The sequence below is a fragment of the Danio rerio genome, chromosome 10 (genome assembly GCF_052040795.2).
Source record: "Danio rerio strain M-AB ecotype USA chromosome 10, GRCz13ab, whole genome shotgun sequence".
Taxonomy (NCBI): domain Eukaryota; kingdom Metazoa; phylum Chordata; class Actinopteri; order Cypriniformes; family Danionidae; genus Danio; species Danio rerio.
In genome coordinates, this window is record NC_141030.1 from 28,587,028 (window position 1) to 28,659,116 (window position 72,089).

At 39.4% G+C, this 72,089-nt stretch overlaps 4 protein-coding genes and 2 long non-coding RNA genes across 10 annotated transcripts; all 6 read right to left on the reverse strand.

Annotated features, from left to right (window-relative positions):
* Positions 1-7,670: 7,670 nt before the first annotated feature.
* LOC147842086 (uncharacterized) lies at positions 7,671-10,315 on the reverse strand. The gene is made up of 5 exons (XM_087270649.1): positions 10,010-10,315; positions 9,540-9,890; positions 9,322-9,449; positions 8,431-8,537; positions 7,671-8,343 (listed from the first exon to the last, which is right to left on the reverse strand). Exons 1-5 carry the CDS (start codon positions 10,302-10,304, stop codon positions 8,211-8,213), a joined length of 1,014 nt encoding a protein of 337 aa, XP_087126775.1. The 5' UTR covers positions 10,305-10,315; the 3' UTR covers positions 7,671-8,210.
* Positions 10,316-11,008: 693 nt separating this feature from the next.
* LOC147842087 (uncharacterized) lies at positions 11,009-15,000 on the reverse strand. Of its 2 annotated transcripts, XR_015501135.1 has the most exons (5): positions 14,949-15,000; positions 14,585-14,665; positions 14,154-14,222; positions 13,749-13,875; positions 11,009-12,791 (listed from the first exon to the last, which is right to left on the reverse strand). It is a non-coding gene; the product is annotated as an uncharacterized LOC147842087 (long non-coding RNA). The 2 variants fall into 2 exon arrangements; XR_015944866.1 differs by lacking the exon at positions 14,949-15,000 and having other exon boundaries at positions 11,917-12,791; positions 14,154-14,199; positions 14,585-14,628.
* A 1,360-nt stretch (positions 15,001-16,360) lies between these two features.
* Positions 16,361-34,247, reverse strand: si:ch211-214k5.3. The gene is made up of 10 exons (XM_087271542.1): positions 33,818-34,247; positions 33,345-33,698; positions 33,127-33,254; positions 32,188-32,294; positions 31,970-32,100; positions 20,896-21,051; positions 20,391-20,774; positions 20,024-20,037; positions 16,598-16,704; positions 16,361-16,487 (listed from the first exon to the last, which is right to left on the reverse strand). The coding sequence occupies exons 1-10, from the start codon at positions 34,110-34,112 to the stop codon at positions 16,361-16,363; spliced, it is 1,803 nt and encodes a 600-aa protein (XP_087127668.1). The 5' UTR covers positions 34,113-34,247.
* An 8,507-nt stretch (positions 34,248-42,754) lies between these two features.
* LOC147835074 (uncharacterized) lies at positions 42,755-45,972 on the reverse strand. Of its 3 annotated transcripts, XM_087270673.1 has the most exons (6): positions 45,824-45,972; positions 45,457-45,697; positions 45,042-45,335; positions 44,828-44,910; positions 43,182-43,288; positions 42,786-43,077 (listed from the first exon to the last, which is right to left on the reverse strand). In XM_087270673.1, exons 2-6 carry the CDS (start codon positions 45,596-45,598, stop codon positions 42,945-42,947), a joined length of 759 nt encoding a protein of 252 aa, XP_087126799.1. In that variant the 5' UTR covers positions 45,599-45,697; positions 45,824-45,972; the 3' UTR covers positions 42,786-42,944. The 3 variants fall into 3 exon arrangements, with proteins under 3 accessions (XP_087126800.1, XP_087126799.1, XP_087126798.1); XM_087270674.1 differs by lacking the exon at positions 45,824-45,972 and having other exon boundaries at positions 42,755-43,071; positions 45,457-45,708; XM_087270672.1 differs by lacking the exon at positions 45,824-45,972 and having other exon boundaries at positions 45,457-45,716.
* Positions 45,973-46,667: 695 nt separating this feature from the next.
* On the reverse strand, positions 46,668-49,394 carry LOC147842088 (uncharacterized). Of its 2 annotated transcripts, XR_015501130.1 has the most exons (6): positions 49,345-49,394; positions 48,912-49,024; positions 47,827-47,953; positions 47,565-47,650; positions 47,283-47,325; positions 46,668-47,185 (listed from the first exon to the last, which is right to left on the reverse strand). It is a non-coding gene; the product is annotated as an uncharacterized LOC147842088 (long non-coding RNA). The 2 variants fall into 2 exon arrangements; XR_015501131.1 differs by lacking the exon at positions 48,912-49,024.
* An 11,736-nt stretch (positions 49,395-61,130) lies between these two features.
* On the reverse strand, positions 61,131-67,310 carry cd209 (CD209 molecule; the record flags this gene model as incomplete). The annotated part of the gene is given in 7 exon segments (NM_001199373.2): positions 61,131-61,387; positions 61,478-61,578; positions 61,948-62,075; positions 62,209-62,616; positions 62,703-62,920; positions 66,862-67,075; positions 67,272-67,310. Coding segments are annotated over 6 exon segments (1,032 nt in total). The 3' UTR covers positions 61,131-61,245.
* Positions 67,311-72,089: the final 4,779 nt, after the last annotated feature.

Below are 72,089 nucleotides of genomic sequence, written 5' to 3' on the forward strand. Positions count from 1 at the left end.
CGGAGTTTTATCTCACATTCCCTTTATAAGTCAGTTAAATCCTGCCATAAAGCATTTGCTATATACATGGCAGACTTTGTAAGTGGAAAAACTGAATGGTTCACTAGAGAAAAACAGTTAAACAGAGCATCTGCAGCACAAGGATAAAGAAAGAGCCTCCTCCAATCGGCCTTTACTTTATCTTTCACTTTCTCTCTTTTGTGGATAAGGAAAGATGTTGTTCGCACTCAACTGAAGACATTTATTAGCTTACATACAGTAATTAATTTTAAGCACAAAGACTTGTTTTAAAACTGTTTCTTAATTCAGTTGTAATTTTACAGCAAACGAATAAATGAACAATAATAACGAAGTGTGGTAAAAAAAAAAGTGTGGAGTTATATCCAAATACAATGCCCCATATGGTCCAAAACCTGACAGGTGGACAAGCCAGGTGGCAAACACGTCTTGCGCCTTATTGCACCGCGTGTATGATAGGGCCCAATAATTTTCTTTTTAAAAATTTTCTGACATTAAAATAGGATCCAAATCCCAACGATAATGAGGCCTACCACAACATGGTGTAGGACTGCAGTTTTCCTCACCGACTAAATTGATTAACAGCCACGCAAAAAATGATAAAGGAATTGCAAAAAAACTGGGATTAAAAAATCTGTTCCAACTCTCTGTGATTAGCTACACTTCAAGAGTGAGATTTACAAGTTTAAAATGTTCAGCATGTTTGTAACAAAGAAAATACACAGAGGGTATACAAGGCCACTTCAAGTGGATGTGCAAAAAGCATGTGTGTACTGTGAACTTTGTCATGGCATTCATGTGTGCATCAGTGCATCATTTGCTGGAATAAACTCCACTGGAAATACATCAAATTAACTTACTTGCTGTATTTGACTCATAATCTCATAAATTAATCTTGGACCTGCTTCATCCATGTCTGTTTCTGTGCTGTCTATCTCACTTGATGCAGTAAAAGCTGAGGCGTACATGGAAATAGTGGGCGGGGAGAACCAGTTCATTTTCATTAAAGGTACACTGTAAAAACTAATTCTGTAAAATTTACGGTAAAAAAACGGCAGGTGTGGTTGCCAGTACTTTACCGTTAAAAACACAGTACAAACCATAAAAATATTTTTTTAATTTTTATGGTAAATTACCATAATTTATTTATTTATAGAGGTAATATGTCTGTATTTTGATTTATTAACATCTACACATCTTTTGTTTCACAGTTAGACATGTTAGCACACCCACATGCAGGTGGTGATGAGGAAGTTACATATTGAACCAATGCTCATCACAACTTTTCCCACAAGCAGAAAAGAGTATCAGCATCTAGAAGGTGCTCAGTGTCATTCACACAGCTACTAAACAACATGGTAACACGCATAAACTTGAAATAAACATTTTTTTATCAACATTAGATGTAACATAAATCTCTAATGTACATAACTGATGGCGAAACAACTAAAAAGATCCATAATAATGTCAACCAAATGCATAAAAAGTTATGTGCCATGCAGGGAATTCTGGGAAAGTCAATTTACGATTATTCACCGTATATATTAAGGAAACATACCGTTAAGGTTACGGATTTGTACTGTAGCATTTTTACAGTTTTTTACCGTTGAAATCACAGCCATTTTTTACAGTGTACAGGCTAGTGAGGGCAAGAGTTGTCCGTGGGCACCTGCTCAACATGCTAGACCCCCAGACATGTGATACAGTGCTCGTGCCTGTCATCCAGGGTGAAGAAACCACCGCATCCAGAAACTCACAGTTAGAACGACATTAAAAGACGCGCTACTCGACCGTGTTGCTCTCTTGGGGAATCTGCTCTTTCAATGGAAACTGCTCTTTTATGCACCAGCGAAAAGGTGGATGGGAAAGCAACCGAGTTCGACTGCCGCTGCCCCGTCTTAACCAAGCGTGCTGCAAGCCTGCGTTTGAGTGAAGGTCATAAAGCCCGCCTCCTCCGTGTTAATGAATGAGACTTGAGCCCAAATAATAAAATTTATTACACTTGCAATAATATGTCCCGAAAGATGGTTCTGGTCGATTAAGGCACTGATTATTGTGCTTATAGAGGTGCAGATTAGAGGTGTGAATCTATACTGGTCTCATGGTTCGGTTACGATTATCATGCCATCGATTCGGTTCAGTTCGATAACTCGGTGCATCACGGTGCATTGACGATGCTTTCCATATATAGTGTTATATTGTAGGGGGGAGGCTATAACATGCAGTCTTTATAAACACACAGACACACAGCAACACACTGTCTTTCATTCAAACACATTCACAAACATAAACAGCATCAAACAAACAAACACACACACGCACACACACAAACAAACACACTTAAGCCCTTGCAACAGGAAGAACTCGCGCTGAGCGGAGCAGAAAAACGAAAAAAAAAATGCACTTTTCCGACGGTCCCTTACAGAGAGCTCCTCAATGTCGAGCGAAAAAAAGAAAGACAGCTGTGAAACATAACCAGCTTTGTCTTTCTGTAGGAAACACACTTTAGATCTTTTTAGGGTAAGCGTTTTTTGAGTTATTGCCGTCTAAAACTGAAAGTGTGTCAGGAAACTCGAAAACAAAACTAACTGGAGCGCGCTCATTTCTGGCGCCCCACTGGATTTACAGCGCCCTAAGCATTTGCCTATGGTGCCTATGCCACGGGCCGGCCCTGAGTTGGCTGAGTGTTGTAAATAACGGCGCTCACCTCCCTCGCGACAGAGCGCATAGGAGATAAATGACGTCACTACATAATAACCGGTTATGATTATTACTGAATCGATACAGAATTGTCCGCGTCTGCATCGCGGTGCACCGAAGAAACAATTAATTTTGACACCCCTAGTGCAGATCTTCATTTTTGTAAACAGTTTGTTTTTAGCAGTAATTTAAAGCAGACCATCTGAGCTTCGGCAGAAGACTGAAGTGGTATTTGGTCGATTTCTGTGTTATTTTACCAATGACAAAATGAGTTCAGCAGTAAACTATAGTTTCTGACATACAGGATCTGTTGTAAAACTGTTTTTCGCTTAGGTCAGGGCTTTTTTCGGGCTTTATTAGTTTGCTGATACACGCCTAACCAGCCTGATAGTAAATACACTTGGGCCAATTCCGGCTAGATTTTCGCCTGCCGGAGACTTACCCCTCAGTTTGACTACCTCTACTGGACCTACTCCGAATGCCCGAGTCAATCGAGCCAGATGCTGTAGCCGAGCGAGCAAAATAACAATAATAAACCTGTATTGATTGCACAAGTATTAAATAATAATAAAATATAATTAATTTTGTAGTGCACAATAATTAAGAATTCTAATATAAAAATGATAATATAACTGTACAATAAAATAAACTAATTTAGGTACGGGGATACAGGTGATCGTTAGCAGTAATTCTCTTTATGAGTCTAAATAATAATTAGGAAGACAAAACCAATAGCCGATCTCCACATTGATCTCCTGTAGGTTACTTAAACTTGATTTAAAGGACGTCTCTACATTTTAAATTTCGGCACGTTATTGAGTAATCTACTGAATTTGCTGTTATAAAATATTATAAGGTTCTAGAAACCGAATCTTATATAATAGAGCTGTAAATGTTAGATATTATTTATTTACGTACTGTTGCCGTTTTATTTGAAAACTACTAAACTTTAAAATGAGTGTGTATTCCTCTTTGCCAGATATAATGAAGACATCGAATAAACTGTAAGAGGCTGAATTATCATACTGTATGCATTTTTTTATATGACAAAACATGTTTTTTTTGACTCAAGAAGGTCCATACTCCAAAGGCAGATACTGATAAGATCAGGGCCTGTTGTGTGGACTTTGGGGGTTTTATGATGTGGTTACATGTTGATTGGTCAGTTTGAATGTCTCAGCATTTGGGCTTTAGTCACATGGTCAAGAAAGATACAAAATAGGTGGTAAACTCGGGCTCTGTCTCTTTTTCTGTCCTCTCTTTTTCTGGTCTGTTTCTCTCCTGCTCTGCTCCTCTCCTCCTCTGGAGTCTATCTTCTCTGACTCTACTGCAATCAGGCTTTTGGGCCTGCTCTCTTTGTCTCTTTTTCCCTCCCTCTGTGTCTCTCCTTCTACCTCTGGTAACTTTAGTTTTACATTTAAGCTGGAGACCATATGTTTTATCATTTCATATTTTATCATTTTATACAGTATTTTGTTAATTCAGTTGTAACCATAGAGAATTATTGTCATTAAATCATTTCATTTTCAAGTATTTGTGAATTACTTTTGATTTAACATCAACACTTAATTGTTTCACATAGCAATACAATTCAATCACATAATATCAACGCTCTCCCTCATTTATAGCTATTAATACTGTCCTTATTTCCATTTTTGATATGAGATTGCAGAAGAATGGCTTGACTAGAAATGTACATTTTACCATCATGCTGATCACTTTTTAGTCACTCGGCAGAACTACAGTTTGAACCGCTGTGGTTAAAACCATTCTTACAAAACCAAATGAAAAAAGGCAAAAAAAAAAAAAGAAAATAAATAAACAATTCAAGCGAAAATCAATAAACAATATGCTAGCAAAATTGTATCAATACTTGACAATTTGCAGGGTTGGGATGTGTAAATATCCTGTTGATATTTAGAAATCTTGCTGTATTTATCTTTTAAACGCACGATTGTTCCCGCATCGTAAATCGTTATCTATGGTGTGAAGGCTATATTTTGGGTTCTGTTGATTGCTAAATAAACATTAAAACCTTTCTAAAAATGTACGTGTTGTTTATGTTATTGTTCATATTTTACAAGTTTTATTTCTACCCCTGAACATAACAAATGCCAACAACCCTGTTAGAAGAGAATATACTGTTTGTGCTCATATTAGTCTAACTCAGTCTAAAGTGTATAAAAGATTGCTTATTTCTGCAGGCCAACATCTATTGCTTTTATTAAAGTATAACAGCTTACATCACACCGTTTTTAAACCGTATATTATTCTGTGTTTTTAAACGAAAGTGCTTCTATTTACATCAGCGAGCCTTTGTAATAGTGCAGATACCAGTCAAGTGAGAAGTTCGGGGGGCGTGGTTGATTTTACATGAAGCGTTTGGTTGGAAGCTTGATTCTGCGGCTCCTCCTCTGGCTCCATCAGACAGTCCTTCTGCGCATGCCCAGGCTCTAATTTCAGCAGTCTTTTGCGACAGTTTGTGCCCGTCAAGCAGGCGTTTTGCCCTTAAGGAGTTCAATGGGAAAAGGGGCTGTCACGTCGTCCATATTTTTTACAGTAATTGGTCTTAACCCCTTACTGGTGAGATGACAATTTTCTCTTCGAAATCAGGTTGGCAAACGTTTGGAACTCTTCAGTCTCTTAGTGAGTGGCTCTAAAGCAAAAATCTAATTCTCGCTTTGCAAGCTCCAGCTGATATACCGTTAATGACTAATTGCTTGCACCTGCGGAGCTGAGCTCTGCCAATTCATTTGGCAATCATTGGGCCGTTTTTTTACTCTTCAGAGTGATTGGTCATCTAGCAATCTCCCATAGTGTCTTTCCCTAGACACATGTCGAAGTTCCCATGAAAGGGAACCTTTTGTTCTGATTTAAGCACAAGAGAGATTTGCCATGAAGCAAAAACCTACAGTACACTTACAGTATATTAGACAGCAACTTAACTTTTGAAAATCATATCTCCCATGTTACAAAAACTGAATTTTTTTATCTGAGAAATATTGCTAAGTTACGAAGTAAGCTATCCATCTCAGATGCAGAAAAGCTAGTCCATGCTTTTATGACTTCAAGGCTGGACTACTGTAATGCTCTGTTTGCTGGCGGCCCAGCATCCTCTATAAATAAACTTCAGCTAGTACAAAACACAGCTACCAGAGAAAATATGATCATATCACCCCAATTTTTTCCTCCTAACACTGGCTGCCTTTTAAGTTTTGTATTGAATTTAAAATATTGCTTCTTTCCTATAAAGCTTTAAAAAATATAGCTCCTGTTTACCTAACCAACCTTCTGTCTCGCTACAATCCAACTTGCTCTTTAAGATCTCAAAACTCAGGGCTTCTGGTAGTACCTAGAAAAGCAAAGTAAAGTAATGAAGATTGAGCCTTCTCATTTATGGCTCCCAAACTCTGGAATAGCCTTTCTGATAACTTGCAAGGCTCTGACACACTCTCGCAGTTCAAAACTAGATTAAAAACCTATATTTTTAGTAAAGCATACACTCAGTTAATCACTTAGCGGTATAATACATGAATGTGCTCCACACAGGTTTCTGCATCTCGTTTATACACACTATGAACAGCAGCTACTCTAATTATTCTCTTTATTCTCTATTTCCACCTAGGGATACTCATACCAAGGTTCTCAGACTATGCAGCACCACTGATTTGATCCAAGACCAGCGACGAGATGATCCCAAGTTTTCCATATCCTGGACCAGGCCGTATCCTGAGCAGCTTCTGTGGTGGTCCTGTAGGAGTGGAGAGCATGAGATTCCTGCGACCCTTCAGGGACAGACGAGTCTTTGCTGACGTACAGATTCCTGCCTCCGACCCCTCGACTGCAGCTCTGCACAAGACGTTTAGCCAGTGGAGAAATGGTCGTGCCCAACTGGTCTCTCTAGGTTTTTTAATTCTTCACTTTCACCAATTGGTGAACTTTTCTCCTCGCTGCTGTCGCCACTAGCTTGCACGGTTCGGGATCTGCAGAGCTGCTATCGATGGATTTGCTCTTGTTTGGACTCTCATTAGTGATTATTAACCACAATGAACTGAGCTAAACGGAACGGAACTTATACTCTGAAAACTGAACTACACTGTTTCAATTTACTATGATCTACTATGTGAAGCTGCTTTGACACAATCTTCATTGTAAAAGCGCTATACAAATAAAGGTGAATTGAACTTAAAGTACGCACTCAGTAAAATAAAAGAATTTGTTTTTCTGAAAATAACATTTTTACTTTAAACCAGCATTTTTTAAGTAATGTGACCACACACTGAAAAACTTTTTAAGCTGTACCTCATGCAATTAATAATTTATTTTTCATTTCAATTTAAGATTGTTTTATTTTTCCAAGTAATATATTTTAAGTTCAATACCTGTTAAATATAGATATTTTGTATTAAAAACTTAACTAAGAAATAATTGTTTTTACCAATGTAAAATTTTAAGGTTACACACACAGGCCAGCACATGCGTATTAAACAGAAGCTCGACCAGCCACCAGCTCATCAACAGTTTGTGGATTACACACAACACAACAAGTCTCTTTCTTTTATTTCCTGACTTTAAAAGAGCATCCAAACCTTATCAATTTTGAGGCCTGCCACAATGTAACATAGTAGTGCGACACTTGATTTGAATGACTGCTGCATATTAACACATCTCCATAGTAACGCATATACACATGTCCACCAAACAGGAGGAGCAAAGAAACTGGGATTAAAAGATCTGTTCCACCTCTCTGTGATCAGCTGCACCTCAAGAATGATTTTTATAACTTTAAAGCGTTCAAAACAGCATGTTTAATATAAAGAAAAGACATAGAGGCTATACAAAGTCACTTCAAGTAGATGTGTAAAAACTGTGTGTGGACTGTGAATTTTGTCATGGCATTTGTGTGTACATCAGTGCATCGTTTAATAAACTCCACCAGAAATACATCAAATAATATTACCTGCTATATTTGACTCAAAACAGCTACATACACATTGCTCTGAACACAAAATGGACATATTCTGGAAACTATAATAAATGCTTTGATGGGTGTTTTGAGCTGAAACTTTACAGACACATTCTTGAGACACCAAAGACTTATCTTACATCTTGTAAAAGGGGTAAAATAGGAGTATCTGATTAAGAAAAGCTAGTCTGTAGATAAGAAACGTTCATGTGATGAACTAGTTTCAATATTAATTTGAATTCTGCTACATCTAGTTATTACATAGAACTGAAACAAATATGTATAATTATAACCAGTTATGATTAATGAATCATTTTTCGCTATGAGCTAAATTTGTTAGAGGATGCAGCGTGTGTGTGTGTGTGTGTGTGTGTGTGTACTGGTTTCATGCTGGTGATGGTGACGTTAATTGGCTGTTTAATAGTCCTGTGGATTCTACTACACATTGTTTGTCTGAATATTGTTTTTAAGAGAAAAATGTCGTCTGTAATTTACAGCATGAACAAAAATACAATTTAATGACTTTTTAAAGTGTTCTTTTCTCACAGATCCACTGAAAATAAGCATTACATGGATAATCGGCCCATCCTGAAGAACGAGATACAGCACAGTTCTCTCCTCTTTTTCCATTGGGTTCAAAGGTCCCCCAAAACCTGAAACTACAGATCAGCATTAGATGTTCAGGGCTTCAGTAACTGGAGAATCAGTTATTAGATAATAATCAGTTCAGTTCAGTGATTTCTTACCCAGAGGTCATGCTGGGGTCATCAACCCATTTCCAACTGCCTTCCTCATCACTGTCAGTCAGACCAATCCACACCATATCACCAGCAGATATTTTCTTAACAAAATCCTAAAATGTGTAAAAAATGATATTGTAATCTGCCACCATTTTGCTGCCTTTACAGACATTATATTTTGTGTATAAAAATATATAAATCTCTTGACAACCGACTTGGCCATAAAAACTGAATTACATCTGCTCTCTTCATCACTGTCAGTCAGACCAATCCAGACTATAACACCACCTGATATTTTCTTAAAAAATACTAAGAAGAACCAATTATGTGAAATCTGATCATGCCCAAACTCAGTTGGCTTTGTATAGAACTCCCACTGTCCAGTTGGCAGTACTACAGTAAAAATCTGTGACACAAACGAGACGTTCAAAGTTGCATTGTTGTTCAAAGTTAAACTGCTCTAATAACGAGTCTCCTTCTACAACGTTACACTTGTGACTAACCATTCAGGGTGTACAGTAACAGTAACACTTGTAAATCCATACAGTACAAAGCAAACAAAATAACAACAATTATATTTAGCATAATTAATAAGTGATTTTTTTCAGACACACACAAATATGTAGATTATTAGGACCTTTAGGATGAATCTATTTTATACTGTATAAACCACTTATTATAGGGACTTACCCTTAACCCAACCATCATTTTAAATTATGATGACACAGAGCATGTCCTCAATAACCACTTTAAAAAGTGCAATAACAAGGTCATACTCATGTCACTGTACTATTGTAAACCACATATACCAGAATACGCACACACGCACACACACACACACACACACACACACACACACACACACACACACAGGGGGAGAGAGAGTTTTTCACTCACTTGTTCTTCTTTGTTGTTTATGATGATTAGATCTGCTCCTCTGTCTCTACAGTTTCTTGTGCTCTCAGACCAGTTCTTTTTCTCTGAAGAAATGAAGTAAAAGCTGGACTGATAGTTAAACCATCCATCTGTAAACACAACAAAGTAGAAGTAATTTATTTCTATCACACTAAACGACACTATATGTGAATAAAAGGTTGTAACCAAAGATGAAGTACCCAGTTTATTACGACACTCCTGCAGGTCGTTTTTCACCTGCTGTAACTGCACGTTTTGTATTATCAGATCATCATTCTTTGATAATTCATTCTTTTCTTTTGTCAAGTTTTGGTTCTGAGCATTCCCAGCTTTGATATTGATTAGTAGTTGGTCTCTCTCTTCTATGAGGTTGGTTATGTTGATTAGTAGCTGGTCTCTCTCTTCTGTGAGGCTAGTAATTCTGTTCTCTTGTGTGTAGTTTGTATGGCTGTAGACGCTCAGCACTATGACTGCAGTCAGTAGAAGAAAACACAGCAGCACCAAACACACTGGATAAGCTCTGAAGATTCTTGTATTTACTGAGTCACTTCCTGATGAAGACCAATATGATGTTACATAACTTAATGTGAAAACTGTGACATTTTTATTTGAATAAAAGCTCTGCATGAACTAAATACTAAATGATTAAATGTGCAAAATGTGTAATTACCTGTTTGTTGAAGTGATTGTTGTGTGTTTATCCTGAGGTCTTGATCTCTCACACAGTTTGCACTCTCATAAATAGCCACTATCATCTCCACTTGCTCACTGTTTCTTTCTCCAGACTCTGAGCTAAACACATTCTCATAAACATCTTTAGACATTTTTACTCTTTTACAGGCTAATAAACTGCTAATGCTGAATGTTCTTAGTGTGCCTTTCAGTTTCACACATTTATCTCCAACAACGAAAGAAACAAAGAGGAAATGAGAGTCTAACTGTGTCAAATTCAAGTCACGTGACATCTTATTATTAGTTGAGGCTAAGAATGTGAGCAGCTAAATCTACAAATGTTCAGTATCACCAGATTGCTTTTGATGTACAGTATTGTTTTTTAAGAGAATCGCTTATTAAATAATAATCTTGATTTCTGACAAGAGGACACACTTTTACTTCCTGAAGCAAAAGCAAGACCCCGAAGCTCAGCTCTGCTCACGCTGTTGGAAATAGTGCTGTATATCTTTAGTCTTTAAATAGTCAGACACTATAAGATCTTACTAATGTTCATAGCTCTGTTTAGTTCAGGTTCTCTGCCAACCTTTGCTGTTTTTAACATCCCAGCCGGCATTTCAACGGTGATTCAACGTTGAATCAACGTCAGGTCTATGGTTGGATCAACGTTGAATTACCTTTCGATTTTGCAAATTGGATCAACGTTTATATAGTGACGTTGTTTCACCGTCGGACCACCACCGGTGATTCACCGTTGAAATCACAACGTTGTTTCACTCTTACCTTCTTCATGGGTGAATTGTGGTCGTTTTGTAGACGTTGAATGAAGGTTGAAATACCTTTCGATTTTGCAAATTGGATCAACGTTGATACCGTGACGTTGTTTCACCGTCATACATTTCAACGTAAGTTAAATAGAAATTACATACAACGCAAAGTCCATAAATATAGCAAACAAATTTTTACTAATAAAAAATACACGACACAAATACACAACTTAGCCTGTGTATCAATTTATTTAATACACACCTCATTATTTCATTTATTCTAAATATACAGCAACATTTACAGCATACATAGTTCATTAAAACCATGCAGGTTACTATACATGCTGTACACTCAAATACAGAAAAAAGGCATACAATTAAATAGTCACTTTTTAATTAGGTTTCATGAATTAAAGTTAATGTTTACTAACATGAACAAAGAACAAATACTTGTACAGCATTTATTAATCATTTAATTAATTGAAATATGTCCCGATGCTATTAAAATCAAAATGTATGCTTGTTAACATTAATGCACTGAGCTGACATGAACTGTACTTTCTTTATATGAAAGATGCTTCATTGCTCTTTGTTCATGTTAGTAAATACATTAACACTTACTAATACAACCTTATTGTGAAGTGTTACCGTCTTCAAAAATACAGATACTAACTAAATTAAACTAAGTAACTAAACTACGCTTCAACCATCACAGTCTCCAAAATACAATTCTGTTTACAAAGTTTACAAAATACCCATTTTTAAAGTGGCTGCAGTAAAAAAATAAAATAAAAAACATCACTCACAACTAAGAATCACAAGTGAAATACATTACATCTGTTTGAGGTTTTATAGGTTGAGAGAAACACTTGAGGTAAAAGATGGCACTGGGGACAAAGAATCAAGTGTAAAACACTAAAACATCTATATCAGTCTAGCACTTAAATACATATTTATTTCTCAAACACCAGGTGAGTTTCCTACAAAATCAATAATGAGGTTTGCTATTCCAATTCATTGTGAATGAATGGCTTCACTTTCACAATAGTGAAAACTCATGCTATAATCTAAACCTGACATTGCTCCTTCACTTTGCAGGTCTGCATGCTAAATATTTAGTAGTTTTTTTTGTTTTTTTGTATAAAGTACATCTATTGTGTTTAGCATTACTGCAGCAAAACTGAGCACCTGTAACAGTGGAACATAGACAAATAGTTCAGTAAATCATCAAGAAAATGTGTAGAATATATGGTTTGATTCTCTCTCACAAACACAACAGTAAAAGCAATTTGTTATTCCATTATTATTATTAGTATCATAAAAATTGCATGTTCACATGGGTCTTATAATAATGGCACCACTATTTCACTATTACATGTCACATTAAGTGTTCATATAGGTTCTGTTATTAATTACTTGTGTCATCCCAGAGACTTGTTAATCTTCAGAACACAAACTAAAATATTTTCTCATCCTCTACAGACAGCAATAGTCCCAAGATGGTCATTGTCAAGATAAGGCACAAAACACATTGTCAAAACGTTCCATGTGACTTCAGTGATTTCAACTGTGAAAATACCAAGCTCCAACAACACTTTAGTGAGGCAAAACAAAACAGTAAATACAAATGTGTTTGCATATATCTCTCCCGCATCAGATCAGCGTGTGTGTTTACTACGAGCAGTATGCACACACAATGACCTGTTGTGGCAAAGGCAAACAAGTTATTTTTACAGTACTTACTGTGATTTAACCTTTATGACAAATGTACTGGACCTGTTACTATACCTGATATATCACAATCTTTTATGAACACAAATTTCACTGTAACGGATGCTGTTGTTTTGCTCCAGTTATACCTTTAGAGAACACCGTACTAGTCAGACATCCATACAAAAGCAGAGAGTTTGGTCTTGTGTAGCAGAACTGCAATAGATGTCTGTCTGTCTAGGCTGACACTGGTTTAGGCCATCAGTATGTCCTTGATGACCTCAAATGGAGCTTCCAGAAAACCTGCAATAAATGAAATACGAGGTTACAACTAAGTTGGTATCAGCTATTATACAAAGTGAAATTCAAATATTTATTTTTATTGAATCCAAATTATAATATCGCCACACTCAATAATTTTGACTCATCCATCTGAATATTCCTAACTAAGAGAAGTGAAGAATTAGTTGTGATGTCATCAGGAAGCCCTTCGCCACCACCGGTGCCAGCATTTCCAGAATTCAAATTTCAGATTCTCGAAAAAAATGGCTTTTTTTTTTTTTTTTTTAACCAAGGCTGCAGTAAAGAATCATGAAACATTCAACACATCTAATAATTACAAGTTGTTGTAAACCATTACATGTACTGTAAAAGCTGTTTAAAGCTTTTTAGACATATGGTTGAGAAAAACTCTAGAAGGAGTAGCACTTCTGTAAAAGTCTGCATGTAGGACAGAGAATAAAAGGGATAGTTAAAAATGTTTATTCTGTCATCATTTACTGACCACATTGAACACAAAAGAAGATATTTTGAAGAAAGCTGCAAATCTATTTAACCATTGACTTCTATAGTATTTTTTTCTACTATGGAGGTCAATGTTTACAGGTTTTTAGTTTTTTTCAGAATAGCCTCTTTTGTGTTCAACAAAATAAACTCATAATGGTTTTAAACCATTTGGGGAGTAAAATGTGAGTAAATTTTCATTCTTGGGTGAACTATCCCTTTCAGTTGGAAAACACCAGAATTCTTAAGTAGACCCTTTTCTCAAGACAGATGATGCATTTCATTTGTCATCTTAATCCTCAAGTTTTTAATATTTAGATTTATTTAAATAGCATGTTTATTTATTTGTTTTAATGACATTTAATAAAAACAACTTCTCAATGACATCACATGTACTGGACCTGCTACACATGTATCACTATTTTTATGAATACAAATTTCACTGTAACAGGTGCTGTTGTTTTGCTCCAGTAATACCTTTAGAGAACACAGTAGTAGTCAGACATCCATACAAAAGCCTTGGTGTGGAGTAGCAGAACTGCAGTCAGTCCAGGCTGACACAGGTTTAGGCCATCTGCATGTTCTTGATGCCCCTCAACTGGACCTTCCAGAAAACTCAGAAAGTTAAAACCCATTACACCTCTTATCTGCTACTATACAAAGTGTAATTTAAGCATTAATTTCTCACTAAATACATATTTGTTCCCCAATACTGTCACATAGTATAACATCACAACATGATTTCACAATAATACTATCAATATAACAATATAATATCACAACATAGCCTAACAATCAATAAACAAACAGATTAGAAAGAGAATATCACCAACCAAAGCACCAAGAAGATTTAACAGATAGTTAAAGGTAAAGTAAACTTACATGGACAAAGCCTTTTCCATTCAATGCTGTGCAAGTTAGTGCGTCTCTGGAGTAAGTTAACTTACATGTCTAAAAGCAAAAACAACAACAACAACAGTGAAACGACAGCAGTTAACTTTGTAATAATAACACTAATAATACAGCGTGTAAAATGGATATTGTTTTATAACGTTGCTCAGTAACTTTAAACTGCGTTTGGAGTTTATCGCTTTGAATTTGCCACAAAAACGCTCATTTAGACTAACGCTAAACATGTGACATTACCTCGAGGTTAGCTGCGCGTCACCGGAGCGCAAACAAGACTAAAAACCAAACTGGAAAGTTTTAAATGCTTCAAAATTCGAAACACTACACCTCAAAAGTCACGTTTAAGATACACTGACAAAATCGGGGGGTAAATAAAACGTTAAAGCATCTAAAAACACGCTTACCTCTGAATTCTGCTGCACTGCAGGTCAGGTGTTCGTAATTAAGTGAAGTGACGCGCTGCGCGTGGCCGCGTGCGCGGAGTCCTCCAATACCATGGTAACCAAACATGTTGAATGTTGGGTGAAGCCATGACGTTAATTCAACATACAGATCATGATAAAAAAAATGTCAACGTTGATTTGTACAAGGATTTCTGTAACTTTTTTCAACCATTTATCATTCAACATTGTTTCAACATTAAAGCAACAACTGACATATTTTCAACCACATTTCAACGTTGAAGCCTTGTCATATGCAGGCTGTTTTTCAACCATTCAACATTAAACGTTCTATCAACATTATTTCAACGTTCAAAACACAACTGACCTTATTTCAACCATATTTCAACGTTGAAGGTCGGTCATGTGCCGGCTGGGATGAGAGATCTACAACAAACTTCTGTGAGTGACAGAAGTGTAAAGGCCAAGATCATGTGACAAAAAATTTAGAAAAAGTAAAAAATTATGTTTATGACATTGACCTTAAAGCAAAAACCAAAATATCAGGTAAAGTTAAAAGCATTAGTTTTTTTCAAATTAATGTTTTTACTTTAAACCAGCCATTTTTATGTAATGTGACGTGATCTAAACACAATAAGTCTCTCTTTTTATTTCCTGACTTTAAAATAAGATCTAAATCCCATGATTTTGAGGTCCACCACATTATGAAGTAGGAGTTTGGTTTTCCATGTCCACCAAATTGATTGACAGCCACGTATTAACATGTCTCTGTAGTAAAGCGTATATATGTCCACAAAACAGGAGTTGCAAGGAAAATTGGGATTAATAAATGGGATCTGTTCCAACTCTCTGTGATCAGCTGCACCTCAAGGATGAGTTTTACCAGTTTAAAATGTTCAGCATGTTTTTAATAAAGAAAATGCATAGAGGTTATACATGGCCACTTCAAGTAGATGTGCAAAAACAGCGTGTGTGTGTGTACTGCGAACTTTGTCATGCATTTATGTGCACATCAGTGCATCGTTAGCTGAGTTGCTATATTTGACTCATAAACTGAATCTCCTTCATCCGAATCTGTCTTAGTGCTGTTTATCTGACTTGACACAAAAGAAGCTGACTTGCAGATGGGAGCGGTGGGCGGAGTGAACCAGCTTATTTGCATTAAAGGCACGGGCTACAAAAACAGCAACATGTTGCTCTAAGCACAAAATATAGCATATTCTGGAACTTCAATAAATGATCTGATGGATGTTTTGAGTTGAAACTTGCAGACACATTCTGGAGACACCAAAGCCTTATCTTACATCTTGTAAAAAGGGCTAAAAAAGGATATCTGATTAAGAAATGCTAGTCTATATTCATGAATGTTCATGGGATAAACTAGTTTCAATAGTAATTTTAAAATGGCTACATCTAGTTATTACATATAACTGAAACAAATGTGTAATTATAACCAGTAATGATTAATGAATCATTTTTCCCTATGAGTTAAAATTGTCAGGGGATGCAGCAAGTGTGTCTGATGGTTTTATGCTGGTGATGGTGACACTAATTGGCTGTTTAATGGTCCCGTGTAAAGTGGTTGGTGGTGCTGAATGATGGTGAAGCCTGGGGATTCCATCACAATTAACAGAACAGATTTAATTATTATAAGGTAAATAACAATGTTTTGAATATAATTTTAATAAGACACATTGTATGTCTGAATATTGTATTTAAAAGAGAGAAAAATGTTGCATGTAGTTTACAGCATGAACAAAAACACAACTTAATGACTTTTTAAAGTGCTATTTTCTCACAGATCCACTGAAAATTAGCATTACATGGATAATCGGCCCATCCTGAAGAATGAGATACAGCACAGTTCTCTCCTCTTTGTCCATTGGGCTCTGAAAACCCCCAAAACCTGAAACGACAGATCAGCGTCAGATGTTCAGTTCTGCTTTCTGTATAATATGATTCTGACTGAAGAATCATTAATTAGATAATAATCAGTTAAATTCAGCAATTTCTCACCCAATGCTCATGCTGCTGCCATCAACCCATTTCCAACTGCCCTCTTCATCACTGTCAGTTAGACCAATCCAGAACGAAGTGCCACCAGATATTGCATTAAAATATTCCTTAAAAAACAATTAATAACATAGAAATTAAGTAATGACAAAAATCAGGTGAATTTGACATCACACAAGAACCGAGACTGCATCAGATCGCGAAGCAGATCAATATTGATCATTTCCGCACTGATAGGTCGAAAGAAAGAACAAAACAACAGGCCTTCGGGCTGTCACATCTGGGGAAGTGAAAAGTGCCCTTTCATAATGTTTTCATGGCAGTAAAAAGTGCAGTTGGAAATGGGGCCCCGCCCTCCAGCGGGTAAAGAGCAAGTTCCCTCTTCTCCAGATGGCCTGTCCCAGGGACGCTTCGCGGTCCGTTGCCAGACTTAGCGGCGTTCTGGGCAGGGGGGCTGCCTGCTTCCGAGGTGCCCGACGCGCTCGCTTTGCCAGAGGCGTGTGCGGGGGAGGAGCAGCTCTCGTAGGCGGGCGCCTTCGGCGAGGAGCAGGTATGAATGGCACGGTGGGCGGAGCGGGCTACGGACCGCCGATAAGACATCACCCACCAACTGCTCTCTCACCACCTTGAATTCCTGGGTGAATTCACAGACGGTGTCGCCGAACATGGCTTGGGATATGGGGAATGTCAAGAAAGCGGAGTTTGTCGACTTTGCGCATATCAGCCAGGGGTGGCGCTCCTGGATCACTAATGTGGACATCGTCCTCCCCAACGCACACGCAGCGGACTCAGTAGTCCGAAGAGCTAAGTCGGCGGCGGTGCGAAGCTCGTAAGCCTGGGTTGGACCCACCCTCGTGCAGCTCGGCCAGCGCCTGCGCTAGGTAGCGCTGGTAGGTGGCTATCGCATGCAAGGCGGAAGCAGCCTGGCCTGCAGCTATGTAAGCTCTAGCTCCGAGGGAGGTAGATAACTTACAGGCTTTTGGATGGGAGACGAGGCGGACCCCGCCAAGAAGAGGCGCCGCGCGGATTTACCGCCATCGCACACTCAACCTGAGGAATCGCCACATACCCCCTGGCTGTTCCACCGTCAAGAGTGGTTAGGGTGTAGGGACACGCAGCACGAGCAGATAAAAGTGCTTTACAAGACCGCGTGAGCGTACTGTGCACCTCCGGGAAGAAGGGAATGCCCCTCTAGTCGGTCCGGCCGCGGAGCTGGGGGATAAACCATCTCCAACCCACGGCCGAAGCAGCCCGGGAAAGCACGGCTAACATGTCCGTTTCAGGATCCGTAGTGACAGCGCTCACCAGCCCGAAGGGGGCGAGCGGGTCTGGATCCTCATCGGACAATGAAAGCCCACCCTCCGATGCCGCGGTGGACGTCTGGTCTCCGGTGTCATCGGGCGTAAGGGCTACCATCTGTTAGACGGATCGCTTCCCCCGCCCGAAGCTTGGATGGAGCGCTTAGAGGAGCGGGAGGTCCGCGGGCCCATGGGCGACGGATTATCTCTCGCTGAAACCCTCAGATCTGCCTGAGTGCCCGCTGCAGAGCAGGGGACAACTGGGGTGGTTCGCCCTTTTGGAAAGGCTAGCCGCGATCTTTACTGCGCAACAGTCATGGCATCGCAATGACGACATGAACTGCCCGCGAGCAGCGCATTAACATGCTGGACCCCCCAGACATGCAACGCAGTGCTCGTGCCCATCATCCGAGGACAGGAAACCACCGCATCCAGAAACGCACAGTCGGAGCGCCGTCCTGAAAAGGACGTGCTGCACGACTGTGTTGCTCATTCTGTGAAGTTTGCAACTTTATACGCACCGCTCTGGAGGACCGGACCCAAAGAACGCCAGGCAAGGGAGAAACCCAGCTCGACCGTCTGCCGCTGCGTGTACACACTCTGGACCGGGAGAATGCTCTCGTTCGCTCAGAATCACTGGTCACAGCAGGAGGAACCCTCATCGACTCGATCAGAAAGTCTCTGAAGCGAAAAGGATGGCGTCTGCTCGCTCCAGGTGTGCTTATATGCTGGGATAATTGGCAATGAAGTACACCTGTGCAAGCTTACGCTGCCAATTCATTGCATTCATTGGCCTGTTCAATACTCTTTCAGACAAGTGGCTTCTGAACCGAATCCTCCCATTTCGTGGATTTCAATCAATCCACTCTATGGCACTGAAGTTCCCCAACCGAAGGGGAACACTTGTAATTCCATGCGAAGCAAAGAAAATAACAACAGTCAAATTTAGTAAGATTAATAGGTGATTTTCTACACACACACACACACACACACACACACACACACACACACACACACACACACACACACAAACACACATGTAGATTATGAGGACCCTTCATAGGCTGAATCTACTTTATACTGTATAAATCTGTTTGAAAGGTTTGCACTGATTTTATCAGATGAGTGAACTTCTCTGGGTGCCGATCAGAGCACAAATATTATTAAAGGATGAGGAGTCAGGTGGTCAAATTAATGTACTGGATTGTAATAGCAGATTGTATACCACAAATGTACAGGCAGAAATTAGTTTGTAGGAAAATGACTAACACCTCCAATCAACATCTGCAGCAAAAGACTAATATCGACAGGATTAGATGTCCTTGATCAGCTCCAACAGGCAGTAAGTGAGCAGCAGACAGCAGTGAATCAACTCTAAGGACCGCAATGACCGATAATATTTCTGCGAAATGTGAAAGGGGATGCTGCGTTCTTCCTGATGGTCACATGACCTTCACGCATTTTAAATGGTAAATTATTTAAACATTACAGCATTTATACAATTTATTGTTTTCCCCCTTTTCAAAATATATACTTTGCATAAAAACATTATCATAATACTCTGCACAATATAAATAAAACTGATTTTAATACGAATTTTAGCAAACAAACACCCTTAATGTGTTTATTCCTTTATTAAGATGTTCATGGTAATGTTTACTTTCACCGTTTCATTTAGGGAAACTCCTGAGGTAAATAAGTTCAATCTCTGAACTTTAATAATAAATCTAGATAAAACGCTGCGCTTCCCACCTCCAGTCACAATGACATCTGGGACTTTCAACGTCCAACCTAAAACCAACCAAATATCAACGTCTAATGATGTTATAGCTTGACGTTGTGTCAACGTTACCACTATAACATCTATCAGAGGTTGAATTTTAGTTGCCATAACTGATGAAAAAATGTCAGTATTTGACGTCAATAGGATTTTGGTTTAAGATGTTGGCTTGACATTGGATTTTGGTCACTTTCTAACAACCTAAAATCAACCAAATATCAACGTCATTTGATGTCATTATTGGACATCAAAACAATGTTGTCCCTAGACGCTGGCTAGAAATTGAATTTTGGTCACCTGACATCACAACCTAAATCTAACCTTATATTAACGTCTTGTGACATTGTGTGCCTGCTGGGCAATAACTGATTGCACTACAGAATGTTTCGTTTACACAAATCCACAAATTACATGTAAATGCATCAACTTTTAACAGCATAATACTCACTGCTTACTACTCATGAGTACTTTTAAAAGGGCTACTTTTTATGCATACTTTGAGTAATATTTACAACAGGTTCTTTTACTCTAATCACACTACATTTTTAGGCAAGTAATGGTACTTTTACTTAAGTATGCTTTTTCAGTACTCTTTCCACCACTGATCATTATTCATGTACTGTTATTATAGTGTTACCATCTTAACATATTTATGCTAACAGTTTGTAACCAAACCAATATATTTGATGTGTTTAATATGTGATTAGTTCATAATTACCCTGTTCAGAAAGAAACTTCTGCAGGTCATTTTTCTCCTGCTGTAACTGATCTCTTTGTTTCATTAAAGAATCCTTCTCAGATGATAATCTCTTCTCTAACTGATCTTTCTCTGAACTGAAAACTTTGACCCTAGTTAGTAGCTGATCTCTCTCTTCTGTTATATTGACAATGTTAGTTAGTAGCTGGTCTCTCTCTTCTATGAGGAGAGTTATGTTAATTATTAGCTGGTCTTTCTCTTCTGTGAGGATAGTAGTACTTGTCTCCTGTGTGTAGTTTGTGTAGATGTAGACTCTCAGCACTATGACTGCAGTCAGCAGAAGGAAACACAGCAGCACCAAACACACTGGAGTTCGTCTGGGACTTGTCTTTAATGAACCACTCCCTGATAAAAATCAACATGATATGTCTTAACATGCAACTGCAAATTTTGCCATTTTTATTAGGATTAATGCTCTAGGTAAACTAAATACTAAATTATTGAATTCATGAATGAATGTGATTACCTGTTTGTTGAAGTGGTTGTTGTGTGTTTGTCCTGAAGTCCTGATCACTGACAACGTCTGCACTTTCATAGGTATCCACCATCTCCACATGCTTGCTGTCCCTTCCCCCAGACTCGATGCCCAACACATCTTCATAAACATCATTAGACATTTCTACTCTTTTACAGGCTTATAACCTTAAACTGCTAATACTGAATATTCTTTGTGTGCCTCTAGGTTATGCACCTTTAGCACCAACAACTAAAACAGAGGAAATGAGAGTCTAAATGTGTCAAATTTAAGTCATGTGACAGCTCATCTTTAGATGCTTTAATAAATGGGCCAAAGGACACATTTTTACTTCCTGAACAAATGCAAGACCCGAAGCTGAGCTCTGATCACCTTGTCGGAAATAGTCTTGTATATTTTAGTCCTCAATAGTCAGACACTAAAAGATCTCAACGAAACTTCTGTGTGTGGCAGAAGTGTCAGAATACACTGTAAAAAATGCAAAGCTACACACAATTCAAATTGATTAAGTTAACACTTTTAACAAATTTATGTGGATTAAACGTTAAAAAGAATGAAGTTGTCCCGATGAAATATCAAGAATTGTGTTCTTTCAGTTTAAATAAGTAGTTTGAACAAGTAAAAATATATATTTTTGAGTGTATGGTAATGATACAAAGTCAAATGGATCCAAGTGCAAGTGTAAATGTATTAACAATTTAGAGTTCGACAGCAATGCTAACAGTGTGCGATAGCAGCATGGAGAATATAGAATCAGTCATGGAATCAGGAATTAAAACAAGAATTATTTATTCATGTAATGTGACCACATGGAGTGATATAAAAACAAAGGGCTCTCTTTTAACGATCTAGATGCAAAGTCTAAAGTCCAGGGTACAAAAGCATTAAGGGCATGTCTGAATTCACTTTTGCTACAAGGATGAAAAAATCCGCTCTGCGACATGGTGCAAGGTCTAACAAGGTTGTGCTTATTCTCTTAATGAGTTATGGGTGTGTTTTAAAAATAAACTAATCAGAGTTTTATCTCACATTCCCTTTATAAGTCAGTTGTGTCCTGCCATAAAGCATTTGCTATATACATGGCAGACTTTGTAAGTGGAAAAACTGAATGCTTCACTAGAGAAAAACAGTTAAACAGAGCATCTGCAGCACAAGGATAAAGAAGGAGCCTCCTCCAATCGGCCTTTACTTTATCTTTCACTTTCTCTCTTTTGTGGATAAGGAAAGATGTTGTTCGCACCAGGGGCGTTGCGAGGGGGGGGGCTTTGGGGGCTTAAGGCCCTGATGTTTTGTCAAAAGCCCCTGATCTCTTGGAATATGTTGCACTTAAATAAAAATATGTTGATTAACATTTATTTTGTTATGTAAGTACTAAAAATTACCACATACATCACGAACATTCCACTTAACGCAGCGTTTGTGTCAGGTAATTAAACCGTCAGCTGTTTAGCAGTACCTGTTTCTACCGGCAGGTGGGAGTGGCTCTGTTGTCACATGGTGTTAAAAAAAATCCCGCTACTGCACATCATTCATTTATTATTTTGAGGAGCTGAAGCTAATGAGGTAATAATACAACTCTTTCGCGAAACTGAATAGTTTTAACTACTGATGAAGCTTGTTTACACAGTATAAAATGTGTGTAGTTTTGGTGACATAAAATAACTATAATCAGTAAAATGTGCATCATATCAATGTAAATACAAGTAAAAAAAAAACGTAAATTGTACTAGCTTTCTAGATATGATATATTTATATGATATAGCAAGACACATCTGTTTCTGTAATAGTTAAATCACAGTGAGTTTATGCATCTAGCTTATTATTATATAACTCTACTGTAACATGCTATGTCAGTTTGAATCAAATTATAAATCGACTTTCTTATGAAAATACCTAAAATGGTTGGAAGAACACACAGTTGAAGTCTGAATTATTAGCCCCCGTTTATTTTTTCCCCCAAATTCTGTTTAACGGAGAGAATATTGTTTTCAGCACCTTTATAATCATAATAGTTTAAATAACTCAACTCTAATAACTGATTTATTTTATCTTTGCCATGATGACAGTAAATAATATTTGACTAGACGTTGTTTAAGACACCTCTATACAGCTTAAAGTGACATTTAAAGGCTTTAAAGGCAGGTTAGGGTAATAAGGCAAGTTATTGTATAACGATGGTTTGTTCTGTAGACTATAGGAAAAATATATAAAATCGTAAAGGGGCTAATAATTTTGACCCTAAAATGTTTTTTTTTTTTAAATGTAAAACTGCTTTTATTCTAGCTGAAATAAAACAAATAAGACTTTCTTCAAAAGGAAAATATTATCAGACATAGGCTACTGTGAAAATTTCCTTGCTCTGTTAAACATCATTTGGGAAATATTTAAAAAAGAAAATAAAAATCAAAGGAAAGCTAATAATTCTGACTTCAACTGTATAAAACATTTATTGTTGCAGTCGTGTAAATGATCAGTTAAAGCCTTTTTATTTTTATTCAGATCGTATTTTTATTCTACTACTGCAACAGCTGGATGCCTTCATCCATATTAGGGATTTCCTAGAATGTTTTACTACTTTTGTGAAGAATATATATGGAATTTCTGCTCAAGTATGAATAAAACAGGCATTACATGCATTTAAAGTGCTACAATGCCCATATCACCCTATTTTAAAGAAAACTGAAAAAAAAAATCCCTGTGAAGAAATTTAAAGTAAACATATTTCTAGCATATAGATCTTTATTTTATTTTTTTTTGTAGCCTTAGCTAGCCTACTATTTTTGATAGAATTGTTATTATGTAAAAAAATAGTAGCCTATTGAATATCAATATTTTGCAAGGTATTCCATTATTTTGACAACACCACACCTCAGTTAATCACTCTGTCCAAATGAACATGTTTGTAGCTTTGTATCACATTAGATAACAACTCACACTATAAAAATAAACCATATTTTCAGATTTGAAGACATGCAGAAAATTACATTTTCAAAAAACAAACAGAAACTTCAAATCAGGAGGAGATAGGAGGCTCAAGAGGTATGATATGGCTCATAACAGACTAGTTTTTTTTCCTATTCTTAAAAACCCTTTATCTATTATTAACCATTTTTAATCCTGTTAATAAGATTAGAATAGGTATATTAGTTCGGTGAATTAAAACTTTTTTTTTGGGGGGGGGGTTCTTTGGGGCTAAGCCCCTTATCCCTTTCGACCCTAGCAACGCCCCTGGTTCGCACTCAACTGAAGACATTTATTAGCTTACATACAGTAATTAATTTTAAGCGCAAAGACTTGTTTTAAAACTGTTTCTTAATTTAGTTGTAATTTTACAGCAAACGAATAAATGAACAATAATAACGAAGTGTGGTAAAAAAAAAAAGTGTGGAGTTATATCCAAATACAATGCCCCATATGGTCCAAAACCTGACTGGTGGACAAGCCAGGTGGCAAACACGTCTTGCGCCTTATTGCACCGCGTGTATGATAGGGCCCAATAAGTCTCATTTTAAAATTTTCTGACATTAAAAAAGGGTTCCAAATCCCATCAATACTGAGGCCTACCACAACATAGTGTAGGACTGCAGTTTTCCTCACCGACTAAATTGATTAACAGCCACGCAAAAAATTATATATAAATGGAATTGCAAAAAAACTGGGATTAAAAAATCTGTTTCAACTCTCTGTGATTAGCTACACTTCAAGAGTGAGATTTACAAGTTTAAAATGTTCAGCATGTTTGTAACAAAGAAAATACACAGAGGGTATACAAGGCCACTTCAAGTGGATGTGCAAAAAGCATGTGTGTACTGTGAACTTTGTCATGGCATTCATGTGTGCATCAGTGCATCATTTGCTGGAATAAACTCCACCGGAAACACATCAAATTAACTTACTTGCTGTATTTGAATTATAATCTCTTAAATTAATCTTGGATCTGCTTCATCCATGTCTGTTTCTGTGCTGTCTATCTCACTTGATGCAGTAAAAGCTGAGGCGTACATGGAAATAGTGGGCGGGGAGAACCAGTTCATTTGCATTAAAGGTACACTGTAAAAATTAATTCTGTAAAATTTACAGCAAAAAAAACGGCAGCTGTGGTTGCCAGTACTTTACCGTTAAAAACACGGTACAAACCATAAAAATAATTTTTAATTTTTACGGTAAATTACAGTAATTTATTTATTTATAGAGGTAATATGTCTGTATTTTGATTTATTAACATCTACACATCTTTTGCTTCACAGTTAGACATGTTAGCACACCCACATGCAGGAGGTGATGAGGAAGTTACATATTGAACCAATGCTCATCACAACTTTTCCCACAAGCAGAAAAGAGTATCAGCATCTAGAAGGTGCTCAGTGTCATTCACACAGCTACTAAACAACATGGTAACACGCATAAACTTGAAATAAACATTGTTTATCAACATTAGATGTAACATAAATCTGTAATGTACATAACTGATGGGGAAACAACTAAAAAGATCCATAATAATGTCAACCAAATGCATAAAAAGTTATGTCCCATTGAGGGAATTCTGGGAAAGTCAATTTACGATTATTCACCGTATATATTAAGGAAACATACCGTTAAGGTTACGGATTTGTACTGTAGCATTTTTACAGTTTCTTACCGTTGAAATCACAGCCATTTTTTACAGTGTACAGGCTAGTGAGGGCAAGAGTTGTCCGTGGGCACCTGCTCAACATGCTAGACCCCCAGACATGTGATACAGTGCTCGTGCCTGTCATCCAGGGTGAAGAAACCTCCGCATCCAGAAACTCGCAGTCAGAACGACATTAAAAGACGCTCTACTCGACCGTGTTGCTCTCTTGGGGAATCTGCTCTTTCAATGGAAACTGCTCTTTTATGCACCAGCGAAAAGGTGGATGGGAAAGCAACCGAGTTCGACTGCCGCTACCCCGTCTTATCCAAGCGTGCCGCAAGCCTGCGTTTGAGTGAAGGTTTCGGCTGTTTGATCGCCCCATGGGGGCTGGCTGCAGTACAAGTCATAAAGCCCGCCTCCTCCGTGCTAATGAATGAGACTTGAGCCCAAATAATAAAATTTATTACACTTGCAATAATATGTCCCGAAAGATGGTTCTGGTCGATTAAAGCACTGATTATTGTGCTTATAGAGGTGCAGATCTTCATTTTTGTTAACAGTTTGTTTTTAGCAATAATTTAATGCTGGGCTTGTCATCATGATTGACAGCAGTGATTGACAGTTTCTCAAAGCAGACCATCTGAGCTTCGGCAGGAGACTGAAGTGGTATTTGGTCGATTTCTGTGTTATTTTACCATGACAAAATGAGTTCAGCAGTAAACTATAGTTTCTGAATACAAGATCTGTTGGAACACTGTTTATTCGCTAAGGTCAGGGCTTTTTTCGGGCTTTATTAGTTTGCTGATACACGACTAACCAGCCTGATAGCTAAATACACTCGGGCCGATCCTGGCTAGATTTTCGCCTGCCGGAGACTTACCCCTCAGTCTGACTACCTCTACTGGACCTACTCCGGATGCCCGAGTCAATCGAGCCAGATGCTGTAGCCGAGCGAGCAAAATAACAATAGCCGATCTCCACATTGATCTCCTGTAGGTTCCTTAAACTTGATTTAAAGGACGTCTCTGCATTCTAAATTTTGGCACGTTATTGAGTAATCTACTGAATTTGATGTTATAAAATATTATAAGGTTCTAGAAACCGAATCTTATATATTAGAGCTGTAAATGCTAGATATTATTTATTTACATACTGTTGCCGTTTTATTTGAAAACTACTAAACTTTAAAATGAATGTGTATTCCTCTTTGCCAGATATAATGAAGACATCGAATAAACTGTAAGAGGCTGAATTATCATATGCATTTTTTTATATGACAAAACATGTTTTTTTGACTCAAGAAGGTCCATACTCCAAAGGCAGATACTGATAAAAACAGGGCCTGTTGTGTGGACTTTGGGGGTTTTATGATGTGGTTACATGTTGATTGGTCAGTTTGAATGTCTCAGCATTTGGGCTTTAGTCACATGGTCAAGAAAGATACAAAATAGGTGGTAAACTCGGGCTCTGTCTCTTTTTCTGTCCTCTCTTTTCCTGGTCTGTTTCTCTCCTGCTCTGCTCTGCTCCTCTCCTCCTCTGGAGTCTATCTTCTCTGACTCTACTGCAATCAGGCTTTTGGGCCCGCTCTCTTTGTCTCTTTCTTTCTCCCTCCCTCTGTCTCTCCTTCTACCTCTGGTAACTTTAGTTTTACATTTAAGCTGGAGACAATATGTTTTATCATTTCATATTTTATCATTTTATACAGTATTTTTTTAATTCAGTTGTAACCATAAAGAATTATTGTCATTAAATCATTTCATTTTCAAGTATTTGTGAATTACTTTTGATTTAACATCAACACTTAATTGTTTCACATAGCAATACAATTCAATCACATAATATCAACGCTCTCCCTCATTTTTAGCTATTAATACTGCCCTTATTTCCGTTTTTGGTATGAGATTGCAGAAGAATGGCTTGACTAGAAACGTACAGTTTTTTACCATCATGCTGATCACTTTTTAGTCACTCGGCAGAACTACAGTTCGAACCGCTGTGGTTAAAACCATTCTTACAAAACCAAATGAAAGGCAAAAAAAGAGAAAATAAATAAACAATTCAAGCGAAAATCAATAAACAATATGCTAGCAAAATTGTATCAATACTTGACAATTTGCAGGGTTGGGATGTGTAAATATCCTGTTGATATTTAGAAATGTTGCTGTATTTATCTTTTAAACGCATGATTGTTCCCGCATCGTAAATCGTTATCTATGGTGTGTAGGCTATATTTCGGGTTCTGTTGATTGCTAAATAAACATTAAAACCTTTCTAAAAATGTACGTGTTGTTTATATGTTATTGTTCATATTTTACAAGTTTTATTTCTACCCCTGAACATAACAAATACCAACAACCCTGTTAGAAGAGAATATATTATTTGTGCTCATATTAGTCTAACTCGGTCTAAAGTGTATAAAAGATTGTTTATTTCTGCAGGCCAACATCTATTGCTTTTATTAAAATATAACAGCTTACATCACATCGTTTTTAAACCGTATATTATTCTGTGTTTTTAAACGAAAGTGCTTCTATTTACATCAGCGAGCCTTTGTAATAGTGCAGATACCAGTCAAATGAGAAGTTCGGGGGGCGTGGTTGATTTTACATGAAGCGTTTGGTTGAAAGCTCGATTCCGCGGCTCCTCCTCTGGCTCCATCAGACAGTCCTTCTGCGCATGCCCAGGCTCCAATTTCAGCAGTCTTTTGCAACAGTTTGTGCCCGTCAAGCAGGCGTTTTGCCCTTAAGGAGTTCAATGGGAAAAGGGGCTGTCACGTCATCCATATTTTTTACAGTCATTGGTCTTAACCCTCACTGCTGAGATGACAATTTTCTCTTCGAAATCAGGTTGGCAGATGTTTGGAACTCTTCAGTCTCTTAGTGAGTGGCTTTAAAGCAAAAATCTAATTCTCGCTTCGCAAGCTCCAGCTGATATACCGTTAATGACTAATTGCTTGCACCTGCGGAGCTGAGCTCTGCCAATTCATTTGGCATTCATTGGCCCGTTTTTTTTACTCTTCAGAGTGATTGGTCATCTAGCGATCTCCCATAGTGTCTTTCCCTAGACACATGTCGAAGTTCCTATGAAAGGGAAACTTTTGTTCTGATTTAAGCACAGAAGAGATTTGCCATAAAGCAAAAACCTACAGTACACTTACAGTATATTAGACAGCAACTTAACTTTTGAAAATCATATCACCCATGTTACAAAAACTGAATTTTTTTATCTGAGAAATATTGCTAAGTTACGAAGTAAGCTATCCATCTCAGATGCAGAAAAGCTAGTCCATGCTTTTATGACTTCAAGGGTGGACTACTGTAATGCTGTTTGCTGGCTGCCCAGCATCCTCTATAAATAAACTTCAGCTAGTACAAAACACAGCTGCCAGAGAAAATCTGATCATATCACCCCAATTTTTTCCTCCTTACACTGGCTGCCTTTTAAGTTTTGTATTGAATTTAAAATATTGCTTATTTCCTATAAAGCTTTAGATAATATAGCTCCTGTTTACCTAACCAACCTTCTGTCTCGCTACAATCCAACTTGCTCTTTAGGATCTCAAAACTCAGGGCTTCTGGTAGTACCTAGAAAAACAAAGTAAAGTAATGAAGATTGAGCCTTCTTATTTATGGCTCCCAAACTCTGGAATAGCCTTCCTGATAACGAGCAAGGCTCTGACACACTCTCACAGTTAAAAACTAGATTAAAGACCTATATTTTTAGTAAAGCATACACTCAGTTAATCACTTAAGCCTAGTTCACACTACAGGATTTTAAACATCAGCAGATCGCTGTGCTGTTCACACTACATGACTTGACTTTGTGTCTTTTAATCTCTGAGGTGTTCACACTACGCAACACTCCGTGAACGATCCACAAGAGGGGGGTCACACACTACATGATCTGACAACAACTCGTTCCCCATCAGCTCATTCAAGCTACCAAACCACAGCCAATGAAAATTTGAGGGAGGAGTCGTCAGAAAAAGCTGAACACTATTGGCTGCTTGTGTGCTGATGAAATCACTGACAGCATTTCAATCTTTGGAGAAAGCATTTAAAAACATTGTCAAATCAGCTGATTTATGAGCGGATTAATCACTCATCTGCAAGGTTCCAATGGATAGATACACAGAGAGTTTTTAATTTTTGTAATTTTATAACTCTTTGAAATAAAACTAACATATTTATAACACCCTGCTGTTTTCTAACTATCAGTGTATTTCTTTCTGACATTGTTATTTTTTATTACAAAATAGTAAAGAACTGAGCATTTCTGCCTTAAATTACCATATTGGTCAAAATGATTGCATGCATGTCTGATACTTTTCGCTGTGACTTTAAATGTGTGTGCATTTTCTTGCCTGGCAACTTCCTGCTAACATAAACAAAACTTTCTGATGGCAAAAACATCAATTTACTTCAGATATCTTTCAAAACTGCATATTCTGTGCTGTTAAATAGCTCCTGTTTGAAAGTGAAAATGAAAGTGTTTTAGTATCTTAACTACATATTTATAGGCTATTATATTATAATAATAATATTATATTTTTAGGGTAATGGTGTCATTAAATATGATGCCAAACATTCAAAGCTTAATTTTAATATCTCAATAATAGCTTTGAATGTAAATATGTTGTGACAATATGGCGTTTTATATGAGAACTGTCAGAATGAGCCGTATGGTAATTCTAATAGTTACAGAATTCTAGTTCCACTGTTAATATAGCCTGCTCTCGTGTCTGTGTTAACACAGAATGAAACGAGTGCACCGATGCCCATTCTGACCAATCACAGATGTTTCTGCTGAGCTCCTGAACACACAGGCATTCAGCTCATGCTGATATGCTCTCTCATTGGCTGCAGCTCGTCACTACATCTGACCACACGTGGGGTTGAGTCGGCCGACTGCTCTGGAATATTTAGCATGCTGAATGTTGGATTTCCGTCTGCGAGGTGTCGGCGACGCGTCAGCGAGCCTCGTTGATGCGTTGTTCAGTAGTTCACACATAAAGAGCGGCGAGCGCCGAGCACCCGCAAATTTCTTCCCGATCACAGCCCGATCTGTCGGCGAGCTCGTTAACTTCCAAATCGGGCTCAAATCAGGCTTAAAATCCTCTAGTGTGAACTAGGCATTAGCAGTATAATACATGAATGTGCTCCACACAGGTTTCTGCATCTTGTTTATACACACTATGAACAGCAGCTACTCTAATTATTCTCTTTATTCTCTATTTCCATCTAGGGATACTCATACCAAGGTTCTCAGACTATGCAGCACCACTGATTTGATCCAAGACCAGCGACGAAATGATCCCAAGTTTTCCATATCCTGGACCAGGCCGTATCCTGAGCAGCTGCTGTGGTAGTCTTGTAGGAGTGGAGAGCATGAGATTTCTGCGACCCTCCAGGGACAGATGAGTCTTTGCTGACGTACAGATTCCTGCCTACAGCCCCTCGACTGCAGCTCTGCACAAGATGTTTGGCCAGTGGAGAAATGGTCGTGCCCAACTGAGCCTGGTTTCTCTCTAGGTTTTTTAATTCTTCACTTTCACCAATTGGTGAAGTTTTCTCCTCGCTGCTGTCGCCACTAGCTTGCACGGTTCGGGATCTGCAGAGCTGCTATCGATGGATTTGCTCTTCAGTGTTTGGACTCTCATTAGTGATTATTACTGCGCCTACTGAAGGGCGGGACCGAGGGTGTGCCGCGTCGCGGGGGCACTTTTGATCATTTTGGAAGGGCACTTTCTATCCAAGACTAAAAAGGGCATGTGCACTGCACAGGTTGAGCCTTATGTGTGCACGTGCCTAAAGTCACTTCAAGTAGACGTGTAAAAACCGTGTGTGGACTGTGAACTTTGTCATGGCATTTGTGTGTGCATCAGTGCATCGTTTAATAAACTCCACCAGAAATACATCAAATAATATTACTTGCTATATTTGACTCAAAACAGCTACATACACATTGCTCTGAACACAAAATGGACACATTCTGGAAACTATAACAAATGCTCTGATGGGTGTTTTGAGCTGAAACTTTACAGACACATTCTTGAGACACCAAAGACTTATCTTACATCTTGTAACAGGGGTAAAATAGGAGTATCTGATTAAGAAAAGCTAGTCTGTAGATAAGAAACGTTCATGTGATGAACTAGTTTCAATATTAATTTGAATTCTGTTACATCTAGTTATTACATAGAACTGAAACAAATATGTATAATTATAACGAGTTATGATTAATGAATCATTTTTCGCTATGAGCTAAATTTGGCGTGTGTGTGTGTGTGTGTGTGTGTGTGTGTGTACTGGTTTCATGCTGGTGATGGTGACGTTAATTGGCTGTTTAATAGTCCTGTGGATTCTACACATTGTTTGTCTGAATATTGTTTTTAAGAAAAAAATGTTGTCTGTAATTTACAGCATGAACAAAAATACAACTTAATGACTTTTTAAAGTGCTCTTTTCTCACAGATCCACTGAAAATAATTATTACACGGATAATCGGCCCATCCTGAAGAACGAGATACAGCACAGTTCTCTCCTCTTTTTCCATTGGGTTCAAAGGTCCCCCAAAATCTGAAACTACAGATCAGCATTAGATGTTCAGTGCTTTAGTGACTGGAAAATCATTTATTAGATAATAATCAGTTCAGTTCAGTGATTTCTTACCCAGAGGTCATGCTGGGGTCATCAACCCATTTCCAACTGCCTTCCTCATCACTGTCACTCAGACCAATCCAGACCATATCACCACCAGATATTTTCTTAACAAAATCCTAAATGTGTACAAAATGATATTGTAATCTGCCACAATTTAGCTGTCTTAACACAGACTTTATACCTTGTGTATAAAAGTATATGAATCGCCTGACAACCAACTTGCCATAAAAAAAAACCTATTTCATCTGTTCACTTCATCACTGTCAGTCAGCCCAATCCAGACTGTAACACCACCTGATATTTTCTTTAAAAATACTAAGAAGAAGAACCAATTATATGAAATCTGATTATGCCCAAACTCAGTTGGCTTTGTATAGAACTCCCACTGTCCAGTTGGCAGTACTACAGTAAAAATCTGTGACACAAACGAGACGGTCAAAGTTGCATTGTTGTTCAAAGTTAAACTGCTCTAATAACGAGTCTCCTTCTACAACGTTACACTTGTGACTAACCATTCAGGGTGTACAGTAACAGTAACACTTGTAAATCCATACAGTGCAAAGCAAACAAAATAACAACAATTATATTTAGCATAATTAATAAGTGATTTTTTTCAGACACACACAAATATGTAGATTATTAGGACCTTTAGGATGAATCTATTTTATACTGTATAAACCACTTATTTTAGGGACTTACCCTTAACCCAACCATCATTTTAAATTATGATGACACAGAGCATGTCCTCAATAACCACTTTAAAAAGTGCAATAACAAGGTCATACTCATGTCACTGTACTATTGTAAACCACATATACCAGAATACGCACACACGCACACACACACACAAACAAACAAACAAACAAACAAACAAACACACACACACACACACACACACACACACACACACACACACACACACACGGGCAGAGAGAGTTTTTCACTCACTTGTTCTTCTTTGTTGTTTATGATGATCAGATCTGCTCCTCTGTCTCTACAGTTTCTTGTGCTCTCAGACCAGTTCTTTTTCTCTGAAGAAATGAAGTAAAAGCTGGACTGATAGTTAAACCATCCATCTGTAAACACAACAAAGTAGAAGTAATTTATTTCCATCACACTAAACGACACTATATGTGAATAAAAGGTTGTAACCAAAGATGAAGTACCTAGTTTATTACGACACACCTGCAGGTTGTTTTCCACCTGCTGTAACTGCACGTTTTGTATTATCAAATCATCATTCTTAGATAATAATTCATTCTTTTCTTTTGTCAAGTTTTGGTTCTGAGCATTCCCAGCATTGATATTGATTAGTAGTTGGTCTCTCTCTTCTATGAGGTTGGTTATGTTGATTAGTAGCTGGTCTCTCTCTTTTGTGAGGCTAGTAATTCTGTTCTCTTGTGTGTAGTTTGTATGGCTGTAGACGCTCAGCACTATGACTGCAGTCAGTAGAAGAAAACACAGCAGAACCAAACACACTGAAGAAGCTCTGAAGATTCTTGTATTTACTGAGTCACTTCCTGATGAAGACCAATATGATGTTACATAATTTAATGTGCAAACTGTGACATTTTTATTTGAATAAAAGCTCGGCATGAACTTAATACTAAATGATTAAATGTGCAAAATGTGTAATTACCTGTTTGTTGAATTGGTTGTTGTGTGTTAATCCTGAAGTCTTGATCTCTCACACAGTTTGCACTCTCATAAATAGCCACCATCATCTCCACTTGCTCACTGTTCCTTTCCCCAGACTCTGAGCTAAACACATTCTCATAAACATCATTAGACATTTTTACTCTTTTACAGGCTAATAAACTGCTAATGCTGAATGTTCTTAGTGTGCCTTTCAGTTTCACACATTTATCTCCAACAACTAAAGAAACAAAGAGGAAATGAGAGTCTAAATGTGTCAAATTCAAGTCACGTGACATCTTATTATTAGTTGAGGCTAAGAATGTGAGCAGCTAAATCTACAAATGTTCGGTATCAACAGATTGCATTTGATGTACAGTATTGTTTTTTAAGAGAATTGCTTATTAAATAATAATCTTGATTTCTGACCAGAGGACACACTTTTACTTCCTGAACAAATGCAAGACCCCGAAGCTCAGCTCTGCTCACGCTGTCGGAAATAGCGCTGTATATCTTTAGTCTTTAAATAGTCAGACTCACTGTTAGACCTTACTAGGTTTTTTTTACAGTAGAATACTGGCAACACTGTTGCCAGCTACTCACTGTAAAAGTTTGGTTACAGTAAGTAACTGGCAACAGTGTTGCCAGTTATTTACCATAACTGAACCATTACAGTGAGTGGCTGGCAACAGTGTTGCCAGTTAATTACTGTAATAGAGCAGCAGTGGTAACTAACTGGAAACTGTGTACAGTTAATTACTGTATTGTAGTGTTACAAATCACAGCATTATACTGCATACACATTAATAGTATGTCATGTATAGTTATTGTAGTGTTACTAAAATTAATCAGTATTCTTAGCTGTTATTTAAAAATAGAAGGCATAACATTTTTCAGAATTAATTCAAATTAATTTTATTGTTTTGGCACCAAACATATAAATAACAGAAAGTGTATAACAAAATTAAGTAAGGCTGCGGTCACACTAACGTTTGAGCATGCAAAATTCTGTCATGCTGCACTGCGAAGTGGAATTAAACAAAGCGAGTAGTGGAATTAAACTAAATAATTAGAGATTGAAAAAGCAAGCCAGAGAGGTCATGATTTGATCTTTGATTGGTCTCAAGCAATCATATGATGTGATTTCGCATGTCAGCGTTCTTCAAGCTTCAACTTTCCAATGCTGTGAATTACAAAATTTGTCGCATAAGTTATCATTCCAGGTCTGCAGTACTCAAATGCGTATGAATGGAAGTCCATAGGGAGAAAAGTGTGACTGGGAATTTAAGCTGTAACTCTAATTAAACACACCTGATCAAACTAATTAAGGCTTGTTAGAAATCTACAGGTAATGTTGAAGCAGGATGGGTACTAAACTCTGCTGTGCTGCAATTCTCCAGGAACTTGGAGTTTGACCCCCATGGTATATAGCAGGGGTGCTCAATCCTGTTCCTGGATATCTACCATCCTGCAGATTTCAGTTGCTACCCATATCAAACACACCTGCCTGTAATTATCAAGTGGTGTTCAGGTCCTAATTAATTGGTTTAGGTGTGTTTGATATGGATAGCAACTGAAATCTGCAGGAAGGTAGATCAGCAAATGAACAGCAAAAAACAACATAATTATTTCAAATTTTAATGTTTTAAATAATTAAAAACTGTGTCAAATCTCAATAAAAAGTTTTAAATAATTATAAAAAATAAAAATAAAGTTGGCAACACCGAAAAACCAAAGGATCCAATCTTTTATTGATATAATTATCTCAAGACTACAAACTTTTTTATTGTTCCTATATAAATTCATAGGTGGGAACACTGCTCTGAAAAATACTTAGCAACAAACTCACAACCTGGGACCGGACAGTGGAGCTTTTGTGTGTGGATGCTATGTGTATCATGTTTTTGTGATTCCCTGTGATGATGTGCACATGTTACCTTACTGAGATGGAATTTAATTTTAGCTTAGTTGCCAGAAAGATACATACAACTGTTAGCATCTGTACATTATGGCAGTTTGCAGGGCCGGATTAACCAATGGGCCTTATGGGCACAGGCCCAGGGGCCCGTGCGCACTAGGGGCCCCTGCGAGGGGGGAGAAAAAAAGACAATTTCGGAGTGTCTTTTTAGGCTAATTGCAAATAGCGCATCTAGTTGGACTAAGCTATTCAGGGTTTACGCCCATCAATGACTGATTGATAGAGACAAGATGAGTAAAGAGCTGTGAAATAATACAGTAACAGTGGCGCACCTTGTAAGGCGCACAGCATCATCTTATGACGCGATTAATCATAACATCGGTTCGAATCCACCATCAGCTGAACTCGTGCTACTTTTTTTTTCTCCCCATTACATATCAGATTGAAAATATATTTATTTTTAACAGGAAAGAAACATTTTATTTAAATAATGCAAATGTGATATAAAATCACAAGTGTCTCATGGGTATTTAATAATGTTTAGCCTTATTATAGGCGCCTGCCGCGCCTCCCTCTCTTCAAAAACTATATTGCTCAGACAACTGTATTTCCTCTGAGCAAAAAAAATCGCGATCACATATTAATATTATTATTATATTTAAATTGCCTTTCTTTCTTTAACTAAACAGAATGCTGTAATTGGTCAAGTGCGGAAACGTCAGTTTTGTAATAACCCGCACTAAACTGAGCGGACTTTAGTGTAACGTTATATCTGTTATAAATCAAAAATGAGTGGATTTAACAAACGTGACAAAAAGAGGAGAAGAGGCATCTTTATTGAGGCATTTTCCATACACACCATCTTTAAACAGACCTATGATCAGGAGAATGAGGGTACAAAAGAAGACGTTATGGAAACTTTAAATGATGAGCAGCTGGCATTAACCAGGTGGAGGAGGCTAACGGCAGCGCAGCGCGGACTGGATTCATCGTGTGAGAGACGTACAGAAAAGGAGAGAGAGAGGCCCAGAAGAGGAGAGAGACGGGAGAGAGGTATAGTGTCTGTGATTTCGGATACTTTTACGTTTATAATCCAAATTCATAGAACTCAGATTCATAGAACTGGATTGGAGAAGCATTGTGCATTATATGCCATGGCAATAATATGCTTTATAAGTTTGTAAAAGCAATACATTAAAATACCCTTAAAAAAAAAAAAAAAAAAAAAATATATATATATATATATATATATATATATATATATATATATATATATATATATATATATATATATATATATATATATATAAATATATAGTTTTATTAGTATTTTTATTTAATGCTTTGAAAAATAATTTAAATCCTTTTAGACTATAAATGCATATGTACTATATATCATTTATTTAAATATGTGGGCAACAAATTATAGATTCATTTTATTTAAAAATTATTATATTATTCTTATTTTTTTAATTCAACTATAGGGGTGCGGCCAGGTAGGGAGCCTTACAAGATAATGTGCCCAGGGGCCCCTGAGTTCTTAATCCGGGCCTGGCAGTATGCAATATCCAATAAATACATATACTTAAACAAAAGTAATGTAAGAAGTTACATAAGGAGAGGCTAACTAGCTAACAATGTAGCTTTCAAGTACACAGTTCAAGATAACAACAATATAACTTAAAACACAGCCGTATTTTAGAAACCCTCAAAAACATTTGAACACATTTTACTTACTCATTGTAGATTCTTATTTAAAGCCTAAAACATATCAGACTCTACATCTGAATTGATGGACAGAGAATAGAGCACACTCAGCAGTAAACAAATCAAACACCTGGCTCCCTTAAAGGGCCGGCATTTTCTGAAAACTCTTTTTAACACCTTTGTGTTTAGAATAAGACAGACAGCCTGTGGGAGTGTGTGGTGATGCCTAAATCATTATTTTCTGCCTTTAAAATGCACATCTCTATAAATAGCAACATAAACCATCAGAGAAGAGGGGACAGTAATGGTTGAACAGTAATTTGCTATTAATTGTCAGTTACTATCTGTAATGAGTACATGAAGTAAATTACTGGAATTTATTCTTTGCACTACACAATTTCATACAAAGTCTACTCCTTTTACAGTAAAATAATATGTGTTAATAAATAATAAATGTTTCCTTTTATTACAGCAAAACACTGGCTATTTTACAGTTATTTACTGCACATCTACAGAGTAACAGTGCAGTTATACTAATTAAACACACCTGATCAAACTAAATCTAAAGGTAGTGTGTTGAAGCTGGAACTAAATTCTGCTGGGCTGCGGCCCTCCAGGAGTTTGACATCCCTGGTACATAGCATATTTTCAAAGGAATTGCCTACATTTATCACAATCATGCACATATCATTGAATAAAAACAATAAAAATTTAAAAACGTCATCCAAAGCGAAAAAATAAAACATAAATAAATAATCTGATCCTCATGTTGTTCCAAATATTAATACATTTATTTAGGAAAGTCTTTATACTATACTGTTATTGCCATTTTTACCTACTTCATTTGAAGTTTTCCAAACAAAAAATGTATGTACGTACTGTTTAAGATATTTTTAAATAACACATTTTTACTAGTTATTTAGCAAAATACTAATATTCAGCTTAAAGTGCAATTTAAAAGCTTAACTATAGGCTAAACTAGGGAAATTAGATTAATCATAGAAAAGTAAACAAAGTTATAAAAATGATTGTGATAATTTGGTTGCTCTGTGTGAATATTTTTGCCTTTAAATGCATCTCGTTGATATCTTTACCTTTTAATTAGCTCTGTGACATTGACATTGGTTGACTCCTTATACTTAATGTTAAAAACATAAAAGGAACCAAAGAAAACACAGAGATGACTGCAGAGAAATTTAGCTTATCATTAATGCATTGTCTCACTATCTCCTCAATATTGACCATACACATACCAAAACTAAACAGTATATATATATATATATATATATATATATATATATATATATATATATATATATATATATATATATATATATATATATATAAATAGCAACATAAAGCATCAGAGCACATGGGGTAATAATGGTTGAGCAGTAATTTACCATTTATTATCACAATTTACCATTTATTATCACTATCTGTAATGGGTCCATAAAGTAAATTACTGTAATTTATTCTTTGCACTACAAAATTTCATACAAATCCTGCTCCTTTTACAGTAAAATACTGTTTCCTTTTATTACAGCAAAACACTGCAACGCTATTTTACAGTTATTTACTGCATAATCTACAGTAAGGGTTAACAGTGCAGCACACAACTTCTGCTGCAGGTAAGCTGAATGATAATCTTTAAAATATATATGCAATACAAAACTTTAAACATTTATGGGTTTTTTTTTAAATAAAAAGAAAAGAAATCAGGAGAGTAAAATATAATTTGTCTGGCGCTGATACTTTACTGTTTGTAGCGAGAAGAAGAAAAAAAAGCAGATGAATACCTGGCTGGGGAGACGGCGACAACATGGATTATCTGTTCTTCAGAAAAGATCACGACATTGTGAGGCGTTTATCATACAACGCAGTTCGTGTTTGTAATCATTAACATTAACTAATAATAATTCTCTCTCTAGACTTTGTTTTAGGGCTTGTGCTTGATTGTGAAAAATGATTAAGCGCTTGCATTTTTTATTGCATCCTTTTCGCAAGTTATTTATCTAGCTATTTATTTTTTTTAAAGTGGTGAGAGCATTATTTACTGGCAAACATGTTCCTCGATCTCGTACATCAACAAATAAAGTAGCCTCCCAAAATTAATTGACCTTTTATGTAAAAATTAAGGAATAACTTAACTTAAATAAATATTAATAAATAAAACATCCGTATAAACGTAGGCCTACGTTATTTTTGAACTTTCGTTATTAAAACAACACAAAACTATTTATAAATATTGTAGTTAAATATTAAATAACTTTAACTGCTTGAAACCGTATAATAATATCAATTTAACGTTACATTTTTTAAGAACTTAACAAATAGTCTAAATGGCACTTTACTAATCAGTGTAATAATAATATAAATATTAATAATTATAAGTAAAAAGTAAATATTAACCTAGTAACAATATAAGTCAGATGTTTAAAAAAACAACGTAGGTTCTCTCCACCAACTAACATGTTGACTTTGTCCGGTTTAAGTGAAGAATGGGGTTATAATGTTTCCAGCAATACACTGTCAGATGGTGTGCTTGTAGCGAAAATGCACAGACAGGATACTTTTTCACAACCATGCGAGAGAGGGCTTCTTTCTGTTCCGCCGAACGCATTTCTCGCAAAGCAGGTTTCTCTATGCTGCGGAGCGGCGCGTTCTTAACTAGTTACCAAATATGTTGCTCCATTTCTCGTCAATGTCTTCCATTTATCACTTTCTCTTTTTTATCTGGCCATTTTTGCAAATGCCTCTGCCATGCCTGGCTGAGCTGGGCTTTTGCATTTAGAAGACAGGAGTTGATTAAGCCTAAATGGCTTTTTTTTCCCTCGCCGTCAATCGCCACTGGCTTGCATGATTCGGGACCCGTGGATCTGCGTATCGATGGATTTGCTCTTTAGTGTTTGGGCTCTCAGCAGTGAATATTAAAACATACATTAACACTTAAAAACCCCCTACAAAAAGCTTAATCAAAATTTATTTGTTCACCTTTCTCGGTCGGCACGAATCCAAAATGTTCCCAGATGTAAGATTTCGTTTTCTAACAAGATTCATGGTTGAACTTGAACTTGCTGAATCGAGTCTACTATTATATTCCAACAGATATGTAATACTTACAGTAATTTGTGTTTTAAAGTGCGTGACGTCACGTACTACAGCCGGTGGCAATGGACAACGGCGGTGGCAACTGACCACGGCGGTGACGGGCCCTAAATATCGCAATATATATCGCAGGGAAAAAAAATATCGCAATGTCAATTTTTTCCAATATCGTGCAGCCCTAATGTGCAGTGTTGTGCAAGTTACTTCCAAACTGTAATACATTACAGATTACTTATTACTGTTATTTAAATGTAATCCCTTACCTTACAATATTACTGTCTCAGAATTGTAATATGTTACATTACTCTTATATTACTTTTTAGTTACTTTCACCAAAATAACTACAGAATTAGAACTTAACATTATAAAATTCTATAATGTTCTATAATGAGCATTTTACATCCAGTAGAAAGTGATTTGATGTAGCAGAATGACTGTGACCTCTCCAGGCTACTAACAATATAGTATATAATTGGCAATGTGATGGCTCAAGACAATGCAAGAAAGGATGACAGCCAGAATTACAAATGATCTGTTAAAAGTATGGTAGAGGTAAAGTGATTATCTGGCAATATCTGTGAATGGCTTGGCTATATTCATATTAGACACAACAGGCCGATATGTAAACTCCAATGCCATGACAAAATGCAAATTTTGTTTCTTTTCTTATTGTTGCCATTATTGTATTTACTTTACATTCATGTGGTTTACAACACAAAACCGTCCTGCACAAAGTGAGCATGATGAACAGCTTTCTCAGTATGTTTGTGCACCGATTTCCTGTTTGTGGACAAAACTGCTTGCGAGCTCTCACATACGCTGCTCGCGCACAAATTCTCACGATATCTCAAATACGCACTGCTCACGCACAAGTTTTCTTGCGTGCTCTCAGTACACTGCTCTCTCAGTGAGATTATATGCAGACTCACAATTCGTGTCTTGTGTTCCCTCTTCCTTTCAAGCTTTTTAATATGAATTATATTAGTACACTATTTATTAACAATAACCAAAATACTAAAATAGACTTATAATTTTTAATCTAATAAACCATAACATTGTTGGCTGTATGTTATATGATGAGATATTTCAAATAAAAAAAGCATTTAGACAAAAATAAAAACTAACGCAAGCAGAAATGTAACTAATAGAAAAACTTGATAAGGTATTATAGCCTACTGTACTATTCACTCTTTAAATAAATCTCATTATCAATCACATTTTTTTATGGCAACTAAAATAAAGTGAACTAGTGTCTGTTGTCTTCCACATGGTTGCAGGGGCACCCCAAGGGGTGGCCAGGGGTGGCCACGGCCACCCCTCGGTAAACTCTGGCCACCCCTGTGGCCACCCCTTTGGCCACCCCAATATAATTTTGCTGTTGACATTATGTACTTATAAATCCAGAACATTTAAATAAATAAAATGCAGCCACTAAATTATTGTTGGTGTTACTGACGTAGCTGATTCATTGTCTCTCCCCCTTAGTGCTGGTTCAATGCTGAATGCTGGTGAAAGCAAACTGACGCATGCGCGCAGAAAACCATTCCCGCGCGCCTCACGCACTCCCGTGTGAATTCCGGTTGGTTGTTTGCATGCACGCCGACAAAATACAGTACGCGCCGCTCATGCGCCGTGAAACGGAGTAACAGCCTTTTGTGCAGAGGTGAAAGTCGACTAAAGTTTATATAATATGATGATGATGATGATGATGATGATGTTACTTTCACTAAGCATGCCTTTAAAGCAGAAAGGAGGGATAATGAGTCAGGGAGGTAAGACTTCATAACATGATTTCTCAGCCATGATCTCGTCTAAGACCACAGATAATTCTATAATACATTTTTTTGTATTCTTTAGAATTGTCATAATTAATTTTCATGCAAAAGGTTTCTCAAGTGATCTTGGCATATCACTCCAGTTGTTGCTTTCCAGTAATATTTAGGACTGATTTCTGTTATTTATTCAGAATAATAATTGTATAATAATATTAATTGTATTTATTTAAAATAATTATAAATAAATTGTTATATTTATTGAATAACAAATCTAACAATTCAAGGGAGGTGGGGTGTATAGGGTGGTTCGCCCAGGGTGTTTTCCCCTATGAGTTAAAATTGTCAGGGGATGCAGCAAGTGTGTCTGATGGTTTTATGCTGGTGATGGTGACACTAATTGGCTGTTTAATGGTCCCGTGTAAAGTGGTTGGTGGTGCTGAATGATGGTGAAGCCTGGGGATTCCATCACAATTAACAAAACAGATTTAATTATTATAGGGTAAATAACAATGTTTTGAATATAATTTTAATAAGACAAACTGTATGTCTGAATATTGTATTTAGGAGAGAGAAAATGTTGCATGTAGTTTACAGCATGAACAAAAATACAACTTAATGACCTTTTAAAGTGCTCTTTTCTCACAGATCCACTGAAAATAGTCATTACATGGATAATCGACCCATCCTGAAGAATAAGATACAGCACAGTTCTCTCCTCTTTGTCCATTGGGCTCTGAAAACCTCCAGAACCTGAAACTACAGATCAGCATCAGATGTTCAGTTCTGCTTTCTGTATAATATGATTCTGACTGAAGAATCATTTATTAGATAATAATCAGTGAAATTCAGCAATTTCTCACCCAGTGCTCATGTTGCTGCCATCAACCCATTTCCAACTGCCCTCTTCATCACTGTCAGTCAGACCAATCCAAAACGCAGTGGCACCAGATATTGCATTAAAATATTCCTTAAAAAACAATTAATAATATAGAAATTAAGTAATGACAAAAATCAGTCGACTTTGACATCACACAAACACACTTAAATATCCATCTGAATCATACAAAACGCACGCACACACACACACACAGAAAGAGAGAGAGATAGAGACAACATACAACATTACAAAAACAATGTATTTGAACAGTCAATGTGCAATTAAAATAGGAAATAAGCTAACAGAATTCTTCTGTCAGGGGCGGGGTGTGAGACAGGGCTGTCCACCAACCCTCTTCAATATTTACATGTATTTCTGCATGCTCCTCTCCTAGAGCATGCAGATACACCGGGTCTCACACTATACGACTCCAGTGTGAAGTTCCTGCTGTTTGCAGATGATCTGGTGCTGCTGTCGCCAACAGAAGAGGGTCTACAGCAGCAGCCTGATATCCTGCACAGCTTCCGTCAGACCTGGGCCCTGACCGTTAACCCAAAGAAAACTAAAACTAAAAACCCAGAAACACAGCTTTACCCTTGATATGACAAAAATTTAACCTGCCATAAGCTACACATACCTTGTGTTGAAAATAAGTGCTGATGGAAAACTAAATTTGGCTGTGAATGAACTAAAAGAGAAAGCAAGAAGGGCCTTTTACATCATTAAAAAAATCAACACAAATAGAAATTTCAATTAGAATCTGGCTTAAAATTTTCCAGTCAGTGATTGAACCTATAGTTCTATACGGGAATGAAGTGTGGGGTCCTCTCCTCAGTTATGAGCTTGATAAGTGGGATAAAAATTTAGTTGAAGGCCTACATGCCGAGTTCTATAGGAGCATCCTCGGGGTACAGAGGAACACACCCAGCAATGCATGCAGGGCAGAATTAGGCCAGTATCCTCTACTCATGCGCATTGAGAAACGATCTGTTAAATTTTGGAAACACATTAAAATGAGTGACCCCGACTCTTATCATTTTAAAGCCCTCAAAACCCAAGAAATAAAAATTGAAAAAAAGTCTCCTGATTCAAACGGTCCTGAAGCTGCAAACACAGCTAGCACCCAATACATTAATGCCTGTCACAAAAAGAGAAAGCAGACCAATAAAACATCAGTGGTGTGCCTGCAAACACACACACACACACACACACACACACACACACACACACACACACACACACACACACACACACACACACACACACACACACACACACACACAAAATGTTGTTGATTGTTAAAATGTACAGTTTATTCTGATCTATTTTTGTATTAATTTGTTGGATTAATATGATGTGTTGAATAATAATATAATATATTGAATATTATTGTGATATATTGAATAATATGATGTATTGTTGATATTTTATTTAATTCTTAAATATAAATATCATCTTTTTTTTTTAAACTACTACTATTTACTGTGTGTACTGTTTTTGTTATAATAGTTACTTTATAACTCCTTTGGCAATACATTTGTAACATTTGTCATGCCAATAAAGCAATTATTGAATTGAGAGAGAGGGAGAGAGAAAAAGAGAGGGGGGGGGGGGGGATATTTCGCTCACTTGTTCTTCTTTGTTGTTTATGATGATGAGATCTGGTCCTCTGTCTCTACAGTATCTTCTGCTCTTAGACCAGTTCTTCTTCTCTGAAGAAATGAAGTAAAAACTGGACTGATTAAGTTAAACCATCCTTCTGTAAACATAATTAAAGTAAAAGTCATCATCACACTAAACGACACTATATATGAATAATAGGTTGTAACCAAATATGATGTACCCAGTTTATTACGACACTCCTGCAGGTCAAGATTCGTCAAGATTTGGTTCTGAGCATTCTCTGCTTTGATAACTTTGAAACTGGTTAGCATCTGGTCTCTCTCTTCTGTGAGGTTGGTTATGTTGATTAGTAGCTGGTCTCTCTCTTCTCTGAGGCTGGTAAATCTGGTCTGTTGTGTGTAGTTTGCATAGATGTAGACACTTAGCACTATGACTGCAGTCAGCAGAAGAAAACACAGCAGCACCAAACACACTGGATAAGCTCTGGTGCTCTTTGTGTTTACTGAATCACTTCCTAATGAAGAACAATGATGTTCCATGATTAAATGTGCAAACTGTGACATTTTCATTTGAAAAAAAAAAAGCTGTGCACAAACTAAATACTAAATAATTGAATGTACAAAATGTGTAGTTACCTGTTTGTTGAAGGGATTGTTGTGTGTTTGTCCTGAAGTCTTGATCTTTTATACAGTCTGCACTCTCATAAATAGCCACTGTCATTTCCAATAGATCTGTTCCTTCCCCAAGACTCGATGCTGACCACATTGTCATAAACATCTTAAGACATTTCTACTCTTATACAGGCTTATAATCTTAAACTGTTAACGCTGAATGTTCTTTGTGTGCCTTTCAGTTATGCACCTTTATCACCAACAACTAAAATAAAGAAAGAGGAAATGAGAAACGAGAAATGTGTCAAATTCAAGTCACGTGACATTACATCACATGGCGTTTTCCTGAAGCTAAGACAGTGAGCAGCATAATCTACAAATGTTCACTTACCACAGATCACATTTGATGTACAGTATTGTTTTCTTTAAGGTAATGGTGGAGAGAAATGCTTATTAGATAATGACAATGATTTCTGAGGACACACATTTACTTCCTAAACAAATGCTGTCATGTTTAACTTTGTACTGTACTTGTTTTTTCTGAGAATGTTATTATGTTATTAATGTGGTGATTTGATTCACTGATTTGTACATTTATGCTTTCCCCTTTTGTTAATGTTTCTTTTTTTCTTTTTCTTTTTTTGATGTTGTGTAATTTATGTTTTGTTTTTGTCTTCTGGTGTTATTATTATACGATTGTGATTAATCATGGGACCCACTTGAAAATGAGATGGTACATACAGGGGTTTATCCTAATGAATAAATATCAATGAGAACAACAATAAGGTTAGCCTATAAAGTAACGCTAACTACTTTAACTAGGTTTCAGTGTATCTTTGTCAAACCATTTTGTTGTCCTCATACAATAATTATATTGTTGGTACAGATGAATTTATAATTTTCTCAATTTATAGTTTTGAAACTGAAAATGTCATGTAAAGTGAAATTATATATATAAAAAAATATTCACTTACACAGCAAAATATGGGGACCCAAAACAACTCTATGGGTGTTAATTTCAACACTTTGAAAGTGTCTCATGGGGTCCACTCAAAACAAAGTTAAATCAACACTTTCAAAAGGGTTGGCACATTGACACCGAAGTAAGGGTTAATTTTAACTCAGGGCAGAGTTAAAAAATGTAACTATATTTAACACCACCTGGTGTAATATATTGTTATTTTATTCAACTCTCTTGAGTGTAAATATGGTAAAAAGGTCAAATAGACTGTAAATTACAAAATAAAAAACATTTTATTTGAAAACATTCACAACTTCAACAATTCATTCAATTTTTAAAATGCAACAATGTCAAATATGCTTTAAATGTTTTATTAGTACAGACAGTATCAACAAAATATGATGTCCAAACTTGATGTTTCATCAGAGCAATTTGAAAGTTCAATATATCGTCACTCATAGTTTTCTTCTGAACTCATAGTTTTCTTCTGAAAATACATTTTAAACAACTTGGCGTGCAAATCTTTCACTTCTGGTGTTTCCTTGGTCCTCCATATCAAACACAGCAGTTTAAATGAAGGTATAAATGCTGTAAACTTGTGTGAAAACAAACTGGAGGTAGGAAATCTCATCAAGCATGTCCTGTGAAAGATGTGCTTCCCAGCCACAGGATGACCTTTTTATCCATGACGATGTACAGTAGTAGCTGCTGATCGCTCGTCTGGTGGTTCCTGATGCACGGATATACTGTAGGGTGATGCTCATCTAAGAACTCTTCAAGACTCCAGCATGACTAAGAAAAATGTTTGAAAACAAATTGCAATCAAATTCTATGATATATTTAAAAGAACATTTAAAGTAAATAAAACTTTCAAGAAATCTAAACTCACCTTTTGAAAATCTACATGATGATCCACAACTTGACTCTCCCAGCTGGTTGAGGTGACAGGATATGGAAAAGTAGAAAAAACACATACATCACTGTTGGATCTCCAAAAACAATTAGGTTACCCACTATGACTAGAACTGGAAAAACAGGCAGCTGTCTGTCCAGAATCATTTAGTGATGCTGACTTCCCCAAAATATTGGCCACAGTGTAAAAAATATTCATAAACTTACAGTTTTCTGTAAGCATGTGCGTGCGTGTGTGTGTGTGTGCGTGTTTCTTTACCAGATTCAACTTGTTAGGCCCTTTCAGGTCCAGTATTGACGCCACCTTTCCTGGAGTCTAGCAGATGTTTCAGGTCCAAATATAATCTAAAATATTAGGATAAGCAGAAGAGAAAAAGTGCAGAGCAAAGAGCAAAACATTATTTAAGTAACAGTTCACCCACAATACAAAACTTATCACCTTCATGTCATTCGTTATTCTTTAATGCTCTAATACTCTCTCAGCTTATTGTGAAACAAATACAGAATTTTATTAAACATACCTTCATTATTATCACCACATATGACCAAGAAGGTGTGCTTGGTCATTTCACCAACTCTGGAAATACACCATCCGTCTCTAATCAGCCACCGTCACAGGGTCTTGTGTTATTGTACAGAGAACTGTGGCTGTTAAAAAACAACAACACATTAGTATCTAACACATATGCATAACCTTCAGATAAAAAAAGAGAGATGAACATCACAAAGTATGCCTCACACATTTTCACATATCTTTTGATTCAGATGTTGATTATTGATAATAAATCTACAAATCAAACCTGTATCATCATTAGGCTGCTCAAATATGAATCAGTTGATTAATTTTACAGACAGGTGGCTTTTTACAACGCACTAATAAAACGGTAATGTTGTGTACAGTACATGCTAAGTTTAGCCTATAGTTTTAAGCACAATATCATGCGGGAGAAAAAGCTTGACTAAGATGTTCCTGACTACAGAAATAGCCTAACTTACTAACGTCAGACATCCCGAGTTGGGAAAAGTCATTTTCGGGGGATACAGAGTTGATTTGCGGGAGGTAGCGGGAGAGATGAGTACCTAAAGAGCAATGGGATGAGTTGCGCGCGATGTACCTGAAGAGCGGTGGGGGTGACTTGCGCGCGACGTACCTGAAGAGCTGAGAGGGATGCGGTGGAGAGGGGTGTGCAAAGTCTTTAATGACCGGGTGGGAGACGCGCGATTTCCGGGAGATTATCATTCATTTGTGGGCATCTACTTGGGCATCTGGGAGTCTCTGTGCATTTGCGGGATAACGTTAACGTTAGTCCCGCAACTTCCGGGAGACTTCTGTAACGTTAAATGTCTGATAAAGTGCAAACGCGGTCATTTAAAGACATTAATGTTAACATTCCGACTTTAATGGTTGTCAACACTTAATATAATTCAAGCGTATGTTATCACACGAGTCTAAGTTATGGACTAACGGTATATGGACGGCCATGAATGAACCAGTTTAAAAGGGCCGCGGTGTTTAAAATAACCAAATTAACGTACACGAATAACAAACAATCATTTGTTTCAGTCAGGAAGCCTTTTACAAGTATGCATATGTTCATTTACTCACCAGATATGTTTTAGAAACTCTCCAGAGCTCATGGAAACCGTCCTGTGTTGCCGTTAGCATCCGGGCAGAGTAGGCTAACGTTAGGCGGCTCCAGGGATTCCCTCGCTAGTTTGCTTGGAATTAAAAGAGAAGTGTCGATTTTATTTTACAAATGGGTAACAACGCACAAAATGGCATTAAGCGTGACAGAAATGCGTTGAACATGTACATTTGATGTTTTTATGCACTATGTATGCGTGAGCATATATAAAAACATTCTTGAAAAGAAGTCAATAGTAATGCAGTTAAGCTAGATACACAAACGACCATGAATGAACCGCAGAAGTTTAAAATTGTCACTCCATTCTAAAGTTATTAACTTAACAACATGTTTACAACTGTATTTCCTTAAAGAAAGTCAGTAAAATACCAACATTTAGGTAGTTTGACTCACCAGTTGCTGTTCTAAACCTCAGATGGAAAATGGCGTCTGGAAAATTCTTCAGTGACTGGGGCTGCATGAATTCCCGGATGTTGGAAATAACACCACCAAGTGTTGAAAAGATAACTCCTTGATTTCGCACTGAATAAAATCAATTCTAACTCTTATTATATTCATTTATCAAAATCTAACTCTTTAACGTCAACACTTTATTCTCAAATGCTTCAACACCGAGAATTTAACTCTGATGAATTTGCTGTGTATAGGGAAAATGTTTTTTTAAGTTTTTCAACCATGAATTAACTGACTTGCTTTAGTTAAACTTAAAATCAAAATCAAAGCTAAAGTGTACTTTAAACTAAAATAATTATATATAACATTAGGCTAGGCTGTACTAAATGTACTTCCAGATATTTATTCTGGCCTCTAAATTTTCTGGGGCCCTGAGTGGCCGCTCACCTCACTTATTAGTTAAATCCCTCCCTGTCAATTGCACAGACATACATTCAGTATCCTATGCATGAATTAAAACTGCGAAAGGCTTACAATAAACATTCATTGCTGAAGTGTTAAACTTTTTGTCATGTATCCAGAAATGCAGATGTTTGAGCTAAGACTTTCAGATGTGAATTTTCATGACAGCCTTAAGCTTATTGACTTTACAAATCATTTCTGGTGTAAAGGACCCAACATTTGTTCAATATATATATATATATATATATATATATATATATATATATATATATATATATATATATATATATATATAATGTGGGGAGTATACCGATGCCACGTCGCCCTGGTCCCATATTCACCCCAGCTGGCACTTCATCAGCACCGGATTGTTCACAGCTGGACCTCATCAGCCGGAGAGACATAAAAGCCAGCCCCACACACAAGGAGGACGAGCTTCATTATCTGATGACTCCCTGCGCTAACGCTTGTGTCTCTCTGTCTCTCCCACAGCGGACTCGTGACGATCCAACACCCGAACTCTAACTATCCTTCACCTTATCCCTGGAGCACCACAACCAAGAAGAGCACCGTATTTTCACATTATTCACCTAATCACCCTCCGAGGACTTGTTTGTAACCAATGCTACTGTGTTTTTCCTCTGCCTCGCTACAACTGGTGGAGAATGCAGGCATTGCAGAGGGAAAAATTCAGAAGAAACACTTACCAGTAAGAAGAAATAACCGCTGAATTTTTCTTTGTGTTACAGACAGGCATCCGCTCTCTCACTCACGCTCCCTCTTACTCGGCTGTCAACATCCCGTCGCCATGTCACTGGAAGAGGTACTACTCCACCTAGCGGAGATCTCCAGCAAACAGCAAACCATCTCTGAGCAGCTTACAGCCAGACAGGACAAACTGGAACAGCAGCTCCGCCAGGCGGCCAGATACAACCCGATTCCTGAAGTGAGTGCACATCACCACCTCACCAAACTCAGCGACCTGGATGATATTGACGCTTACTTACACACATTTGAAGTGATTGCCAAGAGAGAAGGCTGGCCGAAAGAAAGCTGGGCGAGGATGTTGGCTCCATTCCTCACCGGAGAAGCTCAACAAGCTTATTTCGCACTTGAGACACCTAAAAATGAAGACTACAAAGCGTTAAAGAAGAAGATACTAGCCAGAATGGGGCTCTCCCCATTCAACAGTTCTCACAATGGTCTTATGATGAGAAGCAGCCGGTACGTACCCAAGCAGCTCAACTTGACGCTAAAGCAGATGCTCCGCCGGGTGGTGGCAGAGGACGGGCGCGACTGGGACCTCATGATTCCGTACGTGTTATTTGGGATCAGAGGAGTCCCCCAGGCCTCCACAGGCTTCACCCCCTTTGAAATTCTGTTTGGATGCCAACTTTTGGATGTGGCTCGTCAGGCCTGGGAGCAAGAGCCAGCCCCCCAGCGGTCGGTGATTGAACACGTACGGGACATAAGAGAACGCATCAAGAAAGTCATGCCCATCGTCAAGCAAAACCTGACCGAAGCCCAGCGCGCCCAACCGAGATTATATAACCGGCCCGCCTAACCCAGGGAGTTCCACCCAGGAGACAAGGTGATGATCCTGATTCCCACCACAACCTCGAAGTTCCTCGCATCCTGGAAGGAACCGTATACGGTGGTGGAAAGGGTAGGGCCGGTAAACTATCGAGTCCGTCAGCCGGGAAGAAGACGGGAAGAACAGCTATACCACATCAATTTGATGAAGAAGTGGGTTGCAGCTCCAGGCCACCTAGTCGCCTTCACAGAAGAAAGTTCCCCCATCGTGCACATAGGTGAGCAACTCTCACCGAACCAGAAGGCGGAGCTGCAAGCCTTGGTTGGTCAGTTCAAGGATGTTTTCTCGGAGAAAGCGGGTCGAACCACCATCATCCAGCACAACATCATCACTCCATCTGGAAGCATCGTCCGGCAGAGGCCTTATCGAGTACCAGAGGCTCGCCGGCTGGCTATCAACGAGGAGATCCAGAGGATGAGACAGTTAGGAATCATCGAGCCATCCCGTAGCCCGTGGTCCAGCCTAGTAGTGATGGTCCCCAAACCCGATGGCACCCTCTGTTTCTGCAACGACTTCAGGAAACTTAATGATACCCCAGTTTGACGGATACCCCATGCCTCTGGTGGACGAGCTGCTGGATAGGCTGGGTGGAGCCCGATTCATCTCCACCATCGGCCTCACCAAAGGCTACTGGCAGTTGCCACTAAGTGAACAGGCCAAGGAGAAAACCGCCTTCTCCACACCCGGTGGGCACTGGCAATACCGGGTTCTTCCCTTCGGGCTCCACGGGGCCCCAGCCACATTCCAATGAATGATGGACATCCTGCTGAGGCCCCACCAGCTATATGCAGCAGCGTATTTGGACGATCTCATCGTCCACTCCGAGTCATGGGAAGAACATCTATCCCGGTTATGGAGGGTGCTCTTAGATCTTCGACGGGCTGGGCTCACAGCTAATCCAAAGAAATGCCACCTGGGGCTAGCCGAAGCCAAATACCTAGGGTTCTACATTGGAAGAGGTCTCATACAGCCACAACAGAACAAGATCAAAGCACTACAAGAAACTCCACAACCCACCACGAAGACCCAGGTACGTGCATTTCTGAGGTTAGCGGGCTACTATTGATGTTTTATACCCAACTTCTCATCCATAGCCAGCCCACTGACAGACCTGACCAGAAAGGGGCAGTCAGAGAGGATAACATGGCACAAGGCAGCAGAAGACGCGTTCCAAGCCCTGAATACGGCCCTCACATCCTCACCGGTTCTGCACGCACCTGACTTTGGCTGCCCCTTCATCCTTGAAACGGATGCTTCCGACTCGGGCCTGGGCGCGGTCCTCTCCCAGGTGCACGGCGATGAAGAACACCCAATTATGTACGTGAGTCCTGGTCACATATTCACCCCAACTGGCACCTCATCAGCACCGGATCGCCCAAAGCTGGACCTCATCAGCCGGAGAGACATAAAAGCCAGCCCCACACCGGAGGAGGATGAGCTTCATTTACACATGACTCCCTGCGCTAACGCTTTTGTCTCTCTGTCTCTCCCACAGCGGACTCCAGCTCGTGAACGATCCTCCACCCGAACTCTCACAATCCTTCATTTTCTCCCCGGAGCACTCGAGCACCAACACCAAGAAGAGCACCGTATTTTGCACTATTTCACCTTGTAAATAAAGCACCCTCCGGGGACTTGTTTGTAACCAACGCTACTGTGTTTGTGTTTTCCCTTTGCCTCGCTACTATATATATATATATATATATATATATATATATATATATATATATATATATATATTTATATATATATATATATTTATTTATACAGCAGTTCTGTCTGGTTCTCAAATCTCATTGGCTGATAGCCGTGCGATATTCTGCAATATCAGAACTCCTACAGCCTCTTTACCCTTTTTGTATTACTCCACCCACATACAGCCAGCAAAAAGCAGACACTACAGATCTTAAGTTTAAAAGATACACGCTCAACTGTTTAACTGTCAGCTTATGATTTGAATCCAATGTAGAAGAAAGTAGTTCCCCTTCGGTTGGGGAACTTCAGTGCCATGAATGGGAGGATTCGGATCAGAAGCCGCTTATCTAGAGAGTATTGAACGGGCCAATGAATGAAATTAATTGGCAGCGTAAGCTTGCGCAGGTGTGCGACATCTGCAATCATCTCAGCATATAAGCACACCTGAAGCCAGCAGACGCCATCCTTTTCGCTTCAGATCCTTTCTGAGTGAGTCGATGAGGGTTCCTCTTGCTGATCAGCACTTCAGAGCGAACGAGTGTGTCTCCCGGTCCAGAGTGGGTCTTCGCGGTGGCAGACGGTCGAGCTGGGTTACTCCCTTGCCTGCGGTTCTTTGGGTCCGGTCCTCCAGAGCGGTGCGTATAGTTGCAACTTTCCTAAAAGAGCAACACAGTCGTGCAGCACGTCCTTTTCAGGATGGCGCTCCGACTGTGCGTTTCTGGATGCGGGGGTTTCCTGTCTCCGGATGATGGACACGATCACTGCATTGCATGTTTGGGGGTCCAGCATGTTAATGCGGTGCTCGCGGGCGGTTCATGTCGTCATTGCGATGCCATGACCGTTGCACAGCTAAGATCGCGGCTAACTTTCGCAAGAGAGCGAGCCACCCCAGTTGCCTCCTGTTCTAAAAAAGCAGCGGGCACTTGGGCAGATCTGAGGGTTTCAGCGGGAGCTAATCCGCCGCCCACAGGCTCGCGGACCTCTCGCTCCTCACGGCGCTCCATCCAAGCTTCGGGTGGTGAGAGTGATCCGTCTAACCAGATGGTAGCTCTCACACTCGCTGACACCGGAGATCAGATGTCCTCCGCGGCATCGGAGGGTGGGCTTTCACTGTCCGACGAAGATCCGGACCCGCTCGCCCCCTCCGGGCAGGTGAGCGCTGTCAAATCGGATCCTGAAGCGGACATGTTAGCCGTGCTTTCCCGGGCTGCTTCGGCCGTGGGGTTGGAGATGGTTTATCCCCCAGCTCCGCGGCCGGACCGACTAGATGGGTGCTACGTAGAGGACCAGAAGGCGAAGCCTTCGAAGCCTCTCGTCCCCTTCTTCCCGGAAGTGCACAGTAGGCTCACGCAGTCCTGGAGGGCACCTTTCTCTGCCCGTGCTGCGAGTGCCTCCGCCCTCACCGCCCTTGACGGCGGAGCTGCCAGGGGGTATGAGGCGATCCCGTCAGTGGAGCGCGCTATCGCGGTCAATCTTTGTCCGCGCGGCGCCTCTACGTGGCGGGGTTTGCCCCGCCTCCCGTCCAAAGCCTGTAGGTTGTCTGCCTCCCTCGGAGCCAGAGCTTATAAGGCTGCGGGCCAGGCTGCTTCTGCTTTGCACGCGATGGCCACCTACCAGCGCTACCAAGCGCAGGCGCTGGCCAAGCTGCACGAGGGCGGGTCCAACCCAAGCTTATTACATGAGCTGCGCACCGCGACCGACTATGCTCTTCGGACTACTAAGTCCGCCGCGTGTGCGCTGGGGAGGACGATGTCCACACTTGTGGTTCAGGAACGCCACCTCTGGCTAAACCTGGCCGATATGCGCGACGTTGACAAAGTTCGCTTTCTTGACTCGCCCATATCCCAGGCTGGCCTGTTCGGCGACACCGTCGGTGAATTCACCCAGGAATTCAAGGCGGTGAAAGAGCAGTCGGATGCGATGGGCAATGTCATCTATCGGCGTGGCCGTAAGCCCGCTCCGCCCGCCGAGCCATCCACCTCCGCTGTTCCTCGCCGAGGGCGCCCGCCAACGAGTGCTGCCCCGCCCCCGCCTGCGCCTCCGGCCAAGCGGGCGCGGCGTTCACCTCGAAAGCAGGCAGCCCCTCCTGCCCAGGGCGCCGTTAAGTCCGGTAAACGGACCGCGAAGCGTCCCTGAGACAGGCCATCCGGAGAAGAGGAAACTTGCTCTTTCCCCGCTGGAGGGCGGGGCCCCGATAACAACGGTACTTTTCAGTGCCACCAAAACATCAGTAAAAGAGCACTTTTTCCCTTCCCCGGATGTGACTGCACGAGTTCTGCCAGTCCGGGACGCGCTGCCTTCCGGCTCGCAGACTCTACGTGCTTCGCCAGTGGCTCACGAGAGCTGGGGGGACGGTCTCCCTTCCCTCAGCCCTCCAGCCCCCTCTCCGGAGTCAGGGTGCGGAGCCAGAGCGAATCGCTCTCCTCCAGCTTTTCCGCGGGACCCTCGTGCTTCCCGGATCAGCACACCCACTCCGCGCTGCCCCACCGCATGTACGTCAGCGATTGTAGCGATGACTCCATTAGCGAGGGCTCTGCCTGCCTGGTTAGCGCGGGCCAGCCCCTCGCGGTGGCTCATACGCACAATCAGACTCGGTTACGCGATTCAGTTCGCGAAACGGCCCCCCAAGTTTACGGGCGTGTATTTCTCCAGGGTCAACCCCCTGTCCGCCCCTGTCTTGCGAGAGGAGATTGCTGCCCTCCTGGCGAAGGGTGCAATCGAGCCGGTTCCTCCAGCCGAGATGGAGAGTGGGTTTTACAGCCCATACTTCATCGTACCCAAAAAGAGCGGTGGGTCACGGCCAATCCTAGATCTGCGCGTTTTGAACCGCTGTCTGCACAAGCTGCCGTTCAGAATGCTCACGCAGAGGCGCATTCTCCAATGCGTTCGTCCTCGGGATTGGTTTGCAGCCATAGACCTGAAGGACGCGTATTTCCATGTCTCCATTCTTCAACGCCACCGCCAATTTCTGCGGTTTGCGTTCGAGGGTCGAGCGTGGCAGTACAAGGTCCTCCCCTTCGGGCTCTCTCTGTCTCCGCGGGTCTTCACCAAACTCGCGGAGGGTGCCCTAGCGCCCCTTCGGCTCGCGGGCATTCGCATACTCGGTTATCTCGACGACTGGCTGATTTTAGCCCATTCGCGGGAGCAATTGATTATGCACAGGGACGAGGTGCTTCGGCATCTCCGCCTACTGGGGCTTCAGGTCAACCGAGAAAAGAGCAAACTCGCCCCCGTGCAGAGGATTTCTTTTCTCGGGATGGAGCTGGACTCGATCACCATGGTAGCGCACCTCTCCGAGGAACGCGCTCGCCTGTTGCTGAACTGTCTGAGGGAGCTCGACAGCAAACTAGTGGTCCCACTGAAGTTCTTTCAGAGGCTCCTGGGGCATATGGCATCCGCAGCCGCCGTCACGCCGCTCGGGTTGCTCCATATGAGACCACTTCGGCACTGGCTTCACGATCGGGTCCCCAGACGCGCATGGCACGCGGGCACACACCGGGTCTCGGTTACTGCGCTGTGTCGCCGCGCCCTCAGCCCTTGGAACGACCCCTCGTTCCTACAGGCCGGTGTGCCTCTAGGACAGGCGTCCAGCCATGTTGTTGTTTCAACAGACGCTTCCAACACGGGTTGGGGGGCCGTGTGTCGCGGGCATGCGGCTGCGGGCCTCTGGAAGGGTGCCCAGCTGCATTGGCATATCAATCGCCTAGAGCTGTTGGCAGTGTTCCTCGCTCTCCACCGCTTTTTACCGGTTCTGGAGCGGCAACACGTGCTGGTCAGGAAGGACAGTACGGCGGCGGCGGCGTATATGAACCGCATGGGGGGTATGCGCTCTCGCCGCATGTCTCAGCTTGCCCGCCGTCTGCTCCTCTGGAGTCACCCGCGGCTGAAATCGATGCGCGCCATTCACGTCCCAGGCACGCTCAATCGTGCAGCCGATGCGCTCTCACGACAGCTGTTACGCCCTGGAGAATGGAGACTCCACCCCGAGTCTGTTCAGCTGATATGGGCGCGATTCGGGGAGGCCCAGATCGATCTGTTTGCTTCCCCCGAGAACGCTCACTGCCAGTTGTTTTTTTCCCTGACCGAGGGCTCTCTCGGCACGGATGCACTGGCCCACAGCTGGCCTCGGGGCATGCGCAAGTATGCGTTTCCCCCAGTGAGCCTGCTCGCGCAGTTTCTGTGCAAGGTCAGGGAGGACGAGGAACAGGTTCTGCTAGTTGCGCCCCTTTGGCCCAACCGGACCTGGATATCAGAGCTCTCACTCCTCGCGACGGCCCTCCCCTGGCGGATCCCTTTGAGAGAGGACCTACTCTCTCAGGGACAGGGCACCATCTGGCACCCTCGCCCCGATCTTTGGAACCTCCACGTGTGGTCCCTAGACGCGAGGAAGACTTAGGTAACCTACCGACTGCGGTGGTTAATACCATCACTCAGGCTAGAGCCCCCTCCACGAGGCGCGCCTACGCCCTGAAGTGGAGTCTATTCACTGAATGGTGCGTCTCTCGCAGAGAAGACCCCCGAAATTGCCAGATTAGTGTTGTGCTCTCTTTCCTTCAAGAGAAGTTGGACAGCAGGCTGTCGCCCTCCACTCTCAAGGTTTACGTGGCCGCCATCTCCGCTTATCATAGCGCGGTAGCTGGCGGCACCGTGGGATAACATAACCTGGTCATCCAGTTCCTTAGGGGTGCTAGGCGAATTAATCCATCTCGCCCCCCTCTCATGCCCTCTTGGGATCTCGCCCTCGTTCTCACGAGTCTGCGATCCGATCCCTTTGAGCCACTCGAATCAGTATCTCTAAGATTTCTGTCCCTGAAGACAGCTCTGCTGGTTGCGTTGGCCTCCATCAAGAGGGTTGGGGACCTGGAGGCATTTTCGGTCAGTGACTCGTGCCTGGAATTCGGGCCGGATTACTCTCACGTTATCCTGAGACCCCGCCCCGGTTATGTGCCCAAGGTTCCTACCACCCCCTTTAGAGATCAGGTAGTGAACCTGCAAGCGCTGCCCCCGGAGGAGGCAGACCCAGCCCTTTCTTTACTTTGTCCAGTTCTTGCTCTGCGCATTTATGTGGACCGTACTCAGAATTTTAGATCATCTGAGCAGCTCTTTGTCTGTTATGGCGGTCGGCAGCAGGGAAGTGCCGTATCGAAACAAAGATTATCCCACTGGATTGTGGATGCCATTTCACTCGCTTATTCGAGTCGAGGTCAGCCGTGTCCCCCGGGAGTACGTGCACACTCCACTCAGAGCGTTGCATCCTCTTGGGCGCGTGCACGCGGCGCCTCTCTAACAGACATCTGTAGAGCTGCGGGCTGGGCGACACCCAACACATTTGCAAGGTTTTACAATCTGCGAGTGGAGCCGGTTTCCTCAAGGGTATTAGGTAACCCTTTGGTGATTGAGGAGACAACTCGGTAGGGTGTTGAAACACGCTTGCTGCGCCATTCTCCCTAACACGGAGGTACGTGCGCCTTTTTTATCTGTCAGTAAAGTTCCCCGTCAGGTGAGCCCTGCAGATTCCTCCGTGGCCCCCAGCACTGACTCAGCGGAGGAGTCACTTGCTGGCCCACTACGTTGTAGGTCTGCCCGCTGGTCAGCCCGCGTTTTGGGTATAGGTGCCTGCTATGCGTGATCCCCACTAGGCGATCCCATATGCTTATTCCGCCACGGTTAAGTCCCCCCCCTGGGCGGACCCGTGTCTTCCCTCTCCGCTAACCACTCTTTGCTATGCGTACTCCCCCTTTTTAGGGCTAGTCCATAGGTAAATTCTGCCATCTATCCCCCCCTTGGGTAACGGATGGCCTCCGCAGCGTCCTCCCTATCGGGATTGCACGCTTCCCAACGTACTGTCGTATTTCCTAGAATTATCTAGATGCTCACGACTTCCCAAAAAATATATATAAATCCGTAAAACTTCTGTTGAAGTAGGATAAATTAGGGCCAGGGACACGTTGGAGGACCGCGCCCCCCATGATGTGGGTGCGTCACGCTTGCTTGACTATCTCCTCATCGGGGGTGTTGGTAAGGTGCAGTCATTATGGCGCTTACCATATTCTCCCATTCATGGCACTGAAGTTCCCCAACCGAAGGGGAACGTTCGAGGTTACAGAAGTAACCCTTCGTTCCCCGAGGAGGGGAACGGAAGTGCCATATTCCGTCGCCATAATGACTGTCCCTTAGCTGTTTGAAAGTCTCTTCAGCTTAAAAGGATGGCGTCTGCTGGCTTCAGGTGTGCTTATATGCTGAGATGATTGCAGATGTCGCACACCTGCGCAAGCTTACGCTGCCAATTAATTTCATTCATTGGCCCGTTCAATACTCTCCAGATAAGCGGCTTCTGATCCGAATCCTCCCATTCATGGCACTTCCGTTCCCCTCCTCGGGGAACGAAGGGTTACTTCTGTAACCTCGAACGTTTCACATACAAAAGGGTTTTTGAAACTCTCCGTGTTTGATTTTGTTTTTAAATACACAATTATGCCAACAAACTGTTGTATAAACACTCGTTGCAGTGTAATATGGCTGTATATTGGCACTGGTGGGGGCACTAAGGCATATATATAGACATCAAGATGCTGATAGACATATACACACACACACACACACACACACACACACACACATATATATATATATATATATATATATATATATATATATATATATATATATATATATATATATAAAATCCACTATCGCAAAAATGTCTGTCTCTTTTCACCTTAGGTGTCAAATCTTCAGGAAGTCTTGATGTCTATCAGCACTAGTGACATCATGTGACAGACTGTTCAAGCTTCTTTTTTTCTCTCACCTTTTACATTCTTTTTCAGTTCATAAATAAATCAACAGGTCCTACAGCACACACAGAGCATAACGTAGTCTCATTAATGAAAAGATATGGTAATACTGAATTGTTTTAAGTACAGTCAGCCGAATGTTGAGAAGTCCTCAAACAGTAATGAATGAAATAGTCAAGTAGTAACCTTAAACAAAGGTTCTATTTGTGCTTGCATGTTTTGCATGCAGCAACAAACCAGTGTCTGTATGAGTAAATAGCTGTGTGATGGGAATTACTTAAAGGTCCCAAGTTTTTAGATGTTATTATCAGTATTGTTAGTTTTTAACATACCAAATAAGTGACAATCACATTTAGATGACATAAAACAAATATAAACATGTAAAGCTTGTAGTTTGTCACTTCCGTCTAAATGGATCAACAATTTTATTCACGTCACCTCATACTTCAGTTTCTCTTTAAATCTTACAATCTGACATGTCCCGCCACCTTCGAGATGCTTCTCATTTGCTTTTCATTTGATGCGCTTGATCTTAACCACTCTCTTTGGCAGAGTAATGATGAAACAAACTGTTATTGTGTAACGACGGGGGTGGAGTGACAGAGGACAACAGGAGGTAAGATCCAATATGCAGGTTTATTCAGCGTCAGGCAAGCAGTGGTCATAAAGGTGCAAACGGGTATATTAAGGCAGTCCAGAATCGTAGTCGGTACAGGCAACAGGTCAAAAGGCAGGCGGCTAAACAGGAGAACAAAGGTAAACAAGGCTAGGGACTAACACAGAGAAACAAGACAGGGAAAACGCTTCGTAATGTTACTGGTACAGCTAACAAGACTCTGCAAACTGGATGAGTTCATGAGTGGTTTATGTATGGTAGGCTATCAGTCTGTAACAAGGTTCAGCTGGTGATTGTAATCAGGATAGATGTGTGAGCATGGGTGTCAGGGAGCAGTGCATGTATGAAAATGTAATCCAGGAAATGTGGAAGTGTAGTCCTGAAGTTCGTGTGAGAACCAGCGATCTCTGGAAAGTGATCGCTGGTTGTGTGACATATTGGAAATTTTTGTAAAAGGGCAAGAGCTAAACTATGTCCCACCCTCTCTTCTTTTTTCGGTTGAGATTAAGTCAAACATCTAATAAAAATGCATATTTCAAAGAACTTCACGGGACCTTTAATCAACACACCAATTTCAGACACACACACACACACACACACACACAAAGCAAACCGTAACAAAATCCAAAGACAGAACAGGCTTATTTATTATAGTGTACACAGCAATGTTTCAAATAAAAATGTACAGTAGTCAGTATGTTTGTGATTATTGTATTTAAGTGAAAAAGCAAAGATGTGATTTATTGACATTTTAAAGTGTTTTTCTCACAGATCCAAGGAAAAGGATAAAAACATGGATAATCAGCCCACCCTGAAGAACGAGACGTAACACAGTTCTCTCCTCCTTGTCCATTTGGCTCTCCATGATTCCAGAACCTGAAACTACAGATCAGCATCAGATGTTCAGTTCTGTTTCTGTGTGACAAGATTCTGACTGGAGAATCATTTATCAGATAACAATCAGTTTCTCACCCAGTGGTCATGCTGGTGCCATCTATCCATTTCCATCTGTCATCACTGTCAGTCAGACCAATCCAGACCGTAAAACCCCCAGACATTTTCTTGACGTGATCCTTCAGTGATGAAACAAATTATAATTAAATAATACCAAAATTCAGTTGTCTTTACACAAACACGTACTGTACATATATCTAATAGCCAAACACTCACCTTTGCTTCATAGATGACTTTTATCCTACAGTTTACTGTATAGTCACAACATTGTATTTCCAAACCCTTCTGCTAAACACAACCCCTGAAGAAAAGTCCTTCCAAACTTTGATTTTTAAAAAACAACAAATTTTTTAGCCATTTGGTTAACAAGGACAGAGAAAGGGTCACTGTAACCATTTGTACATTCTGATTTCCATATCATAATGCATGAAGGAGTCATCATAAACCATGTATTCAAGGACACAGAGTTTACAGTATACTTCACTCACTTGTTCTTCTCTGTTGTTTATGATGATCAGATCTGCTCCTTTGTCTCTACAGTATCTTCTGCTTTCAGTCCAATTCCTTTCCTCAGAGGAAATGAAGTAAAAACTGGACTGAAAGTAAAACCAGCTATCTATAAATACAACAGTTCAAGTATTAGCACTTCATTCCCATAACACTAAACTCCACAACTTATTTAGCACAGTTTTTGATCAAAGATTTTATATTTAAGATGCTTGTATAGTTATGGTGATAATCATAATTACCCTGTTCATGAAGACGCTTCTCCAGGTCTTTTTTCTCCTTCTGTAACCGCACGCTTTGTTTCATTAGATCCTCATTCTTGGATGATAATTGCTTATTTTCCTTTAAAAGGTTTTTGATCTGGTTCACTAATTGATCTGTCTTAGCTTTCATCATTTTAAGTTGCTGATCTTTCTCAACTTTGAGGTTGGTATTGTTGGCTAGTAGCTTGGCTTTCTCTTCTGTGAGGTTGGTTATGTTGGTTAGTAGCTGGTCTCTCTCTTCTGTGAGGCTGGTAATTCTGGTCTCGTTTGTGTAATTTGTATAAACGTAGAGACTTAACACTGTGACTGCAGTCATCAGAAGAGAACACAGCAGCACCACACACACTGGAGATGCTCTTGAGCATCTTTTCTTCAAACAAATACTACCTGAACACCAAAGACATGTTAAATACCTGAAATTGTATTTATATACATTTCGATTTTCTCCTGAAAAAAAAAAAGAGTGTGATTACCTGTTTGCTGAAGTGGTTGTTGCGGGTTTGTTTGGAGGTCATGATCTATCACATAATCTGCACTCTCATAGATGTTCACCATCATCTCTACTCGCTCTCCATCTGGTCCAGTAGACTCAACAGCTTCATAAATATCAGACATTTTGTCTTTTAACAGTCCATCACTATCTTTGTGTGCTTCAGCTCTGCTCATTGCTGCTTTTATCACTGCTTTTTTCCTATGATAATAAAGGAAATGAGATTGTCTAAATGTGCCCAGACGTAGCTCACGTGACATTAAACTTTTTAGCACATTTATGGTTATTTTAAAGACTGTGAGCAGTTCAATACCAAATGATCTGTATTAATAGATCACATTGGATGCTCAGATTTGCTTTCTGTGTTAATCCGAGAATCTTTTATTCAATAATAATTATGATTAAACAGAGATCATCTAAACAGAGAGCTCAAACTTACTTCCAGAGCAACTGAAGCTCAGCTTTGATCAAATTTGTCATAAATAACCTCATATTTCTTTAGTCCTTTATAATTAGACATCACAAGATCTCGCTAATGTTCGTAGAACTGTTAACTTGACCTTTACTCTGTTTTTAACACTAGAGACATCTAAACTGAAACTTCTGTAAGGCAGAAGTGTGAAGACATAATCATGTGACATAAACAAGCCGTCTGTACAAGAAGTATTTAGATCTGCTCATTATATCATGCTTTAGACATCTTCTGACAGTAGATCCTGGAGGATTTGCAACTTTTCAACTCAAAGTTTAATGTGATCATGTGTGCCCTGATAATCAACAAACTGAATCCTCTCGGTCACTAATTTGTCAGTAAACTCTCTTCTCTTTTCACTTCAGGAGTCAAAATTTCAGGAAGTCTAGATGTCTATCAGGATTTAGTGACTTTACAATATATGTCAGTCTGTCCTCAACAGCTTAATTCTGTGCAGTTTCTTATTTCTCTCACCTTTTTCAGTTCGTCAATAAGTCAGCAGGCCCTACAGCGTGCATGGAGCAAAATAAAGTCTCATTAATGAAAATACATGGTAATATTGAATTGTTTATAAGCACAGTCAGCCCGAAGAGAAGTCCTCAAATGGTAATGAATAAAATATTCAAGCACTAACCTTAATTAAAAGTTTCATTTGTGGTTGGATGTTTTACACGCAGCAACAAAATGATGACTGTACAGAGTAATTACCCTTTGGTGCCGTGACTAAAATGAAATGTTCTGTTTTGAAATGGGAAAGATTGAGTTTGTATTGCCTTTGATAATAGGTGTCATTTAAGATGCAGTACACACCCCTAACAAGGTCTTGAAAGTGTTTCGCAGCCTTGAGGAATTCTAATGTTGTGAGTCTCTGAAGGAGTAGCACATTTACACACTGTGTTTGAGAATTACATTTTCTGGCAGAAACACACACACTTTGGACTTTTGATAATTTGGCTGCTTGGTAGTGTCATATGGGAATTTGTATGAACATTTGATATTTTGCATAAGAGCAGAAATACTTTTACTTGCATTATTTTTGTAAGAGTTGGTTACGATTTACCTCGTAGATTTATGCATTAGATATTGTATACAACCCCCGGAGCATGCGTCAATACTGCCACCATATTTGTTCAGTGCTCCCAGGACAAAAGTCATTCAACCGCACTTTGTTGAGAGCAAAGCCAATCTGAAGATGCTGGACTTTTGCGCTGCATACAGGTGTAGGAATGAGCAAACAAAGCAAAAACATAGTATTTCATAGGTAAGATTTCGATTTGTCATGTTTTATAAACAAACTTTGGGAGGAGCACACGCAGATGATTCAGCAATTCAATACGTCATTGACAATAGTTCTATTATCCAATCAGTATTAGACCAAATAAATAATAAATACCAAAGCTGTCCTACCTGCATTATCTCACGACTTTAGCATCCCTCCACCACCCTGACACCTCACCTCTTAAACATCTACCCGGGGGGAAGCGTTCTGGGGCTGGCCTAGAAACTTTGCTCGAACCTTAACTTCTCTCTATTCCCTGATAAGGGGAATACCACGACTTGGGGTGTCTTCCCTGAGCTCAGAGCCCTTTCCCTGGACAGCACACCAAATACGCTTTATTCTTAAACATCTGTAAGTGTGAACTATGAACTATGAATTATGATTTTGTATGCTACTTTTGTGCTAAAGACGTGTTATTGATGATAATGCAGTCACTTGTTGCACTGACCATAATAAAAAGTAGCACCAACTTGCACTAAATACTAAGCTTAAATCAGCAAACAATGTAAATGAAATTTGACAACAAGACGCTGATGCCAGAAACTTGCATTATTGTCAGCTAAGTGAACGTTAGTTTATTTTTAAAGTAACTTAAGGTGCCCAATGACAACAGTGCCTTTACCTCAATGTGCATACTTTGCACTTTTGCCTAAATTATGAATATTAAAAATGTTATATACAATTTAGATCAGAAAGGTGGATTTGGACATTGAGATGCAGGGATATTGTTGGTTCACACTTATCTTTCATAATAGATATTCATTCACAAACAAATCGCTCCCTCCGTTAGAATTAGAAGTGAAAGCAGGAGTATGTTTCTGGATAGTAGATCAAATTTAACAGGGAGCATAGAAAACGTTTTGCATGCACACAAACACATGCATATGCTTAATATCTTCATAATTAAAAAAAATATATATGTGCATACTGACCAACGGGAAAACTCCCGATCATAGATATATGTGTATATGTGTATATATCTATGGCTCCAGATGGCCAGTCCGACACTTCACCAAGCTTGGTTTAAGTGACTTTACTGAAATTTGTGCCTCACACATAGCTACGCTATGAACAACCAAATAAGAATTTTTTGTCAGCATAATTTCCCTGTAACTCTCTACAACTTTCCACAATGCTTTAAAAAACTCAATTTTGTACACTGAATATCAACACTGTTCTCCAATTTGAAGAGCATTCTCCCAAACATTGTCTTATAGAGGACTTTAAGGGATAGTAATGTTTTCTTACAGTTAAACACTATAAAAGAATGCTGGAAACTAGTAGCCAGTGACTTATATATTGATTTATTTTTTTCCTATTTTGGCTGTCAATGTCAATTTGACCATTTTTGAAATATCTGTGTTCAGCAGAAAAAAAACAACTAATTTTAAACTTAATTTCTTTATGACTTACCCCTGTAAAATGTCCTTCTTGCAATTAGTGAATTTTCCCCTATATGTCACAGTGTGTCAGTATCATAATCTTTTCAAGATTAAAAAATATATACAATATGCAACTTCCAACCCAGGCTCATTCTGAAAACGTAGTCCAGCGGACATTTCTCGAGACCGCAAAATACGTCCCGGGAGGTACGTATTTGTGAAGTTTTGGTTTTTGCGAGTGCCGTTCGCGCCCGCGATGTTCTCGCGTCAACCCACCAGAGGCCGCTGTCTGACCGACCGAATGATTGATTGCGCGACCGGCCAATCGGCTGACCCACCCTCCTCCTTCCCTGAACCCAACCAGTTTTACCGATTGACCAGCCCGCCCGCTCACTTCCCTTAACCCGAGCAACAATTTAGAAAAGCCGTCTAGAAAAAGAAAAACCCTCGTCTGTTTTTCGGACCCCGCGTTTTCACCCTGTTATGAACTCGTTCGCTTTATTTTTTGGATTCTGTTTTTGTCTTACCTGGTTTCTGGAACCACTCTTTCCCGGACTCGAACCCGGACGCCTTTGTCAACTCATCCTCTCTGCATCTGAAGTATGCCGACGCACACGGTAAGCTGACTGGACAAACTGACTGCAGCGGGAAAGCCCTCCACACGGAGGTAAGCGGTCAGCCGGCAAGCGCGAAAGTCAACGGCGTCACACCGACCCGTAGCATTCGCTTAAAAAAATGAAATGCAGCCGTACGTACCTCCCAGGACAGATTTCGCAGTCCTCAGAAACATCCGCTAGACTAGATGCATAAAACTGCATCTTGCAGAACAGCATTAATTTGCTATATACTGTATATCCTTATTAAGTTATTTGGCTCAAAATGAGACTAATTGTGTCCACTGAGATAAAATTCCCCACCCATACAGTATGTGAGGCATATGTGAGAGATATATAGTCAAAAGATAAGAATATAAGTGGAAAAAATGGTTGCATCCCATTTTAATCCTTACCCTCTATCTTCCTCTCTGTATGAGAGTGTGTTCATCACTGATTATCTCTTCCCTCTTTCAACTCCAAGTCTTCTGCAGGTGTTAGTCTGCTTTTTAGCAAGTCACATCCAGTGAACAGCCACCTGTGGGTCACAAAGCAGCTCCCTCCGGTCCAGCCCCACCATCTGCCCGACACGCAAGCACACACAGCTGTGCACAGATACTGACATGACACCTGATGAATACAGAGTTTATGACAGCATTATTTTCTTCAGTGAGCATCAAACATAGTCTGAAGTAGTGTGCAATTTTACACTGTCTGTAATAAGAATGAAAAAACAACTGTGTAATAGAAACTCCATTTGGTTTAAAACTTGTTGTATAGCTATTAAAAAAAAAGTGCTACATAGAGTGCATTAGTCCCTACTCACCTTCATTTGTCCCAGAAGAGGGTTTTAAAAGGACTTCCTGATATACATAAAGAGAGAGAAAATTTGCTTTTTTTTTCGTTATTGGAGTGTGTTTAGATAAAAAAAAAAGTTAATTTGGCTTGTTATGCTTATTGTAACGCTATGATTTGTCGACATCTCTGTACACCATTATAGGTAATGTTTTCCAACAAATTACACGATTGAATACAATGATAAAAATAAGATTAAATGGATGCAAACAGAAAGGTTTAACACATGCATATACAAATGATTATGGGTGTAACGGTTCACAAAAATCACAGTTCAGTGGTGTAACACATTGGTAGGTTTTTGGCACGGCAAAACAAGTAATTGTCTTTGACATTTTTTTTTTTATTCATTAAAACTAAGATCATAAAGCATGATATTTACTTTTCTTTATACTTTCAACAATGATAGATTGAGCTATACTTGACCCATCTTCTGGGGTGTCGTCTTAGAAGCATATAAAACAAAAACAACTAATAAAAAATTGTATTATTGTAGTAGTTTTAACCAAGTGCAAATATGTGTACTTACAATGTTACCTGCAGTGGAAAACAGGTTGCAGACACAGTCAGGAATTTTGGCTAAAATTAAGAAATAGTGAATAGGACTAAAGCTTACTAACTAAAGCAGAGATAGGAATTATTCAATGTTTACATTCTTCAGATTAGATTTCAGATTAGTTTTCTGTAAAGGTGGCAGTAGTTGGAGAATGAGTGGCATTCAGGTGTTCACAGTTGAGCAGTTTTGGAAGAGTGCTGGTGTTTTCAGCTGTGCAAAAACACATTCCCAAGCAAATCCTTATGTTCTGGTTACTGCAATGTTATTAGCCGTTGCAAAGAACTCATCGCTATTATTATTCTTCACACACTTTAGGTTCTTTATTTTACAAATATTTATTTGAACTGCAGCAAATCGGTCGGTTTGTAATGCATACCGAAATCAAAGCTTTATATCAAATAGATCAATACAAATTAGGGCTGCACGATATTGGAAAAATCTCACATTGCAATATTTCTTATTTTGCTACACATATTGTGATATTAATACAATTTCACCAGATTACTTATTATCACTATTTGGAAAGAATTAAAAAAGTTAGATCAATTAGGACGATTCTGCAGCGGGAATGCATCTTCATAAAATCTAATAAACAATCTGTAAAATGTTTGGGGTCCCCCACACATTTTCGTTGTTGTTTGTGCTATTTGCAGTGCATTTCTGTATTTGAATGTGTTGTGAATTTTTTTTTTATACATTATACATGTGTTTAGTCAGAGATTCATGAACTAATCTTTACTATTTGCATAAAATGTAACAGTCTATACACGTTTTGGGTCCCTCAACACATTTTTCTTGCTGTCTTTGCTATTTGCAGTGCATTTTTGTATTTGCATGTGTTAAGTGTTTTCATGCATAACAAAACAAAGTGTTTTATCCTTTTCCAAGTCAAACAGTATTCAAGAACAGTAACTGAATGATAAAAATAATCCAAGTAAAATTAACCGTAGTTAAGGTCACAAATGGTACGATTTCTTATACCTGAATGCTTTTAAAATCATTATACAGTCACAGGCATCAAAAACACATGCAAATAATAAATTATAATACAAATTTATACATTGCATATCCTGCGATGTGGCTATAGCGAATGATTACATTGCGATTTCAATGCTAAAATGATACATTGTGCAGCCCTATTACAAATATGTGTATGATTACACCCCTACAAAGAATTAACATCCTTGCAGATTTCAACAGGTATATCTTGAAAAGAATGAGTTGTTATACATTACATTCCTTAATATAAAAATGAATGGTATTTTTACTTCCAAGACTCAATGCTCTTGCAGCATGAATAGAATTTTGATGTCATGCCATTCGGTCATCATCTTAAGCTGTGGGTTTGGCTCTCATACTAGCAAACGCAACATCATAGAATTAGCAACAATGATTAAAAAAGTGTATATGTGAGTGCTTTATTTGTGTATATTAGTGTAGTTAAATTCCAGTAAAATAAATTTTCTTGTTTTCTTGTTAATCATCACTTTTCTGTGGACTGAAGTGTCAGGAGTCGAAGAAGTGACCTACTTTGTGAAGAACTGTTGTTGTGAAGTTAGAATCATAATCCCAACACTACTAATTAACAGGCTGATTGCTCAGTACTGATTACTACAGCACTACTGATTAAATAGACAAGTGCACAATGAATCTGATTACAGCCTCTGAGGACTTTGGGGGACACCAAACATTTGTCACTGTCTAAACAGTGCTTAAATGTTGCAGTGATATACAGTAAATTTTTTAATCAAACATCATTAAAGTGGAGGCTTATTTGTCATTTCTGGCAGTGACAGAAATCATTATTCAAAAAAACAAAACAAAAAAAAAAAAAACAGCGGTGCCTTTATTGCAGCACAATACAGATCAATTTTGATTTATTGTAAATAATTATTGTACTATACTCAGAGTCATTGTACTATAGTGATAAAATGTACAAAATAAACCCACATAGTTTTTTTTTGGGGTTGACAGTTTTCACTTAGTCCACAAAGCAATCCCAAACACCATATACTGTAAATAACACCTTCAAATGTTATCAATCGATTGAATGGGCGTTATCAGTGGTTATCAGCTGATGGATATGGGCTAGTAAGGGCCTTCTGCACCCAGTACACTGTATAAACTCCACACAATTCCTTCATGTCATCTCAACACAAATCAATTCAGTTAACTTAATCGTTTTTACAAATTTAAGTGGATTGAACACAAATCAATTATGTTGTCGCTCCAAAAAAATGAAGGATCATGTTGTTTCAACTCATTTTATATAAGTAGCTTAATCAAACAGCCCAAATTTTTTTTTGTAGTATAGGTTTAGAAGCCTGTTATTATCCATCCACAAAGTTAATCAGCTATTCCACTGGAGTCAAATGCAGTTCCTGGAGGGCCGCAGTTTTGCCAGTTTAGTTTCAACCCTGCTTCAGCACACTTACCTGTAGGTTTTAAACAGAACCAAAGGACTTAATAAGTTTAATCAGGTGAGTTAAATTAGGGTTGGAACTAAACTGTGCAGAGCTGCGGCTCTCCAGAAACTGGATTTGACAACTGTTTGAGCTATACTAATAGAGAAGACTCCAGATCTGTTTTTACATTACAATAAAGCTGGGTTTAGGGTTGTGGTTGGGGTAGACTTTAATAAAATACAATTAATGGGAAATTTAATAAATAATACAAAAAATTCTTGATAACTTCCAGCCACAGCCTTATGTGTTCTATAGCTGATTAACCATGTGGACCACTTTTAACCTTGAGAAGATCAAAAAACGTGACTTTTAATAATTTTTTAATAGTTAAAGTGATATATTGTTTGGGTTGGTGTTGTATTCTATGGTAAAAAAAAAAAAAAACCTTCTATGGTAAAAAAAAACAAAATACTTATTTTTCTATGTATTATTTATTATATCCTCCTGAGACCCCGCCCACTGACTTGTGTCCTGTGTAGTGGACATTGTGTTTTCATGAATTTTCTTTGAATTTTTTTTAGCTACTCTGCCAAGTCTCTGCCTGTTGTACTGTTCAGAGGACATCCTGGGCTTTCTAGGGATATGTCATTTGATTGGCTGGGATGCTAGGAACCACTTCCTACACTGCATTCAAAATGGCCGGCATACAAACAAACACATTTTATGGGAAGGAGAGAGGTTTGTAAAATTTAGCTTTTTAAATGTTTTTTACTATAATTAGGGACCGAGCACCGAAACGGTGCGTAGGCCCTATTGGAATTGCTCCGTTTATTCTTCTTCTTCTTCTTCTTCTTCTTCTTCCGCGGAATGAATCGCGGTTTTGAGGGGCTAAACATGCCCGAAAACTCACGCAACTTTGCACACGCCTCAGAAGTGGCGAAAATTTACGTTTGTTATGGGCTTCGGAAGTGGGCGTGGCAAAATGACTCGACAGCGCCACCTAGAAAAATTAAACGGACGAGCCCCCGATCCACGAATCACGCACATGCACGAAAATTAGCACACACCTCAAACATGCCAAAACATACGAAAAAGTCTCTTGGAGCCATATCTCAAACCCAACAGGAAGTCTGATATTTTAAACTTCCTGCGGCGAAAAAGTGGCGTTTCCAGGCGTTGTATTTTAAGGAACTCCTCCTAGGGATTTTATCCGATCGACACCAAAATTGGGTTTTGTCATCTAAAGGCCTTGGCGATGTTAAATTGCGAAGCTTTAGAGTTTTCATCGATGGGCGTGTCCGTGGCGGCCTCGCAAACTTTGACGATTCGCCACAAAAGAGGAAGTCGTTATAACTCAGGCATGCATTATCCGATCTGCCTCAAAATTCACACGCTTGATAAGCGTCCTGACCTGAACACGTTTACATGCCAATATCCAGATATAGTTATAGCGCCACCTGCTGGCCACAGGAAATGACATGATTTACAGAGTTACAAGATCCTCCCACAAATTTTATCGTATCAACACCAAAATTGAGTGGTGTCATCTGAAAGCTCTAGCGATGATATATTGTGAAGATCTAGAATTTTCGCAGAGGGGCGTGTCCATGGCGGTATGACAAACCTCAACGCTTCGCCATGGAACAGGAAGTCCTTATAACACAACCACACAATGTCCGATCAGCCTGAAACTTCACATGGTTGATAAACGTCATCTCGTGAACACATCCACATAACAATATTGAAGTGGGCGTGGCAAAATGACTCGACAGCGCCACCTAGAAAAATTAAACGGACGAGCCCCCGATCTACGAATCACGCACATGCA

Bases quoted from the DNA above. Each gene is read 5' to 3' on its own strand.
- LOC147842086 (XM_087270649.1), bottom strand. From the start codon at position 10,304: ATGTCACGTGACTTGAATTTGACACAGTTAGACTCTCATTTCCTCTTT. The intron at 9,891-10,009 runs GTAATTACACAT...GGTCTTCATCAG, and splicing joins ACAATCACTTCAACAAACAG to GAAGTGACTCAGTAAATACA. The intron at 8,344-8,430 runs GTAAGAAATCAC...GCTGATCTGTAG, and splicing joins GACCCCAGCATGACCTCTGG to TTTCAGGTTTTGGGGGACCT.
- si:ch211-214k5.3 (XM_087271542.1), bottom strand. From the start codon at position 34,112: ATGTCACGTGACTTGAATTTGACACATTTAGACTCTCATTTCCTCTTT. The intron at 33,255-33,344 runs GTACTTCATCTT...TTGTGTTTACAG, and splicing joins GGTGTGTCGTAATAAACTAG to ATGGATGGTTTAACTATCAG. The intron at 20,775-20,895 runs GTAATCACATTC...GATTTTTATCAG, and splicing joins ACAACCACTTCAACAAACAG to GGAGTGGTTCATTAAAGACA.
- LOC147835074 (XM_087270673.1), bottom strand. From the start codon at position 45,598: ATGTTTATGACAATGTGGTCAGCATCGAGTCTTGGGGAAGGAACAGAT. The intron at 44,911-45,041 runs GTACATCATATT...TCATTTCTTCAG, and splicing joins GGAGTGTCGTAATAAACTGG to AGAAGAAGAACTGGTCTAAG. The intron at 43,289-44,827 runs GTGAGCGAAATA...TTGTTTTTTAAG, and splicing joins TAAACAACAAAGAAGAACAA to GAATATTTTAATGCAATATC.